This window comes from Euleptes europaea, chromosome 1, assembly GCF_029931775.1.
Source record: "Euleptes europaea isolate rEulEur1 chromosome 1, rEulEur1.hap1, whole genome shotgun sequence".
Classification (NCBI taxonomy): Eukaryota; Metazoa; Chordata; class Lepidosauria; order Squamata; family Sphaerodactylidae; genus Euleptes; species Euleptes europaea.
Genome location: NC_079312.1, coordinates 177,418,835 through 177,477,883, shown reverse-complemented (window position 1 = coordinate 177,477,883; position 59,049 = coordinate 177,418,835). Strand labels below are relative to the sequence as shown.

Here is a 59,049-nt window from a genome sequence, read left to right as displayed (position 1 = left end):
TCCTGTAGAAACTTTTATCTTTCATTGAGAAAAGCAAATTATTCTTTTGATTATAGGCATGGGGAAAAAATAACCCTGCAATTACTGTGAAGATAAATGCTAAAATTATCCATCAAATTTTATTTTGATGCAATATCAGCTCGGAATAAAAATCAACGTTTGGTTAAAATAATAAAAAGTTGATGGTTCTGGGAGAGATGATTTGAAGACGAGGAGGAAAATCTATGGGGAAAAGGTTTTCAATCAGCCGTTTACGAATCCCACAAGACCGGAGTGTAAAATTGAGCTACATGAGTGGTTATCTCCCGAGAGGAGTCTGCTAAGAGAAGGGAAACTTTAGCTTTGCTAAAATTATCAAGGTTCCTAGCATTGCTTAATCATATTATTGCAAGTAATAGTTGTTAAAAGCAACTCAGGTTTCAACTTTTGACTCACTCTTTTTGGGGGTTATCAAAAAACTACAACAACAACCCCAAATTATCTCACCCAGTATTCTTCTGAGACTTCCATCCAGAGAAATCTGACTTGCGTGTTTATAGAAAAATATTACCATCTTCAATCTTCTCCATCTTCCGTTTCCAGGCAAAGTGAACATGACCCAGGAGTTTATGCGCTTCAAATGGGGTAGGTACCTTTTATGGACGAAAAGAGCTTTCGAAACGACCTGTCCTCTCCAATTCCTTTCCCTCTTTTTCTTCTTCCAGGTATCGGGCGCATCTTGGCCGAATGCCGTGTCCACCCCATTATCCTGCCGCTTTGGCATGTAGGTGAGACTCGAATCGGGGGAGAGGAACGAAATTGGGGAAGGGGCACCCAGGGCAGAGAAAGAAGCAGTAGAAGTAAATTGAGATTGTTGGATACACAAAAGGGATGGGTAGGGTGCCCAACCTCTAGGTACTAGCTGGAGATCTCCTGCTATTACAACTGATCTCCAGCCGATAGAGATCAGTTCCCCCAGAGAAAATGGCCGCTTTGGCTGTTGGACTCTATGACATTGAAGTCCCTCCCCTCCTCAAACCCTGCCCTCCTCAGGCTCTGCCCCCAAATCTCCAGATATTTCCCAACCCAAATCTCCAGATATTTCCCAACCCAGCTGGCAACCCTAATTATTAGGGTTGCCAACCTCCAGGTGGTGGCTGGAGATCTCCCGCTATTGCTACAACTGATCTCCAGGTGACAGAGATCAGTTTCCCTAGAGAAAATGGCCTCTTTGGCCATTGGAAACCTCCAGGTATTTCCCATCCTAGAACTGGCAACCCTAGAGATGGGGCCTAATTCTCTAATCCGGAGAACTGGGTTTGATTCCCCACTCCTCCACATGAACAGTGGAGGCTAATCTGGTGAACCAAGTTGGTTTCCCCACTCCTACCCCCGAAGCCAGCTGGGTGACCTGGGGCTAGTCACAGCTCTCTTAGATCTCTCTCAGCCCCACCTACCTCACAGGGTGTCTGTTGTGGGGAGGGGGAGGGAAGCTGGTTTGATTCTTCCTTACGTGATAGAGGAAGTTGGCATATATAAACCAACTCTTCTTCTATTACCTGGAGGTTGGCAAACCTAAGTAAGTCTGAGAGGAAGGGTTGTAGGTCCTGTCTGATGACCCCAGGCCTAAAAGGAGATTGGAGCATCAGTGGAGAGTTTCTAAGAAGCTTCCACACAATTGAGCTGCCGAGAGAAGGGCTCCCTTGGACAACTTGCGCTCATGTCCCTCGGACACGAGTTCCTCTGTAAGGCACTGCAAGAACTCCTGAGAGCATGGATTGCAAGGCTACATTGTTCTTGAGTATAGTTGCCCCGTGAAGATTCCTTTCTTCTGGCTCTTCTCGAGGCCCTTGCCCAAATCCCCCCTTTCGGCTAGCTCCTCAGGAGACGCACAAGAATCCTGTCCCGCAACAAATCCAGTCTTCAGGATTGGCGTCTTCACTAGATGGTCTGTATGGCCCCTTCCAACTCTGTGGTTCTATGATTCTATAGATGAGGACAGAATCGAGCGGGTGCAGAGGAGAGCGACGAGGAGGATCAGGGGCCTGGAGACCAAGCCCTACTACAAGGAAAGGCTGAGGGAGTTGGAAATGTTTAATTTGGACAAGGGGGTTGAGCAGGGGGTTGGACTAGATGGCCTGTATGGCCCCTTCCAACTCTGTGATTCTATGATTCTATAGTGCCAGAATCGGAGCCGACTGAGGTTTTCTCCCTCTTTCCCTAGGAATGAACGACGTGCTTCCCAACGCACCCCCTTATGTGCCTCGCACTGGGCAGGTAAGCATCCAAGATGGAACCGGCGTTGGCTTTTCTGAAAGAAAAAAAAAAAGGAACGAGTAGATTCTGAGTGGCAGAGATGTGGAGGGTTTGGAGAGGACGAGGAAAGAACTTCCCGCACCTCCAATTCGGTGTGTTTTTTTTGGTGTATGTTTTTTTTTGTTTTGTTACAGAAAATCACTGTGCTCATCGGGAAGCCGTTCAGTGCTCGGCCCTTACTGGAGCGATTGCATGCCGAGAACAAATCCACCGTGAGTAGAATCATAGACTCCTAGAGTCGGAAGGGGCAATAGAGGCCATCTAGTCCAACCCCCTGCTCAATGCAGGATCAGCCTAGAGCATCCCTGACAAGTGCTTGTCCAGCCTCTGCTTAAGGACTGCCACCCCAGACAGGACCCGTCCTTGCTCTTCTGGCTCTATCGATTCATTAGCTCGTGCCCTCTTGGAATGCCGCTTTTATGAGGAACTCAGATCACGTTATATCTCTCCCCTTTTAACATATAAATCGAATGCCTCTGTGTCTGACATAATGCCTTTTTTATTAAGTGACAGGGATCCCAAGGCTACACTGTCAGTGGCGAGATCTATTTCAGTCCTTATATCCCTCAAACGTTAGATTTACGCTGCTCAATATCAATGGATCAAGGAGCTTCTAAGGGATAAAGGAAAGGAAAGGAAAGGAAAGGAATGACTGCCAGGGAGGGGGAGCTCACCACCTCCCGAGCCAGCTGATTCCGTTGTCAAACAACTCTTACTGGCTACAGACGAAGCCAGCGGGGTGACCTTGGGCTAGTCGCACTCTCTCAGCCCACCTGCCTCACAGGGTGTCTGTTGTGGGGAGGGGAAGGGAAGGCGATTGTAAGCCGGTTTGATTCTCCCTTAAGTGGTAGAGGAAGTCAGCATATAAAAACCAGCTCTTCTTCTTCTTGGAACTCTGTCGACCGTGGCTCCTTCTCCTTGCAGGTGGAGATGCGCAAGGCGTTGACGGACTTCATCCAGGAGGAGATCCTGGCGCTGAAAGACCAGGCCGAGCGGCTTCACCAGACCTTCAAGCTCCAGAGCTAGCGATGGGGCCGGGATGAGCGTCGGGGGGCCCTCCCGCCGGCACACGGATTGCACGCTCTCGGGACAGGGATCACAAGCGGTCCGTGCATGGGACACCTCTCCCCTTCGCCCTTGAGCGGGGCCTTCCCTCTCTGCCACCCGTTGCCCATGCCTGGCCACCAGGGGACGGCGTCGCATGCAGGGGCTGAGATGAAGACTCCCCCTGCACCTTCTGCAGCCCCTCCTCAATTGTTTCTGTGCCTCTCCACCTGGGGGAACTCAGAACCGTGACTGTGCCTGGCCTTTTCTTGCCAGAAGTTAGTGGTGCTGGAGGGGTGGGGGGCTCACGTTCTAGGGGGTTAGTGGGGTGTGGACGCAAGCAGGAGTAAGAGATTTGGGGAGGGGGTGTAAACGAGGGCCATTTATGCCTGGGAAGCTTTGCCTGGGAGGTGCATGTTTTCCCCATCCGAATTCTCAAAACTCTGCATGGGGGCTTATTTTGGAGTTTTGAGAATTTGAATGGGGAAAATGTGCATCTAGAGAGCGGCAAATCCAAGGCAAAACCTCCCAGGCATAAATGGCCTAGAGCTTCCCTTCCCTCCTTGCGGTGAGCTTTCCTTGCCCTGGCTCCCTTTGCTCGGTGGCTTCTGGGAAAACGGGTGGGCGTCTATTAGCCTCCCTTCACTGGAGGAGATCGGTCCAGAGGCGGTTTTTATATTTCGCGTCTTTTTTCCAGTAAATAATTCCAAACCATCCTGCAGCCTCGGCTGGTTTTTGTGGAGGTGGGGCAGAAGGGGGGCTGGAGGGGTCTCTCCACAGGGGCATTGGACTTGTGAGCAGAGGGGTGAGGGCGGGGTGTAGCGCTCCTCTTTTCAGCGAGATGCCAGCGAAGGGGACCCACCTACACCCGTAGCAGAGACCTGTTGGTACCAAATGGGCCACGCATAAGGTTGCCAGGTTCCTCTTTGCCACAGGCGGGATGTTTTTGGGGCGGAGCCTGAGGAGGGGCGGAGTTTGGGGAGGGGAGGGATTCAAGGCCATAGAGTCCAATTGCCAAAGCGGCCATTTTCTCCAGGGGAACTGATCTCTATCTGCTGGAGATCAGTTGTAATAGCAGGAGATCTCCAGCTAGTACCATCTCCAGCTAGTACCATCAAATTCCATCAATCCAGGAACAATTTAAAAAGGCATAATAAAAGTCATACATTTTTAAAGGGGAGACATCACGAGGTGAATCCATATAAGTCTAACTTGTCTCCAGCGTGGTGCAGTGGTTAAGAGGGGTGGTTTGGAGCAGTGGAGTCTGATCTGGAGCACCAGGTTTGATTCCCCACTCCTCCACATGAGCTGCGGAGGCTAATCTGGTGAACCGGGTTGGTTTCCCCACTCCTACACACGAAGCCAGCTGGGTGACCTTGGGCAAGTCACACTCTCAGCCCCACCTACCTCACAGGGTGTCTGTTGCGGGGAAGGGAAGGGGATTGTAAGCCAGTTTGAATCTCCCTTAAGTGGTAGAGAAAGTCGGCATATAAAAACCAACTCTTCTTCTCCTACTACTGAGCTAGGCATTCATACTGCTATAAAATCACAGGGGGGGATAACACCCCATCTAATCCAGCACCTTAGCACAAGGCAACGGGAGTTGTCCCAAGGACTCAGCCACCACTTCAACAAGCCGTCACCTACATAAAGGGGCAGGAACTCTACACAAAAGTAAAGCCTATGATTTGTTTATAGCTTGAAATGTCAAGTTCTCTTCCTATCAGTGGTGGTGGTACTTGGCTGCATATTTTATTAGTCTCAAACAAATGCCCATTATTGCAAATATTGTGCTAATAATTCATTTATAAAAAAATGTATGTGTATACATACATGCATAAATACATATTTATACCGTCTTTCTCAAAAATGCATGGCTGTTGACAAATGTCATATGTGGTAATATATATAGTAAAATCACCCGAAACAGACATCGACGTCAAGTAAATACCCCCCACCAATAATAAATTCCTTTCAGTTAAATCTCCAGGCAGCCCTCAGCCAGATGTTAAAGGACTCTCTACGAGAGCGTGGCCTGGTGCACTTTCCTAAATATGTCCACTTTCCAAATATTTTCCATTGAAAAGTGACCTCTGAACCTCCTCTGGAAGGCCATTCAAAAGAAGAGGGGTCATAACTGAAAAGGATCAAAAAGGACCAAATGGAGAAGTGGGCAACTTTATGGAAGGGCCTCGGGAGCAGGAAGGGTCCGTAGGAGCACAATTATCTCATTTTCTGTCCTTGTTGCCTCTTTTGGCTCATAGCTCGAGGAAGAAGAATGGAAGCGAAGCGAGTCTTCTCTCAACAGAAAACGGCAGTTTAACTCCATCTTCTTGGAATGCGCCTGAACATCACAGGACCAAGAGCGTCGACCGGACCAGTCAACCCTTGCCTAGCGGCTACCGCTATCCCCTGAGACCTTGCAAACAAAACGTCAACATTTAACCATTTCTGTAGTCCTGACAGAGACAAAACCCGCAGACTAATTCCCAACAGAATCGAACGGAGATGCTGTTTGGGGTGTGCCGAAAGCGTCTGGTTACGCTAAGGAAGCTGGCACCGTATCAAGAGCCGGGCTGATCTTGGACGGCAGCTTCTGGTTTTCTGGTGGATGGCTTTGGGGAGATGACCTTCCTTGTGGCTGGTCCCCACCTCCGCCTCCTTCTCCTGGTTCTCCTCCGGCACAAACACCACTGATTCCTGGCTGGCTGTGGGTGACCAGAACAACACAACAATACGACGTAAACTATAAGTGTGCGAGAGCTGAACTTGCGAGCACGGCTGCTTTTCACTGGTTTCGCTTCTGCACCTCTGAATCGAACTGAGATGCTGTTTGGGGTGTGATGAAAGCGTCCGGTTACGCTAAGGAAGTTGGCACCATATCAAGAGCCAGGCTGATCTTGGACGGCAGGTTCTGGTTTTCTGGTGGATGGCTTTGGGGGAGATTTTCTCCAGGGGAACTGATGTCTGTAGTCTGGAGATCAGTTGCTATTCCTGGAGGTTAGCACCCCTCTCTCCAACCGCCTACCTTCTGGCATGTCAGATACCTTGAGGGCGAACAACGCTCTCCAAACCCTCTTTCGTTGAGGGAGGCTCCTCTGTAGACTGATCTCTGTAGACTGGAGGTCAGTTGCCCCACCTGGAGGTTGGCACCCTTCTCCCCAACCTTCCGGCATGTCATGTATCTTGCGGGCAAACAACGCTCTCCAAACCCTCTTCCGTTGAGGCAGCCTCCTCTCTCCCCCCTGCAGGGTTTCAGAACAGAGACGCAGCATCACCTTCAGAATTGACCAAGGACAGCCATCAGACATGGGGATAGATATGGGGCAATGGGGGGTCATTCCAAAAGCTCTTTGCCAGGCCCCCACGACTGGCAATTTCCTCCACGCCTTCCCCATTTCTCTTTGCTACTGGACAAGCCGTCCCTGAACAGCACAGGAAACAGGATTTTTGTGCCAAGCCCTCCTTCACCCTTCCTCCACCCTTCCCCATGAAGATCCGTCTGCATCAAATACCTCCTGGATGCTCTGTGGTTGAAGGTCACAGGACTGGTATTGGTTCTCCACCTCTGAATCGAAATGAAATTCTGTTTGGGATGGGATGAAACTTTATGCTAAGGAATTTGGTACCATATCAAGAGCCTGGCTGATCTTGGATGGAAGGCTCTGGTTTTCAGGTGGATGGCTTTGTGGGCAGATTACCTTCCTCGTGGATGGTCCCCACCTCCACCTCCTGGTTCTCCTCTGGCACAAACGCCACTGACTCCTGGCTACCTGTGGGTGACAAGAACAACACAACGTAAACTATAAGTGCGAGAGCTGAACTTGCGAGCACAGCTGCTTTTCACTGGTTTTGCTTCTGCACCTCTGAATCGAACTGATATTCTGTTTGGGATATGACGAAAGCGTCTGGTTATGCTAAGGAAGTTGGTACCATATCAAGAGTCAGGCTGATCTTGATCGGAAGGTTCTGGTTTGCAGGTGGATGGCTTTGGGGGGAGATTTTCTCCAGGGAAACTGACGTCTGTAGTCTGGAGATCAGTTGCCATTCCAGGAGGTCTCCAGGCCCCACCTGGAGGTTGGCATCCCTCTCCCCAACTGCCTACCTTCTGGCATGTCCGATATCTTGTTGGCGAACAACGCTCTCCAAATCCTCTTCCGTCGAGGGAGGCTCCTCTCTCCCCCCTTCAGGGTTTCAGAACAGAGACGCAGCATCGCCTTCAGAATTGACCAAGGACAGCCATCAGACATGGGGGTAGATATGGGAAATGAGGGGTCATTCCAAAAGCTCTTTGCCAGGGCCCCCACGACTGGCAATTCCCACCACGCCTTCCCCATTTCTCTTTGCCACTGGACAAGCCGTCCCTGAACAACACAGGGAACAGGATTTTTGTGCCAAGTCCTCCTTCACCCTTCCCTAACCCCCCCCCCCCGCATGAAGATCCGTCTGCATCAAATACCTCCTGGATGCTCTGCGGTTGAAGGTCACTGGGCTGGTATTGGTTCTCCACCTCTGAATCGAAATGAAATTCTGTTTGGGATGGGATGAAACTTTATGCCAAGGAATTTGGTACCATATCAAGAGCCTGGCTGATCTTGGATGGAAGGCTCTGGTTTTCAGGTGGATGGCTTTGTGGGCAGATGGCTGGTCCCCACCTCCACCTCCTCGTGGCTGGTCCCCACCTCCACCTCCTGGTTCTCCTCTGGCACAAATGCCACTGACTCCTGGCTACCTGTGGGTGACAAGAACAACACAACGTAAACTATTAAGTGTGCGAGAGCTGAACTTGCGAGCACAGCTGCTTTTCACTGGTTTTGCTTCTGCACCTCTGAATCGAACTGAGATGCTGTTTGGGGTGTGACGAAAGCGTCCGGTTACGCTAAGGAAGTTGGCACCGTATCGAGCCAGGCTGATCTTGGACGGAAGGTCTTGGTTTTCCGGTGGATGGCTTCGGGGGAGATGACCTTCCTTGTGGCCGGTCCCCACCTCCGCCTCCTTCTCCTGGTTCTCCTCTGGCACAAACACCACTGATTCCTCGCTGGCTGTGGGTGACAAGAACAAGACAACAGTACAACATAAACTATAAGCGTGGGAGAACTGAACTGGCAAGCACCGCTGCTTTTGACTGTTCACTCTTGCGTTTCTTTAATGACGAAACGCAAACTTTGGGAAAGGTTTCAGTCCACCAGATGAAACGGGGAAATTAAAAGGGGAGAGTAAAGGCCATCATTAACCTTGGAATCTGAAATCAAGAGGATGTGGGCTTTGTGGCTGAAAGATACCCCACAGAAAGTTCAGTCTGAAGGGTGTCAAATACGAGCAGGAGGCAATCCCCGGAGTATTTCCCGAGGGGGGCCAATTCTGGGTCTGGGAAATTCTGGGAGATCCATGGGGTGGGGACCTAAGGAGGGCAGGGTTCGGCGAGGGACCTCAGCAGGGCATGACGACATACAAGCCCACCCTCCAAAGCATCCATTTTCTCCAGGGGAACTGATCTCTGTAGACCGGAGGTCAGTTGCCCCACCTGGAGGTTGGCACCCCTCTCCCCAACCTTCCGCCATGTCATGTATCTTGCGGGCAAACAGCGCTCTCCAAACCCTCTTCCGTCAAGGCAGCCTCCTCTCTTCCCCCTGCAGGGTTTCGGAAAAGAGACTCAGCATCGCCTTCAGAATCGCACAGCGCAGCCATCAGACATGGGGGTAGATATGGGGCAATGGGGGGGGGGTCATTCCAGAAGCTCTTTGCCAGGGCCCCCGCGACCGGCAATTCCCACCACGCCTTCCCCATTTCCCTTTGCCACCGGACAAGCCGTCCCTGAACAGCACAGGGAACAGGATTTTTGTGTCTAGACACCCTTCAACTCACCCCCACCCCCCCATGAAGATCCGCCTGCGGGTCAGTGGACTGGTTTTGGTTCTTCACCTCTTTATCGAACTGAGACGCTGTTTGGGATATGACCAAAGCGTCCGGTTACGCTAAGGAAGTTGGCACCGTATCAAGAGCCGGGCTGACCTTGGACGGAAGGTCCTGGTTTTCCGGGGGATGGCTTGGGGGGAGATGGCCTTCCTTGTGGCCGGTCCCCACCTCCTTCTCCTTCTCCTGGTTCTCCTCTGGCACAAACACCACTAATTCCTCGCTGGTTGTGGGTGACAAGAACAAGACAACACAAACTATAAGTGTGCAACTGCAAAGTTTGTGTCTCACAGGGCAAAGAGCCCGGACAGCCATGGGGACCTACCTTCCGGCATGTTAGATATCTTGTGGGCGAACAATGCTTTCCGAACACCCTTCACACACACACACACCCATGAAGATCCGCCTGCATCAGATACCTCCTGGATGCTCTGCAGCTGAAGGTCAGTGGTCTGGTTTTGGTTCTCCACCTTGGACTCAAACTGAGATGCTGTTTGGGATATGACAAAAGCGTTCGGTGATGCTAAGAAAGTTGGTACCGTTATCAAGAGCCAGGCTAATCTTCGACAGAAGGTTCTGGTTTTCTGGTGGATGGTTTTGGATGAGATGACCTTCCTTGTGGCCGGTCCCCACCTCTGCCTCCTTCTCCTGGTTCTCCTCTGGTGCAAAGGCTGCTGACTCCTGGCTGGCTGTGGGTGACAAGAACAACACAACAATACGACGTCAACTATAAGTATGCGAGAGCTGAACTTGCGAGCTCAGCTGCTTTTCACTGGTTTTGCTTCTGCACCTCTGAATCGAACTGAGATTCTGTTTGGGGTATGACGAAAGCGTCCGGTTATGCGAAGGAAGTTGGTGCCGTATCAAGAGTCAGGCTGGTCCCCACCTCCGCCTCCTTCACCTGGTTCTCCTCCGGCACAAAGGCCGCTGACTCCTGGCTGGCTACGGATGACAAGAACACTGCATTGCAAACAATTAAGTCTGCAAGAGCCGAACTTGCGAGCGCAGCTTCTTTGCACTGTCTTGCGAAATCACATGGAGGGCTGAGCCAGGATGGAGGGCCAGGGCTGCCCCATGTTTTCTCCGCAGCTGCCCCACTGACACTCCTCACTGGTATCAGCACAGCACTAGGAGGAGGGGGGGGGTCTGTGTAGAGAGGAGCCAAACGCTGCCACCCTGGCTGATGTGAAACTCCAGGCATAGGGTTGCCAACCTCCAGGTGGTGGAAGGAAAAAAAGGCACCCCTGTACTGATATCAAAAGATAAGGAACTTAGTACAGGAGCGAAACATACAACAATGTGCAAAAGTTCAAATTTATATGCTACACAAATTAGCACAACTTACAAGGTGTCTCTACGTACATTATACCAACAATAAAAACGATCAAATACAGAGTCCAAATATATGGAATTATTTTTCTCCAGAATAAGCTTGGAGGCTTATTTTCTATCAAGAAAGAAATATTCTGGAGAAAAATAATTCCATATATTTGGACTCTGTATTTGATTATTTTGTTTGTTTGTTTTTTATTGTTGGTATAATGTATGTATAGACACCTTGTAAGTCGTGATAATTTGTGTAGCATATAAATTTGTACTTTTGCACATGTATGTTTCGCTCCTGTACTAACCTCCAGGTGGTGGCTGGAGATCTCCTGCTTTTACAACAACTGATCTCCAGACGATAACAGATCGGTTCCCCTGGAGAACGTGGCCGCTTTGGCCATTGGACTCTACGGTGTTGAAGTCCCTCCCCTCCCCAAACCCCCCTTCCTCTAGCTCCACCCCCAAAATCTTCAGGTATTTCTCGAACCTGGAGCTGGCAACCTTATCCAGGAAGGAGGTGGAACGGGGCTGGGGGGGTGTCTGAGCAGTCTTGTGGGGGGCAAATGAAGTTTTTGGGGGCAGATGATGGACCCAGAAAGTGGCCTCTGGTGCTCCTGCTTTCAATTCATTCTTTCCTTCCAACCCCACCCTAGTTTTCTTTTCTTTTTTTTTTAATAATTTTTTATTTTTTCCATACAATCATTATACATTTCATTACAATATTGTAAGAAGTCTAATTCTTTGACTTCCCCTCCCCCCTCCTCTGACCCTTTAATTAACTTTTTCCCCCCTCTTTGTATTGTTTTTCTAATTCAATTATAACAAAACCGTCGATACCCAATGCATCCGTTCTGAATTAGATCAAAATACATTTGTTAATATCACCTTTAAGTTCATCTCTACAATAATTAATCCATGCCTCCCCTTCTTTTGCAAATTCATGATCCTCCTTTTGATTTACCGACGCCGTAGGTTTTGCCATTTCTACTAATGCCATCATTTTTTCAATCCATTCCGATTTGTTTGGTATATCTGTCATTTCCCATCTCCTAGCATCTACCATTCTGGCGGCAATAGTAGCATTTCTGGCGGCAATAGTAGCATCAACCCCACCCTAGTTTTCCGCCTCCGCTGATTCTCCGGAGCTCGGCTTTCGCTACCGGCTCCATTGCTGAAGACGGCTGGGAATATTATGGCTCCAACTGCCATCCCTATGGCGACCTCACAGAACTGCCCTGGCCATTTGGGACCCGTCTCAAGACGATGGTTGCAGGTTCTGGGTTGGGAAACACCTTGAGGTTTTGGGGTGGAGACTAGGGTTGCGGGAGGTTTTTGGGGCGGAGCCTGAGGAGGGCGGGGTTTGGGGAGGGGAGGGGCTTCCACGCCATAGAGTCCAATGGCCAAAGGGGCCGTTTTCCTCCAGGCGGACTGATCTTTATCGGCTGGAGATCAGTTGTAATAGCCGGAGATCTCCAGCTAGTGCCTGGAGGTGGTTATTACAAAATTATCAGGACCTACGACCAAAAACAAGTGCTTTTCAATGTAGTTCTCTTCTGTGAGCATGTAACATACAAACTTGCAATCTACAATTGCTCATGCGTTCTGTGACGCCAGTTGCTTAGGCACAATTATCAAACATACAATGTTTTGCATATGTGAAATTCAATGGTTCTTGTAGGTTATCCGGGCTGTGTAACCGTGGTCTTGGACCACGGTTACGCAGCCCGGATAACCTACAAGAGCCAATGAACTCTGACCGTGAAAGCCTTCGACAATAAAATTCAATATTCCATCAAAACAGATATGGCACCATTTGATTTTGTCTGTAGCAGTCAATCAATCAATCTTTAATTTACAGTCATTTGACCAAATGAAAATAACATACAGTCACCGTAAAACAATATTAATTGCTCAACAGATCCATAGATAAAAATTAGCGATGCGATCCCAATAAAATCCCATTTCTGAAATGGACCATATTCTAACTTTTAAAAGGTTTATCTAATAGCATTTACTATTTATGACTTGCATCTTTCCGTGCCTTATATACAGCAGCACAAAGTTCAGTGTCTCGAGATTAATGGGTTACTATCTTCCAAAAGTCGTTGAGTACGAATTTCATCAGACAGACCCATATTGTTTTTTTTTAATTTCCTGGATAGTCTTGACTCTTATCTCCATGGTGGAGAGGACAATACAGTAAGGCATGCTCACGGGTCTCAGTTTCTTCACCACCACATGGGCAAGTTCGGAGAAGGGGATTTTCCTATATCTGCCTTCTACGACAGCCAATGGCCGAGCTCTACACCTGGCTAACGTGAAAGCTCTTCTGAATTTAGATTGTAGCAGTCACAAGGACAATGGAATCCAAGGTTTAAACAGAGATGGGCTTCCGGTATTGTCCCATTTCGCCTTGCTGCTTCATCAATCCTGGAAATTCATTATGCCAGTTGAATAGGTGCTCTTCCCTGCTTCACAAGCAGTGTGCCTCTCTGTTGCTTTGCGGATGGCTGCGTAGCTTCATCTGATCTCTTCAACTGATCTCTATCAGCTGGAGATCAGTTGTAATAGCAGAAGATCTCCAGCTAGTACTTGGAGGTTGGAAATCAAAAATGTAGCACAAGACAATTCTTTCTATAATAAGAAGACCAAACCATAGCAATTAATGCTATTAATGCTATTAAGAATATGTATTGGAAACATACAAAGAACAAAATTCTGGAGCAAAGAAATATCACAATGGGTAATTAAGACCCCAATTCTCAATAAGGGCTTTACAATACAAATATAAGCCCAAATTCTCAATCCTTATTCAGTCTACATAAATAATTTCATAAAGTGCATGAGTGAACCATGGGAACAATATTCTGTCCTTATAGAGTCCGCATAAATAATTTCATAAAGTGCATCAGTAGGTCGCAAAAGCAAGATGAAGGGCAATGGAAATCTTGGAGGTTGGCAACCCTAGGCTGCCAGCTCTGGGTAGGGAAACACCTGGAGGTTTTTGGGGCAGAGCCTAAGGAGGGCGGGGTTTGGGGAGAGGAGGGACTTCAATGCTGTAGAGTCCAGTTGCCAAAGCGGCTGTTTCCACCAGGGGAACTGATCTCTATCGGCTGGAGATCAGTTGTAATTAAGGTTGCCAACTGCAAGAAAATAGTAGATTGGCATGTAAAAAACAAACAAGCCATCTGCTGCCCCCTGCTGGAAAGACTCTTTGGCAAAACCTAATGGAGTTTGTGTTCCTGGCGCTTAGGTGCACTTGGGGGAGAGAACCGCCATCAGCGGCATCTCCCTCTTTCTCCATCCCCTCTTTTTCTCGCTTCCCACGAGCCAAGGGATGTTTTCATCCCTGGCAGAGAGACGAGCACATGCCTCTTGTGCGGGAGACAGCAAGGAACAAGCGGCCCCATTCTCTTCCATCTTCACTGCTGCTGCAGAATAAGGCCAGGAGACAGGGGGATCTGCGCTGGGCATCTGGGCGAGGGGATGCCTGGTCTGAGGAAGGAAGCTGGTCTAAGGAAAGAGGATGAGGAAGCATCCCACCGCCACCACCTCGGTCCCCTGCAAAAGCTAAATCTCAGCGCCAATCTCTGAGCAGGAGGGGGGACGCAGGGAGCCCCGGCCGAAGAGCTCAAAGACTGCAGAGGAAGAGATCTGGGCAACCCTGCCAGCTCCCAGCCGAGGAGGACCAGACAACCGTGGCTGCTGGAGCGAAAGCATGCAGACATTTCCCAGTGACTTATAGCCAGGATCTGGAAAGGAGGAAGAACACAGAGCCGGGAGGGAGGGCGCAGCTGGATTTTGGAGCAAGGAAGCCCTTTCAACCCCCTTGTCCTTCCTCCAGAGAGAGGCACCTGGAGACAGTTTCTGGCAACAGAGAAGTGTCGCCGTTCCCTTCCGAGCAGGGGGTGTCCGGAGCGCGGCAGCGCCCTCGGATGAGAAGCGGGCCATGCTGGCAGCGAGAGAAGCAGCTGCCCTCTACCAGACCGACTTCGTGCGGAACGCCAGGGCGGTGGGTGCCCTCTGGGCCGGCTGCACCCTCTGCTTCGGCATCCTGGAGGTCGTGGTGCTGATCCAGCCGGCGTGGGTGCAGACCGGGCCGCTCACCTACCAGCTGCCCCCCTCGGGGGTCCTCTCCGACCCCAGCGTCAGCGCCGTGGGGTCCTTCGGCCTCTACCAGGTCTGCGTGGAGCGGGACGGCACCCTGAAGTGCGAGGGATCCCTGGTCACCCTGACACCCATCCCGTCCTTCAAGGCGGCTTCCGTCTTCGTCCTGATGGCCTTGGTTCTGGTGTTGGGCAGCGTGGCTTCCCTGGGTCTCTTCTGGGCCTGCAGCCCAGGGACCGTCTACAAGGTCTGTGCCTGGCAACAACTCTCTGCAGGTGAGAGAAAATAGCTCTGGGCGGTGGGGGGGGGGATGGCAGGTGTCATATGGGTGCAGATGAAACCATGACTTAAGCTACTTTTTAAGCCAGTGTGGTGGAGTGGTTAAGAGCGGTGGTTCGGAGCGGTGGACTCTAACCTGGAGAACCGGGTTTGTTTCCCCACTCCTCCACATGAGTGGCGGTCTCTAACTTAGAGACCTGGGTTTGATTCCTCACTCCTCCATATAGAATCATAGAATTGGAAGGGACCGCCAGGGTCATCTAGTCCAACCCCCTGCACAATGCAGGAAATTCACAACTGCCTCCCCCCCACACACCCCAGTGACCCCTACTCCACACCCAGAAGATGGCCAAGATGCCCCCCTCTCATAATCTGCCTAAGGTCATAGAATCAGCATTGCTGACAGATGGCCATCTAGCCTCTGCTTAAAAGCCCTCCAGGGAAGGAGAGCCCACCACCTCCCGAGGAAGCCTGTTCCACCGAGGAACCGCTTTAACTGTTAGAAAGTTCTTCCTACTGTCTAGATCTCTGGTTCCCAACCAGGGGTCCGTGGACCCCCAGGGGTCCGCGAGAACTAAATTAAGGTCCGCGAAACAAAGTTATAAACCCATAATAAATTAATATTTTCAATTAAAAGTTCTCTATTATAAAAATATATATTCAAATATTATTCTAAGCTTAAAGTTTAACTAACAGTTATGATTAAAGTTTATTTTCAAATTCTCTGAATTTTTATTTTGAACCTTGGGGTCCCTGCACCGAACAAAAAAGTCCTAGTGGTCCCTGGTCAAAAAAAGGTTGGGAACCACTGGTCTAGATGGAAACTCTTTTGATTTAATTTCAACATGAGCGGCGGACTCTAATCTGGAGAACAGGGTTTGATTCCCCACTCCTCCACATGAAGTCAGCTGGGCGACCTTGGGCTAGTCACAGTTCTCTCTGAACTCTCCCAGCCCCACCTACCTCACAGGGTGTTTGTTGTGGGGAGAAGAAGGGAAGGTGATTGTAAGCCGGTTTGATTCTTCCTTGAGTGGTAGAGAAAGTCGGCATATAGAAACCAACTCTTCTTCTTCTTCTTCTCTGGGCTGTCAGCTTTTTCTCTTAAGTGAGCATTTATACTTTCCCACACACTTCAACAATTAATATATTTAATGTAATTAATGTAATCCTGTGCTCGTCACAGCTCTCTCTGCCCCACCTACAGGGTGTCTGTTGTGGGGAGGGGAAGGGAAGGCGATTGTAAGCCAGTTTGATTCTTCCTTAAGTGGGAGAGAAAGTCGGCATATAAAAACCAACTCTTCTTCTTCTTCTTCTTCTTTACTGTTTCCCTAAATTCATAGTGAGTCACAGGATCAGCATCGCTGCCAGATGGCTATTCTGTTGATTCTAAAGAACTGGGAGCGCACAGGAGGAAACCGTCTCTCTGGCCCTCCTCAAAAGGGATTTACTTTATAAATGAATGGGTGTCCTTGTCTCCTGGGGGGGAAGCCAAATGCCCTACGTGTTTCAAAGACAGCAGACTGTGCCTTCCATCCCTGGGAGCAGGGAGTTTTGGCCTTCATGGACTGGGATCCTGTCCGGGTTGCACATCGGGTTGCCAACCTCCAGGTAGTGGCCGGAGATCTCCCGCTATGGCAGCCGATCTCCAGGCGACAGAGCACGCACGAATCGATGAAACCGCAAAAGCCCGGGGTTTCCCAGGATTTGTGACCCACTGTGGGGTCGGGACCCAGAAGTTGGGGAAAGCTGCTGTACGGAAAGGGCTGGGAACAGCGAGGGTGAAGGTTCTGTACAGAGGTCTCTGTGTGTGTTAAGTGCCGTCAAGTCGCTTCCGACTCATGGCGACCCTATGAATGAAAGTCCTCCAAAATGTCCTATCTTTGACAGCCTGGCTCAGATCTTGCAAACTGAGGGCCGCGGCTTCGTTTATAGAGTCAATCCATCTCTTGTTGGGTCTTTCTCTTTTCCTGCTGCCCTCAACTTTTCCTAGCATGATTGTCTTTTCTAGTTATTCTTGTCTTCTCATAATGTGACCAAAATATGATAGCCTCAGTTCTAGACAGAGGTCTAGGGAATCAATAATCGGAAAAGTCAGAGGTGGCCGAGAGCTAGAGAGCCAAAGTGGTGTGATGTTAAAAGCGGCGAACTCTAATCTGGTGAACTGGGTTGGTTTCCCCTCTCCTACACATGAAGCCTGCTGGGTTACCTTGGGCTAGTCACAGCTCTCTCAGAGCTCTCTCAGCCTCACCTACCTCACAAGGTGTCTGTTGTGGGGAAAGGAAGAGAAGGAGATTGTAAGCCGGTTTGATTCTCCTTAAATGGCAGAGAAAGTCTTCTTCTTCTTCTTCAGTTGCCAACTCCGAGTTAGGAAATTCCTGGAGTTTTTTTTTTTTTTTTACTATGTCGCCCCATTTATTCTAGTTTTATTAGCCTGAGGAGGGTGGGGAGGGGTGGCACCTTAGCAGAGTATATAATGCCTTTGAGTTAGGGTTGCCAGGTCCCTTTTAACCACCGGCAGGAGATTGTTGGGGTGGAGCCTGAGGAGGGCGGGGTTTGGGGAGGGGAGGTGCTTCAATGCCATGGCAAAGAGTCCAATGGCCAAAGGGGCCATTTTCTCCAGTTGAACCAAAGGGGCCATTTTCTCTATCACTGGAGATCAGTTGTAATAGCAGGAGATCTCCAGCTGCTACCTGGAGGTTGGCAACCCGACTTGGAGTCCACCCTCCAAAGCATTCCTCTGAACTGATCTCAGTAGTCTGGAGGCCAATCCCGAGAGGTCACCAGGCCCCACCTGGAGGTTGGCAAGCCCAGCCAGGACCCTAGGGGAAGGGTATCTATGTAGAGACCACGTGAAATCCCTCTGTCTTCTTCTTTATCCCTTTGTCTGTCTCGCAGCTACGTGCCAGGCCCTGGGCTGCCTGGTTTTCCCCGACGGCTGGGGGGCCCCCGAGGTGAGGGGTCTTTGCGGGCCGCAGGCCAGGAGCTACGCCCTTGGCACCTGCACCATCCACTGGGCCTTCACCCTCGCCCTGCTGGGCATCGCTGACGCTCTGGTGCTGGCGACGCTCGCTTTCGTGCTGGGGAACCGGCAGGACGCTTTGCTGCCGGCAGGCTATGCGCCACCCCCGGGAGGGGGGAGAGGTAAGGAATCGCGCGCTCCCCTTCCCCCTTTCCTTGGCAATGACGGGGCGTCGAGGGATGCCAGAGAAGATGCTGTAGGACATCGACAGCGGTGGTACCCGTTGCCTAGCAACGGCCAATGGGAGACGAGGATGGGATCCAGTGGAGGAGGCTGGTGACTCTCCCAAGAGACTAGGAGGCAACAAAAGCAGGGGAAAACCTCCACAAATAAAATTGGGTGTAACAATTCTGCCAAAATGTCATACACAGTCTCTCTCGTTCTCTCCAGGGGTTGGGATTCAAACACACACACACACGGTTTTTAATGGTGTGATGGTTAAGAGCGGTGGTTTGGAGCGGCGGAGTCTGATCTGGAGAACCGGGTTTGGTTCCCCCACTCCTCCACGTGAGCGGCGGAGGCCGATCTGGAGAACAGGGTCCGGTTCCCCGCTCCGACACACGAAACCAGCTGGGTGACCGTGGGCTAGTCACAGTTCTCTTAGAGCTCTCTCAGCCTCACCTACTTCACAGGGTGTCTGTTGCGGGGAGGGGAAGGGAAGGCGAATGTAAGCCCTTTTGAGTCTCCCTTAAGCGGTAGAGAAAGCCGGCATATAAAAACCAACTCTTCTTCTTCTTCTAAAAGTTGGCTCTCGCATAAGTGGTAAAGGAAGCATATCTGTCCCCCTCTTCAGGCCCCTCTGTGATCTCTGCATTAAGACATAAAATTCCCTTCAGTTCAGTTTAGGGGATGTGGAATGGTATAGTAGATCTCATCAGATCTCAGAAGCTAAGCAGGGTCAGTATTGGACGGGAGACCTCCAAGGAAGACTCTGCAGAGGAAGGCAATGGCAAACCACCTCTGCTTAATCACCTGCCTTGAAAACCCCTTGCTGGGGTCGTGGCGAGTCGGATGTGACTTGACCTCATAAGAACGTAAGAAAGGTCCTGCTGGATCAGACCAAGACACATCAAGTCCAGCAATCTGTTCACACAGGGGCCAACCAGGTGTCTCTAGGAAGCCCACAAACAAGACGACTGCAGCAGCACCATCCTGCCTGTTCCACAGCACATAATAGGCATGCTCCTCTGAGACTGGAGAGAATAGGTATGCATCATGACTAGTATTCATTTGGACTAATAGCCATGGATACCCCTCTCCTCCATGAATATGTCCACTCCCCTCTTAAAGCCTTCGAAGCTGGCAGCCATCACCACATCCTGGGGCAGGGAGTTCCACAGTTTAACTATGCATGGAACTTACATACACATTCTGTCAGTTCAGACTGCAGGATGGTGTCTTAGTGTCCACATTCTCAGTGCAGGGAAGATTTGAAACAGGCAGTCCGGAGGGTTGTCACCTTAGCTCCTGGTTGGCCCCTGTGTGAACAGACTGCTGGACTTGCTGGGTCTTGATCCAGCAGGGCTTTCCTTATGTTCTTATGTTCTCTCTGCTGCCTCTTTCTGCCCAGTCTGTAGAAAGCCTTTCTTAGTAATGCCCCTCATTTTCCTTCCTCCGCTGTGTGCATATAGGTGTCTCCTTGGCCTTGACGCCAGACTGATTCCTTTATCCCTGCCGGCCTGATCTTCTACTCGGTGTTCTTCTCAAGCGGACACTCTCTCTTAACAAACGGTAGCACCGTCTTCCATGTTCCTGGTGAATGCAATAAAGACTTTTTTTTTGTTTGTAAAAAAAAAATGTATATGTCATACTATGGTATGGTGCTTTTTTGTTTTTAGTCATTCCTACAGCATTTTTCATTTGGGTTGCCAGGTCCATCTTCGCCATCGGCGGGAGGTTTTTGGGGCAGAGCCTGAGGAGGGCGGGGTTTGGGGAGGGGACTTCAGTGCCATAGAGTCCAATTGCCAAAGCGGCCATTTTCTCCAGGGGAACTGAGTGCTATCGGCTGGAGACCAGTTGTAACAGTGGGAGATCTCCAGCTAGTACCTGGAGGTTAGTAAACATGACAGAGCATGAAATGCAGAAACTTATGATTTGTAGCAGTAGTGGTATTATTGAAACATATCCACAGGTTACATAAGTACAAAAAATACATTCGGAGTAGTATATATATTGATATACATAGGTCAATTTGAAAGCAAGTTCACTTGTACATTGACAAGATTAAATAAATCAATTATACTGATTATTCAGTGTCTTGTGGTTCTTCCATTCAGGAGGTGTAGTTCTTACAGAGGTCCAGGTTATCTCTCTGTTTCGGCTAAGAAACCTTCCTCTGGGACCACTAAATACATAATTATACCATATAATAAACAACAATAGAAATTATTGTTATTATATGGTATAATTATGTATTTAGTGGTCCCAGAGGAAGGTTTCTTAGCCGAAACAGAGAGATAACCTGGACCTCTGTAAGAACTACACCTCCTGAATGGAAGAACCACAAGACACTGAATAATCAGTATAATTGATTTATTTAATCTTGTCAATGTACAAGTGAACTTGCTTTCAAATTGACCTATGTATATCAATGTATATACTACTCTGAAAGTATTTTTGTACTTATGTAACCTGAGTGGATATGTTTCAATAATACCACTACTGCTACAAATCATAAGTTTCTGCATTTCATGCTGCTGTCTTATGTTTACTAATTAACTTACAGCAGGCTAACTCTTGTTTGCTACCTTAGTACCTGGAGGTTGGCAACACTATTTTTAATGTACTTCAAAAAAATCTTTTATCTTGTTCATCATCACAACTCCACCAAGGCAGATCGTTATGAATCCCATTTTACAGACAAGAAATCGACAGTAGGAGGGTGTGACGTTTGCAGGCTATCAACAGGGGCGGCGGGATTTGAACCCAGCTCCGCCACGTCCACAGGTCAATGTTCTGTCCCAAAAAACAGGCATGAGTGTGCAAGAATATGCATGCTCCGGCCCATGCCCTTGTCCTTAGAGGGGAGTCAGTGGGTAGGATATCAGACTCCACACCCTCTCCTTTAGAACCTCCCTTAAGAACATAAGAAAATCCCTGCTGGATCAGACCAAGGCCCATCAGGTCCAGCAGTCTGTTCACACAGTGGCCAACCAGGTGCCTTTAGGAAGCCCACAAGCAAGATGACTGCAGCAGCATTGCACTGCCTGTGTTCCACAGCAAATAATATCATAGGCATGCTCCTCTGGTCCTGGAGAGAACAGGCATGCATCATGACTAGTATCCATTTTTACTAGTAGCCATGGATAGCCCTCTCCTCCCTGAACACGTCCACTCCCCTCTTCAAGCCTTCCAAGTTGGCAGCCATCACCACATCCCGAGGCAGGGAGTTCCACCTCTGTGTGTTGTGCGAAGAAATACTTCCTGTGATCTGTTTTGAATCTCTCACCCTCCAGCTTTAGCAAATGACCCCGCGTTCTGGTATTATGAGAGAGGGAGAAAAGCTTCTCCCTGTCCACTCTCTCCACACCATGCACAATTTTACAGACCTCATGACTCCCCTTAACCACCTTCTTTCCAAGCTAAACAACCGTAAGCATTTTAACCGCTCCTCAGGGCAATTGCTCTAGTCCCCTGATCGTTTTGGCTGCTCTTTTCCGCACCTTCTCAAGCTCTGCAATATCCTTTTTTAGGTGTGGTCACCCAAAGTGGACACAGCATTCCAAGTGTGGTCTCACCATAGATTTGTACAAGGGCAGTATGATAGCAGCAGTTTTATTCTCTATTTCTTGTCTAATTATGGCCAGCGTGGACTTCGCCTCTTTCACAGCAGCCGCACACTTCCCGTAGGCGGTTAGCATGGTCCCAGCTGAAGGGCAAGAACGCCAGGACTGCAAAGACGACGCCATCGAGGCCAAAGCTACATTAAAATACCTTGACGGGCTTTTAATAATTAATTCATCAACACCAAAACTCTGGCCGCAAGCATGATCGAACATGGCGACGGAACAAGCATGGGGATTGCATGTGTATTTTGTGTGCATTGAACGAGGGGGAACACAAAGTTGGGGGGTTGCAGATCGGACAGAAACAAGCCGGGCGGGGTGGGGGGGAGGAACCTGCACGGGGTGGGGCAGGGAAGAAGGGCACGACAAAGGCTCTTAAGGCGGGAGGAGGATTTGGCAGCAAAGGGGTTGTTTGAGCGACATTCTACCCCCACCTGCCAAAAGTAAGGATGTTAAGAAACCGGAGAGACTAAGGAGGGCGATTCAGGATAGTGGGGAGGGAAATTAAGATGCGCCTGCATTAAAAATGCATCAGCTCGACTGAACTGGGCGCCAAGAAGCAGAACGTGGAGTAGGGTTGCCAGGTCCCTCTTCGCGACCCGCGGGAGGTTTTTGGGGCGGAGCCTGAGGAGGGCGGAGCTCGGGGACTTCAACGCCATAGAGTCCAATGGCCAAAGCGGCCGTTTTCTCCAGGGGAACTGATCTCTCATCGGCTGGAGATCAGTTGTAATAGCAGGAGATCTCCAGCTACTACCTGGAGGTTGGCCACCCTAGCTTGGAGGAGGCTCCCACACGCACTCGAACTCAGGACTGGGGATTCCAGCTCAAGGCCTCCTCCCTCCCTCCCTGGTATTTTGGGGTCAAGAGGCAGGGAAAAACATTAGGTGTCGCTCACAGTCTGTTAACATTCAGAGATTTGGGGGGCGGGCAGGCAGTGGTGAGGTTCCCCCCCCACCCCGGGTATTTAGGCAGAGGCGAATCCCCGCTATTCGGGAAGGTAGCGGAGCCTCTGAGCTCCCCCCGTCACCCCCTTTTTCCTCCCGGCCCCTTCCCCTTCCGTCCGCTTGACCCGCTGCAGCTGGGGCTGTTCTGGCTCCACGCCGAGCCGCTTGACCCGCAGAAGATTGGGCGGATCGGGGAGGTCCCCTCCGTCAAAGAGGGCACGCCTCAAGCGCCTGGGGGACGCCGGGAGGCGCTGGGGGGGCAGGTTGGAGCCGGACAGGATCTTGCCGACCAGGTACCTGCAAAAAAGACAGGACAAAAGACAGGACGAATGAAAGCAGAAATGCATCTTTTGGGTTTTATGGATAGCCACTTTGGGGGAAAAATATGGATGGGTGTCGTGGCTAAGAGCGGTGGTTTGGAGCGGTGGATTCTGATCTGGAGAACCGGGTTTGATTCCCCCACTCCTCCACATGAGAGGTGGAGGCGAATCTGGTGAACCGGGTTGGTTTCCCCACTCCTACACAGCAAGCCAGCTAGGTGACCTTGGGCTAGTCACAGTTCTCTCTAAACTCTCTCAGCCCCACCTAGATCACAGGGTGTCTGTTGTGGGGAGGGGGAGGTGATTGTAAGCTGGTATGATTCCCTTAAGGGGCAGAGAAAGTCAGCATATAAAAACCAACTCTTCTTCTTCAAATTCCCCATGTATCTAGGGGTAAAAATGTCCCGCAAAATATTTTCGTTTGTGGTTGTCATGTATCTCTCCAGAACACGTAAAAACGGTACCCTAGATTACTTTCTTAATAAATTCATGTGGTACCTGATGTGGTTTTTTAAAAAAATTCCTCGATGCCAAAAAGGCATAGATTTTCTGCATGTTTTTTTCCTACCCAGGTGCCTTTTTTCTTACAGAAAGTAATATTTGGGGGGGGGGTTATATCTTAAGGAGTATCAAAGCGGCTTACAATCCCAATCCCTTCCTCTCCCCACAGCAGGCACCTTGTGAGGTAGGTGGGGCTGAGAGAGTTCGGAGAGAACTGTGACTGGCCCAAGGTCGCCCAGCAGGCTTCATGGGTACGAGTGGGGATTCAAACCCGGTTCTCCAGAGGGAGTCCGCCGCTCTTAACCACTATACCACGCAGGTTGCATTCATTCACATTTTAACACCCTAGACAGCTAAATGGGTATGTTGAAACTCACCGGTTTAAGAAATGGGTAATTTACTGTCTAAAGGCCCAGTTAATACACATAGCATTCAAAATAGGTTCTGCAGCTGAACTTCAGGGAATCACGGACGGGATGTCGAATGCATGATTTCCCATAAGTTTTGTTTCATTTCTTAACTTAAGTTCCTGACTTAGTTATGGCTCATCAGACATTTTCTTTCTTGCTGTCCTAGAGGGCAGTTAATGTCCTCGGAGATTTATTCAGCTAGCACCGACCAGCTCCGATAAACTGGAAGTACCCTCTCACGAACAGTGATTTCTCTGCCATCATAAATCCCGGGAAAAGAACAGACACTACAACCCGCGACTAATGCTTCGCATTCACAGATCTGCTGCAGTGTCATTTTTAGCAAGTTGTGAATAGGCAGATGTGACTTTTCACACATCCTCTATATATCAGCTCTCAGGATCATGCGGCATATGAACGTCTTAGATCTGGACTCAGTGAGGGACCCATTCCTCCATTAAAGAGAAGAAGAGGAAGAAGAAGAAGAAGAGTTGGTTTTTATATGCCGCCTTTCTCTACCACATAAAGAAGAATCAAACCGGCTTACAATCCCCTTCCCTTCCCCACAACAGACACCCTCTGAGGTAGGTGGGGCTGAGAGAGCTGTGACTAGCCCAAGGTCATCCAGCTGGCGTCATGTGTAGGAGTGGGGAAACCAACCCAGTTCACCAGATTAGTGCCCGCGGCTCAAATGGAGGAGTGGGGAATCAAACCCCGTCCTCCAGATCAGAGACCACGGCTCATGTGGAGGAGTGGAGAAACCAACCCGGTTCACCAGATTAGCGACCGCAGCTCAGGTGGAGGGGTGGGGAATCAAACCCACTTCACCAGATTAGAGTCCGCCGCTCATGTGGAGGGGTGGGGAGTCAAACCCGATTCTCCAGATCAGAGTCCGCCGCTCCAAACCACCGCTCTTAACCACTACACCACGCTGGATTTGGATGCATTCGTAGATGCAATTTAGTCAGGACAGGCATGTCACTTATTCCCATTTACATATGCCAGTGCGATCGGACGTCTCCTCTCTACCTCAGCATCTCAGGGTCCACCTCTCCGGCCTCTTCTTCACCGCCCAGCTCTTCCGGGGGTTCAAAACCCCCTTCCGGGGCCCCGTAGCGATTCAGGGATGCTCTCGGTGGGGGGGCCCCACCGGTCAGGCTGGTCTCATCGTAGTCGGGGTACAACGCCGCTCCCTTGGCCTCATCCCAAAGCCGCAGCAGGTTGGCCAGGTAGACAGATTCCTGGTCCCGGCGATGCCCGTCCTGAAGGAGGCGCTGCAAAGCCAGGGCCAGACGCTCGTCCGGCTGGAACGGGCCGCCGGGGGGTGGCGCCGCGGCCCTTTCCAGCGCTTGGGCCAGGCGTTCGTCTTGCAGTTGGTTGGCAGAGGAAGCAAAGGCCCTCTCCAAGGCCTGGGCACGGTGGTCGTCCCGCAGCTGTGCACCAGAGGGTGACATGGCTCTCTCCAGCGCCGCCAGCCGGACCAATTCGGGATAGTACGCTTCGTTGGCCAACGCGGTCTCGATCGCCTCGTAGGGCACTCCCTGAAGCTCACGTCGGACCCTCCGGGACCCCACGGATAAATTGTGGCCCTGCCCTCCCCGGGGGCTTCCTGCAGTGGAGAAAGGCTGTTGAGAAACAAGAGAGAGGACGGGAAAAGGGTGTGAATACAAAACATCAGGAATCAGGTAGGTCACATCAGGGGGGGGGGTCGCACCACCCCAGCGTGGTGTCATGGTTAAGAGCGGTGGTTTGGAGCGGTGGACTCTGATCCGGAGAACCGGGTTTGATTCCCCGCTCCTCCACATGAGCGGCGGAGGCTAATCTGGTGAACTGGGTTGGTTTCTCCACTCTTCCGCATGAAGCCAGCTGGGTGACCTTGGGCTAGTCACAGCTCTCTCAGCCCCACCTACCTCACAGGCTGTCTGTTGTGGGGAGGGGAAGGTGATTGTAAGCCGGTTTGATTAAGCAGTAGAGAAAGTCGGCATATAAAAACCAACTCTTCTTCTATCCTTCCTGGCACCCCAAATGGTGTGATGGAGCCATGAAGCAGAAGCAGAAGAAGAGTAGGTTTTTATATAAGAACATAAGGAAAGCCCAGCTGGATCAGACCCAGGCCCATCAAGTCCAGCAGTCTGTTCACAAAGTGGCCAACCAGGTGCCTCTAGGAAGCCCACAAACAAGACAATATGTTGACTTTCTCTACCAGTTAAGGGAGAATCAAACAGGCTTACAATCACCTTCCCGTCCCCACAACAGACACCCTGTGAGGTAGCTGGGGCTGAGAGAGATGTGACTGGCCCAAGGTCACCCAGCTGGCTTCGTGTGTAGGAGCGGGGAAACAAACCCAGTTCACCAGATTGGCCTCCGCCACTCATGCGGAGGAGTGGGGAATCAAACCCGGTTCGCCAGATCAGACTCCACCGCTCTGAACCACTACATCACGCTGGCTTACCATGCATGAGTCAGCACGATACAGGGGAAAAAACCCTAGATACAAGTACCATCATGGGTTGTTTTTTGCAAAATGCGGAAGGACCCAATCCACCTACTTAACCCTCCCGCTGAAATCAATGACATCTATATGAGCTTCACTTTGGTTGGCCTGTACCCAAAAGATCCTTTGACACATCCCAAATTAGTAGGATGTATAACAAAGTGTGTGTGTTAAGTGCCGTCAAGTCGCTTCCGACTCATGGCAACCCTATGAATGAAAGTCCTCCAAAATGTCCTATCTTTGACAGCCTTGCTCAGATCTTGCAAATTGAAGGCTGTGGCTTCCTTTATTGAGTCCATCCATCTCTTGTTGATTACTTTATACTGAATAACAGGGTACAAAACCGACTGCATGGTTTTCCTCATATCTCTTTGAATATAAAGTCTAGAGATTTAATTTTGTAAAAAGAAGAAGAAGAATAGTTGGGTTTTTATATGCTGACTTTCTCTACCACTCAAGGGAGATTCAAACCGGCTTACAATCACCTTCCCTCCCCCTCCCCACAACAGACACGCTGTGAGGTAGGTGGGGCGGAGAGAGCTGTAACTTGCTTAAGGTCACCCAGCTGGCTTCGTGTGTAGGAGAGGGGAAACCAACCCGGTTCACCAGATTAGCGTCCGCCGCTCGTGTGGAGGAGTGGGGGAATCAAACCCGGTTCTCCAGATCAGACTCCACCGCTCCAAACCACCGCTCTTAACCAATACACCACGCTGGCTCTCACACCACCCTGAAAATTCAAACAAGAGACTTGCAATGTCCCTGAGCCCAATCGATCCTCAGCTATGGCCCTTCCCTATGACTACAGAGGAACGATCTGTTCCAGATTTTTCTCCTCCGCTTCAGTCTTGATTTCCCCTCGATCAGTAAAAGAGCAGCGGCTGACTGCAGCATCAAGAAAAAGCAGATGTACGTTGGGAGCAGACATCCGTAGGAGCCGTTGTTCGTAGGAACCAATTTGCCTCTGAAGTGCTAGATGTAATTATTGACTTAGAGTCGCAATATTGCACATGCGCACACAAGCCTTTTGAAGAAACTTGGTTCCACATTGTGACTTACCGTTTCAATACCTCCCCAACAGAACTGGCAGTACAGCCTCCGACAATCCATTACTGCTAATCGCTACATGTCCTTCACAGGTGCATGGAGATATATCAGGCGCATAGGATCATAGAAACACAGAGTTGGAAGGGGTCACCAGGGTCATCTAGTCCAACCCCCGGCACAATGCAGGGAATTCACAACTGCCTCCCCCACACACACCCCAGTGACCCCTACTCCATGCCCAGAAGGTGGCCAAGATTCCCACCCTCTCACAATCTGCCTAAGGACACAGAATCAGCATTGCTGACAGATGGCCATCTAGCCTCTGCTTAAAAGCCCTCCAGGGAAGGAGAGCCCACCACCTCCCGAGGAAGCCACTTCCACCGAGGAACCGCTTTAACTGTTAAAAAGTTCTTCCTAATGTTTAGACGGAAACTCTTTTGATTTAATTTCAATCCGTTGGTTCTGGTCCGACCTTCTGGGGCAAAGTAATGATTGTGTTCGACAACCTGATACACACACACACACACGCAAATCAGAAGCCCAATTGCTGAGCATCATAACGTATTATTATTCCTTTCATTATCAGGCTTTCCACGTATACTCTGGGACGACATGAAGTCGAACGATGCTCTGACATGGGGGCCAGCGATCAAGCCGGTGGTGCGGCGCTGACCGGAAGGCGGCGAGCGATCTCAGCGGCCCCGAGACTCAGCCCCTTTGGATTTGTCTTGTATGTCTTGCTTGTGGCCTTCCTAGGAGCACCTGGTCGGCCCCTGGGTGAACAGACTGCTGGACTTGATGGGCCTCGGTCTGACCCAGTTCTCATGGAAACAGGGAAGGATTTCCAGGGTAGGAAGCCAGGCTGGCAAAGCTCGAAATGGGCATCTCTGCAGTTGTATACAGAAGAGGGTGAGAATGCAAAAAAAAAAAAGAACGAACCTCTCCGCAGTCTTCCTGCATGGTTAGTCACAGCCTTTAGGAGGAGGAGGAGAATATGGAGCCATGGTACACGGGAGAGTTGCTGATGCTGTGTAGCGGGCCCCCCCTGAGTTTGGAGGAGAGGTTTATTTCCCTCCCTTCTCCCCCTGCCTCCCGCATCCGTCCCACAATATGCAAAAGCCGCTCTGGTTTGGCGCTCAAAGCGCCATGCCGTATCCACCAGCCTCCCCCCCCCCCCGGATCAGTGGTCTTCTGGAGCCCCCCAAAGGCAGAAAGTTATGGCTTACATAAAGGGGGCTGTATTTCGACCTGTAGTGGTTACAGCGTGGTGTCGTGGTTAAGAGCGGTGGTTTGGAGCGGTGGACTCTGATCTGGAGAACCGGGTTGGATTCCCCGCTCCTCCACGTGAGCGGCAGAGGCTAATCTGGTGGACCGGATTTGTTTCCCCGCTGCTACGCAGAAAGCCAGCTAGGTGACCTTTGGCTAGTCACAGTTCTCTCAGCCCCACCTACCTCAGAGGGTGTCTGTTGTGGGGAGGGGAAGGGAAGGCGATTGTAAGCCGGTTTGATTCTGACTTAAGTGGTAGAGAAAGTCAGCATGTAAAAACCAACTCTTCTTCTTTGCCACCTTGTCCACACCCAACCCTGTTGCACACTCCTTTTTATATAAAAGCAGATGTCGCTCTGCTTTGGCGGGCATGCACCCCCCCCTGCATACCCACATGAAGAAGCATTGTGCGCCTCCCTTGCGCGGCTGACCCGGGATGCACCACGCACACGCACCCCACTTGTCACACAGACCTCATCTTCACAATAGTCCCAAATGCCCCACCTGGCATGTTTCATGCACACATGCCAAACGTTCCTTACAATTCACTTGCGTGTCTATACACATGCATGCTGGCTTGCAGGGCAGTGTGTTTTTGTTTCATGCACACACATCATTCAGAACTGGCAGACACACAACACCCTTGTAAGAAAGATTTCCTACCCCGCGCAGCTACCCACAAGCACCCACACACCCAAAACCTGTGACATGCACCATTTTCCAGTATGAATACACAGAAGTCAGCTCTACAAACGTCACATGTACCTCCTCGCCTCTCCTATCAAATCACATACACATGCGCAAGACTCTTCCGGAAAAGTGGGTGAAAAACACACACACATGATTTCGCACAACATATGCGCATACACACGCTGGGATGGCCAGTTATCCCGGGATACTGAGGGCAATTTGTCATTCCAGGTCTTACACAATGCAGGGACGGTCTCTTGATTTTTCATGCCACCCTTCCACAGAAGAACATTTCAAAAATCTCCTCCCTTCACCCGCAAATGCCATCGCGCCAACAGGTCCCTTGGGATGGGCGTTGTGATAATCACATGAATCGTGGGGAGACAGAAAGATGAAAAGACCATCTTTCTCCCCCCCAAAAAAGAACCCCCACACATGCACGCACAAACAAGTGCATATTCCCCCATCAGCCTCCACACAGCTCAAATACAATACAATAAAATAAATTAATACGGTCAATGACCAGCAAGAAAGATACAAAACATATAACCTATACCTAAAATTACAAATTGCCTCCGCACAGATCAAATCTATGCAATTCAGACCAAGGCTTGCTAGAGGCAGGAATACGGATCTATCTTTGGACAGAATAATTTTTTAAAAAATCTCCTTTCCTCACAGGTAAACGCCAGAGCTCTAAAGGGTCCCTTAGATTGGATTTTGAATTGTGGGGAGGCAGAAAGGTGAAAAGACCATCTACCTCCCCCCTAAAAAACACATACAAACAAGTGCATCCCCCCATCAGCCTCCACGTAGATCAAATCTATGCAATTCAGACCAAGGCTTGCTAGGGGCAGGAACACGGGTCAATTGCAGAAAGGCAACCAAGATGGTGAGCGGTCTGGGGACCAAGTCCTATGAGGAAAGGTTGAAGGAGCTGGGTAGGTTTAGCCTGAAGAAGAGAAGACTGAGAGGGGAGATGATAACCATCTTCAAGTACTTGAAGGGCGGTCACAGAGAGGAGGGTGCGGAGTTGTTTTCTGTTGCCCAAGAAGGTCAGACCAGAACCAACGGGTTGAAATTAAACCAAAAGAGTTTCCGTCTAGACATCATGAAGAATTTTCTAACAGTTGGAGCGGTTCCTCGGTGGAACAGGCTTCCTCGGGAGGTGGCGAGCTCTCCTTCCCTGGAAGTTTTTAAGCAGAGGCTAGATGTCCATCTGTCAGCAGTGCTGATTCTGTGACGTTAGGCAGACTGCGAGAGGGAGGGCATCTTGGCCATCTTCTGGGCATGGAGGAGGGGTCACTAGGTGTGTGTGGGGGGAGGTAGTTGTGAATTTCCTGCATTGTGCAGGGGGTTGCACTAGATGACCCTGGTGGTCCCTTCCAACACTATGATTCTATGATCTTGGCCATCTTCTGGGCGTGGAGTAGGGGTCACTGGGGTGTGTGGGAGGGGAGGTAGTTGTGAATTCCCTGCATTGTGCAGGCGGTGGGACTAGATGACCCTGGTGGTCCCTTCCAACTCTATGATTCTATGATCTTGGCCATCTCTTGGGCGTGGAGTAGGGGTCACTGGGGTGTGTGGGAGGGGAGGTAGTTGTGAATTCCTTGCGCTGTTCAGGGGGTTGGACTAGATGACCTTGGCGGTAACTTCCAACTCTCTGATTCTACGATTCTAAGAATAACTGCTGTTGTTAAAAAGGTCGAGAAGGATTATTTCTAAAGGACAGAATCATCCACCCCAGGCCAGCCAAATAAATAGGGCCAGGTCTGGGGTCACTGGGTGTGTGTGGAGGGGAGGTAGTTGTGAAATTCCTGCATTGTGCAGGGGGTTGGACTAGATGGCCCTGGTGGTCCCTTCGAACTCTGTGATTCTATGATCTTGGCCATCTTCTGGGCGTGGAGTAGGGGTCTCTGGGTGTGTGTGTGTGAGGAGGTAGTTGTGAATTCCCTGCATTGTGCAGGGGGCGGGACTAGATGATGTTGGCGGTCCCTTCCAACTCTAGGATTCTACGAATAACTGCTGTTGTTAAAAGGGTGGGGAAGTATTATTTCTAAAGCATGGAATCGTCCACCCCAAATAAATAGGGCCAGGTGCCTGGGGTCACTAGGTATGTGTGTGGGGGAGGTAGTTGTGGATTTCCTGCATTGTGCAGGGGGTGGGACTAGATGACCTTGGCGGTCCCTTCCAACTCTAGGATTCTACGAATAACTGCTGTTGTTAAAAAGGCGGGGAAGTATTCTTTCTAAAGCACGGAATCGTCCACCCCCAAAAAGTAGGGCCAGGTGCCTGGGGTCACTGGGGGTGTGTGGCGAGGAGGTAGTTGTGAGTTTCCTGCATTGTGCAGGAGGTTGGGCTAGATGACCCTGGTGGTCCCTTCCAACTCTGATTCTATGATCTTGGCCATCTTCTGGGCGTGTGTGTGTCGGGGAGGTAGTTGTGAATTCCCTGCATTGTGCAGGGGGTGGGACTAGATGACCTTGGCGGTCCCTTCCAACTCGAGGATTCTAGGATTCTACGAATAACCGCTGTTGTTAGAAAGGCGGGGAAGCATTTATTTCTAAAGCACGGAATCGCCCACCCCCAATAAGTAGGGCCAGGGTGCCTGGAGGTCCAGTCACGGCCAGCCCAGCCGCTGGGGGTGGGAGGGTGGCGCCAGGCACAGCTGGCCGCATCCCCACGAGACGAGAGGAGAGGAGAGGAGACGCGGATCCGGCCCCATCCCCATCCCCGACCCCATCCCCATCCCCGACCCCATCCCCATCCCCATCCCCGACCCCATCCCCATCCCCATCCCCATCGCCATCGCCATCCCCATCGCCATCCCCATCCCCATCCCCATCCCCATCCCCATCCCCATCCCCATCCCCATCCCCGACCCCATCCCCATCCCCATCCCCATCCCCATCCCCATCCCCATCCCCATCCCCGACCCCATCCCCATCCCCATCCCCGGCCCCCCTACCTTGGCGGCTCCGAGGCCCGAGAGCAGCGCGAGCAGCAGCGCCGGGCCCATCGCTCCGTCGGACGGGAGGCGGAGGCTGCCCGGGCGGCGGCGGCGGCGGCGGCTGGCGAGCGACGGAGCCGGCAGCCGACTGAGTGCGCCAGGGGGCCGGACAGCGCCCCACCTCCGCCCAGGCGCTCGCGCTCCGCCTCTGCCGGACCGCCCCGGACCGCCCCGGACCCCGGGGGCCCCGGGCCGGAGAGGGGCGCGCACAGGGCAGCCCTCCCACCCCTGGCCAGGGGGTTGGGGAGCGGAAAGGGGGCCTCTGGGCACAGGCAAAGGGCATCTCTCTTTCACCCCTGACCAGTTGTTTGGGAAGAGGGAAGGGGTGCCTCTGGGCATAGGCAAAGGGCATCTCTCTTTCACCCCATACCAGTCATATAGGAAGAGGGAAGGGTGCCTCTGGGCATAGGCAAAGGGCATCTCTCTTTCACCCCATACCAGTTATATAGGAAGAGGGAAGGGTGCCTCTGGGCATAGGCAAAGGGCATCCCTCCCACCCCTGGCCAGGGGTTTGGGGAACGGAAAGGGGGCCTCTGGGCATAGGCAAAGGGCATCCCTCTTTCACCCCTGACCAGTTGTTTGGGAAGAGGGAAGGGGTGCCTCTGGGCATAGGCAAAGGGCATCCCTCTTTCACCCCATACCAGATGTTTGGGAAGAGGGAAGGGGTGCCTCTGGGCATAGGCAAAGGGCATCTCTCTTTCACCCCATACCAGTTGTTTGGGAAGAGGGAAGGGGTGCCTCTGGGCATAGGCAAAGGGCATCTCTCTTTCACCCCATACCAGTTGTTTGGGAAACGGAAGGGGTGCCTCTGGGCATAGGCAAAGGGCATCCCTCTTTCACCCCATACCAGTTGTTTGGGAAGAGGGAAGGGGTGCCTCTGGGCATAGGCAAAGGGCATCTCTCTTTCACCCCATACCAGTTATTTGGGAAACGGAAATGGTGCCTCTGGGCATAGGCAAAGGGCATCCCTCTTTCACCCCATACCAGTTATATAGGAAGAAGGAAGGGCTGCCTCTGGGCATAGGCAAAGGGCATCTCTCTTTCACCCCATACCAGTTATATAGGAAGAGGGAAGGGGTGCCTCTGGGCATAGGCAAAGTGCATCTCTCTTTCACCCCATACCAGTTATTTGGGAAACGGAAATGGTGCCTCTGGGCATAGGCAAAGGGCATCCCTCTTTCACCCCCTACCAGTTGTTTGGGAAACGGAAAGGGTGCCTCTGGGCAGAGGCAAAGGGCATCCCTCTTTCACCCCCTACCAGTTGTTTGGGGAACGGAAAGGGGGCCTCTGGGCATAGGCAAAGGGCATCTCTCTTTCACCCCAGACCAGTTATATAGGAAGAGGGAAGGGGTGCCTCTGGGCATAGGAAAAGGGCATCCCTCTTTCACCCCAGACCAGTTGTTTGGGAAACGGAAAGGGTGCCTCTGGGCATAGGCAAAGGGCATCTCTCTTTCACCCCCTACCAGTTGTTTGGGAAGAGGGAAGGGGTGCCTCTGGGCATAGGCAAAGGGCATCTCTCTTTCACCCCATACCAGTTGTTTGGGAAGAGGGAAGGGGTGCCTCTGGGCATAGGCAAAGGGCATCTCTCTTTCACCCCCTACCAGTTGTTTGGGAAGGGGTGCCTCTGGGCATAGGCAAAGGGCATCCCTCTTTCACCCCATACCAGTTATATAGGAAGAAGGAAGGGCTGCCTCTGGGCATAGGCAAAGGGCATCTCTCTTTCACCCCATACCAGTTGTTTGGGAAGAGGGAAGGGTGCCTCTGGGCATAGGCAAAGGGCATCTCTCTTTCACCCCATACCAGTTGTTTGGGAAGAGGGAAGGGGTGCCTCTGGGCATAGGCAAAGGGCATCTCTCTTTCACCCCATACCAGTTATATAGGAAGAGGGAAGGGTGCCTCTGGGCATAGGCAAAGGGCATCTCTCTTTCACCCCATACCAGTTATTTGGGAAACGGAAATGGTGCCTCTGGGCATAGGCAAAGGACATCCCTCCACATGAGCGGCGGAGACTAATCTGGTGAACCGGGTTGGTTTCCTCACTCCTCCACATGAAGCCAGCTGGGGGACCTTGGGCTAGTCACAGTCTCTCAGCCCCATCTACCTCACAAGGTGTCTGTTGTGGGGAGGGGAAGGGAAGGGAAGGGAAGGTGACCGCAAGCCGGTTTGATTCTTCCTTAAGTGGCAAAGTCAGCATATAAAAACCAACTCTTCTTCCTCTTCCTCCTCCTCCTCCATGTTTTGTGGTTGCATCCACCACCCTGATCATCCTCGTCGCTCTCCTCTGCACCCGCTCAATTCTGTCCACATCCTTTTTGAAAGGGAGGTCTCCAGAACTGCATACAGAACTCCAGGTGCGGCCTGTCCAATGCCCTGTGCAGTGGAACATCTTGCCATTTGGATGTTATGCCTCTGTTGATACGCCCCAGGATCGCATTAGCCGTTTTTGTCGCTGCATCACACTGGCTGCTCATATTTAACTTACGGTCCACCCGTACCCCCAAGATCTTGTTCACACACACTGCTACCCAGAAGTGTATCCCCCATCCAGTACTGCAGTGAGTAACAAGTCAAGTGTCACAAGCATGGAGGAATCCCTCCCACGGCTGAGTGATATTGTCTTCTGCTGCTCCTCTGAGTAAGCATGCAGAAGCAGGCAGCATGGCACCTTTGCTCTTTACGCATGTGAACACATGAAGCTGCCCTATACTGAATCAGACCCTGGGTCCATCAAAGTCAGTATTGTCTACTCAGACCGGCAACAGCTCTCCAAGGTCTCAGGCAGAAGCCTTTCCCATCACCTACTTGCCTGGTCCCTTTAACTGGAGGTGCCGGGGATTGAACCTGGGACCTTCTGCATGCCAAGCAGATGCTCTACCACTGAACCACGGCCCCTCTCCATGGCTCTCCAGGGTCTCAGGCTGAGGTCTTTCACATCACCCACTTGCCTAGTCCCTTTAATTGGAGGTGCCGGGGATTGAACCTGGGACCTTCTGCATGCCAAGCAGATGCGCTACCACTGAGCCACAGCCCCAGTACCAGGTTCTTCCAAAAAGCAGGGGGGGTGGGAAACCTTGGTGACCCTGGAGGGGTTTGTGACCTTGCAGGTGAGGTTCCTCAATCCACCAGAAAGTTGTGAGCCATACGTTGAAGCCTGGTGTGTGAGATGAAGTAATGGTTTGGCTTTGTATAAGCCATGTATTTTTGTTTGTTTTGGAAGGCTATTTTGCTGTTTTCTTTCTCTTTTCCATTCCAAAGTACAGCATAGCAACACACCATAACCAAAACAGCCTCAAAAAAGAAACAGCGATCAACACATGAAGCTGCCTTATACTGAATCAGACCCTTGACCCATCAAAGTCAGTATTGTCTACGCAGACCAGCAGCGGCTCTCCAGGGTCTCAGGTAGAGGTCTTTCACATCACCTACTTACTTGCCTGGTCCCTTTAACTGGAGATGCCAGGGATTGAACCTGGGACCTTCAGCCTGCCAAGCAGATGCTCTACCACAGAGCTATGGCGTTTCCCTTACTGAATTAGACCCTTTCGTCCATTAAAGTCAGTATTGTCTACTCGGAATGGCAGCGGCTCTCCAGGGTCTCAGGCAGGGGTCTTTCACATCACCTACTTGCCTGGTCCCTTTAACTGGAGATGCCAGGGATTGAACCTGGGACCTTCTGCACAGTCCTTAAACCGCAGCCCCTAAAATTTGCCCTCGCCAATTAAAATGGGTCCCGCCTGATCAATCAGGACAAGCGTCAGACCGATCCATCAACTAAATCCATTACAATCTTGCAGCCCTTCCCCTAATTAATAACAAAGTCCATCCGTTTCTCAACACTCTTGTGCGCACACAAATAGGTTTTAAATGTTTTATTTAAGCAAGGAAGGAGATGTATCGCAAATGGATGAAAGAAGGAGTATAAACTGAATCTACGTAACAGTCGTCAGTCAGAACACCTGCAGAAAAATAGACCAGGTATAATAATAATAAAACAATAGAATAGTATCTAGGGCAGGGGTGTAAAACATGCAGCCCCGGAGGCTGGATCCGGCCCCGTGAGAGTTCTTATCCGGCCCGCAAGCCAGCCGAGGCAGCCACCCCCCACGCCACTCTCGATCTGGGCTGGCGAGGCATGGCCCGGCCCGACTAAGTACCATTTATGTCATATCCGGTCCTCGTAACAAATTAGTTCGACGGCTAGGGTTGCCAGCCTCCAGGTACTCAACAGAAGCAATCTCTGTGGCTTATAATTGCTATAAATATGAAAATACACCAATGATACCAATATAAATGAAATATTGTATTAGTCTTTTGTTCCTTCACAAAGACACATAATAGCATATAAATCAAAGTATTTTTGATCTTATACTGCCTAATCTGTTCCTTATAATCTTCCAAATCTATTTCCATTTGATTGATCTTCTGTAAAAAAATATCAGCCTCAATATTTCTCTCAAGCTCTTTCTTTTCTCTTTCCATCTCCTCTTTAATTTTTTCATTCTCATCATTAGCCTTTTCAATGATGAGCAGCATAAGATCACTAGAGCACTTATTCAGAATCTCAATCCATCTCCCCCTGAAAGTAAAGGGATCTGAAAAAAAGAAGAAAGAAATTAAAGAAGAAGAACAGAGGGATACACTTTATTTATGGACTATTATTTTGTACTGATGAAAAATAGTATGAAACAGGACATTTACCGGAAGCCTGTCTATATCTGGTCCTAAATACTTTGATTTATATGCTATTATGTGTCTTTGTGAAGAAACAGAAGACTAATACAATGTTTCATTTATATTGGTATCATTGGTGTATTTTCATATTTATAGCAATTATAAGCCATAGAGGTTGCTTCTGTTGAACAGCCTCCAGGTACTAGCTGGAGATCTCCTGCTATCATAACTGGCCTCCAGCCGATAGAGATCAGGTCCCCTGGAGAAAATGGCCACTTTGGCCATTGGACTCTATGGCCTTGAAGTCCCTCCCCTCCCCAAACCCCACCCTCCTCAGGCTCCACCCCAAAACCCTCCCACCGGTGGCGAAGAGGGACCCTATCGACAGCCCCGATCTAGTGTTTTATCCCTTTCCCAGAACTTAGTAAATTGAGCAGACTTTAAAAAAAAAACAATCCACAGGTTATCTAATGTCTCGGACGTAAAGCTTAGCAAATTTCTACCATTCTTCATTCTCTGTCGGTGACCATTTGAAATAGAAAAGCCTTTTGTATCACACCACTGGCTAGCAGCTCGGATTTCTGTTGATTCCAGATTAGTTCATAGGCAGGTTCCTCCCCACCCCGACATAATCTAATACCCCAATAAAACAAATAACATAAGTTGAATGTAAGCATGTGTTATTTATATGATTTGAGTAAGACTTTTTGAAGAAGAAGAAGAGTTGGTTTTCATATGCCGACTTTCTTTACCACTTATGAAAGAACCAAACCGGCTTACAATCACCTGCCCTTCCTCTCCCCACAACAGGCACCTTGTGAGGTAGGCAGGGCTGAGCGAGTGTGACTAGCCCAAGGTCACCCAGCTGGCTTCATGCATTTGAGTGGGGAAACCAACCTGGTTCTCCAGATCAGAGTCCGCCGCTCATGCGTCGGAGTGGGGAATCAAACCCGGTTCTCCAGATTAGAGTCCGCCGCTCATGCGTTGGAGTGGGGAATCAAACCCGGTTCTCCAGATTAGAGTCCGCCGCTCATGCGTTGGAGTGGGGAATCAAACCCGGTTCTCTAGATTAGAGTCCGCCGCTCATGCGTTGGAGTGGGGAATCAAACCCGGCTCTCCAGATCAGAGTCCCCCGCTCTAAACCTCTGCACCACACAGGTTCAGAATATAATAACATATCCACCAAATATATCCACACTTCCACCAAATGTGCATTCATGCAAAAAATCCTGCTTTAGGGAAAGCACATCGCGGTTGGGTTTTTTTAAAACCTGACTTCTTTCATCAAGTGGAAGGTCCCAGCCCTACTTTAGACCAATTCTGTCTTTAACGTCTTCACGGAAAAGCTGCTGGATCCTCTGCAAAAAGCTCACCAAAGTAGCTTTTGGAATCTCAGACTTTGCCACTCTCCCACCGATGCATGTGCATCCTCTCTCTGCCCTTCCCCTTCTTCTTCTATGCCATCATTACAAGTCTGCTTCCTGCTGCATCCGTCACCATGGAGACCTAATGAGTCATTTAGGAATTAGAGAGGATGGTGGCAGGTGAGGTGCACGATGGGATTGGTTTAGAGTAGCCTGCAATAAAACAGACGTTTTCGGCTTCTAATACCGACTTCGATGGGCCAAGAGTCTGATTCAGTATAAGGCAGCTTCACGGTTTCTGCAGGGAGGGTACAGGGGGCTCTTGCCCCCAACCCCCAAATTTGTGGTATAAAGACTGTAAACAGTCAGGTAATCTGCAGTTATAATAAAAAGACCTTGCCCCCTCCCAATTATCGATGGAGGCCCTTGCCCCTGCTAACCCCAGCCCCAAGTCTCTCTAAAGCTGCCTGCAAACAGCCGCACATGGGGTTGCCAGGTCCTTCTTTCCAACTGGTGGGAGGTTTTGGGGGCGGAGTCTGAGGAGGGTGGGGTTTGGGGAGGGGAGGGACTTCAAGGCCATAGAGTCCAATTGCGAAAGGGGCCATTTTTCCCCCCAGGGGAACTGATCTCTGTCGGCTGGAGATCAGTTGTAACAGTAGCAGATCTCCAGCAAGTACCTGGAGGTTGGCAACCCTAGCCACTAGGATTGCCAGGTCCCTCTCCGCCACTGGTGGGAGGTTTTTGGGGCAGAGTCTGAGGAAATTTGGGGAAGGGAGGGACTTCAACGCCCTAGAGTCCAATTGCCAAAGTGGCCATTTGCCCCCGGGGAACTGATCTCTATCAGCTGGAGATCAGTTGTAATAGCAGGAGGTCTCCAGCTAGTACCTGGAGGTTGGCAACCCTAGGAGATCTCCAGCTAGTACCTGGAAGTTGGCAACCCTAGGAGATCTCCAGCTAGTACCTGGAGGCTGGCAAGCCTAGGTGATCTCCAGCTAGTACTGGGAGGTTGGCAACCCTAGGAGATCTCCAGCTAGTACCTGGAGGCTGGCAAGCCTAGGAGATCTCCAGCTAGTACTGGGAGGTTGGCAACCCTAGGAGATCTCCAGCTAGTACCTGGAGGCTGGCAACCATAGGAGATCTCCAGCTTGTCCCTGGAGTTTGGTAACCATAGGAGATCTCCAGCTTGTCCCTGGAGGTTGGCAACCCTAGGAGATCTCCAGCTTGTTCCTGGAGGTTGGCAACCCTAGGAGATCTCCAACTAATACCTGGAGGTTGGCAACCCACACCACCCCTGCTCTCCTTGCCAAACCTGAGCTTCCTTCCTGCTGTCTGAACCCCTCCACCCCCCTTCCAGCCTACAGCAATTAGGGGAGAGAGCAGATGCTGAGCTTTTCCGGCCTGTTTCCAATTCAACCTTCTTAATGGCCCTTTAGAAATCTGTAAGTAATCCCGGCCCAGCCTGGCACTCTGGGAGGTATCGCCCATCCCGCTCGCCCCAGGAGACTGGCTCTCACACTCTCCTAAGTGGGATGAATTACTTATGGTTGCATCCATTACCTTGGATGCGGCTGCTACGGTTCTCGCTCTCCTATACGGCTTCGCGCTCTGGCTCGCTCTCCCCCCTCCTTGCTCACCTTAATGCTCAGACGCACCCGCCTCTGGTGTGCAGTCAGCTCTTTATGCATCCCACGGGAATGCAGAAGTTATTATACCAAGAGCCGTTGGCCGGTGGTGGGATGCAGCTGCTTTGGAAATACTGGAGGTCTGATCCAGCAGTCAGCCTCTGAATACCAGCGCCAGGAGGCAACATTGGGGGAAGGCCTTGGCCTCTACGCCCTGCTGTTGGCCCTCCAGAGGAACTGGTTGGCCACCGTAAGACGGGACGCTGGACTAGGTGGACCACTGGTCTGATCCAGCAGGGCTCTCTTATGAAGGCCTCGGTCTCTGTGCCCTGTGGTTGGACCTCCAGAGGAACTGGCTGTCCACTGTGCGAGACAGGACGCTGGACTAGATGGACCCTCACTGGTCTGATCCGGCAGGGCTCTTCTGATATTCTTATGAAGTCCTCAGCCTCTGTGCCCTGTTGTGGGACCTCTAGAGGAACTGGCTGGACACTGTGCGAGACAGGACGCTGGACTAGATGGACCACTGGTCTGATCCAGCAGGGCTCTTCTGATGTTCTTATGAAGGCCTCAGCCTCTGTGCCCTGCTGTTGACCCTCCAGAGGAATTGGTTGGCCACTATATGAGATGGGATGCTGGACTAGATGGACCACTGGTCTGATCCAGCGGGGCTCTTCTGATGTTCTTATGAAGGCCTCAACCTCTGTGCCCTGCTGTTGACCCTCCAGAGGAATTGGTTGGCCACTATATGAGATGGGATGCTGGACTGGAAGGACCCTCACTGGTCTGATCCGTCAGGGCTCTTCTTATGTTCTTATCAGGGGAAGAGAAAAAGGAGGAGAGAAACCTCTGATAGGAGACAGAGAAAAGAACGTGCAAAGCAACAGAGGTTACAAGGTGTTTATCGAATCACTTGTAGCTGCTCCAAAGTTTTACAAAACAGTAGCAACAACAAAGGTTCAATTAAATTGCAAAACACCTATTACAGTATACAAATAATGAGCAAACGCAAAAAAGCAAAAGTGTTGATAATATAACGTCAAACCACAACAGTGACCGGTTTGCCGGCTAGGGTCCCGTTCAGGCAAAACGAACGTGTCCAGGGCAACAACATCGTCGGTCCTTCCCATTATTTGCCAGCCTTGAGATGCAGTCACCTCTGGAGCACGTACAATCCACAATAGCAATAGGGGAGTGGTACCCAAAGCACATCTACACAGAGCAAATACCACTATTCAACTGGATGTGCTAAATGATATCATTTCAAAAAGGTGATTTATAATTTCACATGTGGATTTATATAATATTCAAAAAACCTACGTTATACGTTGATATCTGAACACAGAAAGCTCTACACACCAATGCAAAGTATCCAAATGTTGAAAGAGGCTGGTGCCCGAAGAACGTGGTCTGTCAATTTAAACAGAATTATCTGCTTGGTCACAAGGAGTAAAATCAGAGAGACTTAAAGAAGCGGTGAAGATTTCCCTGTAATCTGCAATATAACAAGCTACAGACTTCTGATGAAGCTGATTGTGAAACAAGGATAAAGTCGCGAAACCAGCGTGGTGTCGTGGTTAAGAGCGGTGGTTTGGAGCGGTGGACTCTGATCTGGAGCACTGGGTTTGATTCCCCACTCCTCCACGTGAGCGGCGGAGGCTAATCTGGCGAACTGGATTTGTTTCCCCACTCCTCCACACAAAGCCCGCTGGGTGACCTTGGGCTAGTCACACTCTCTCAGCCCCTCCTACCTCACATGGTGTCTCTTGTGGGCAAGGGAAGGGAAGGTGATTGTAAGCTGGTTGGATTCTGCCTCCTCCTCCTCCTCCTCCTCCTCCTTCTTCTATTTTGCATGTGTGTATAGCTTTCAATGTCTGCATACTTTGCATTGGTGTAGAGCTTTCAGAGTTAGATACAAAAGTATAACGTAAGTTTTTTTAATATTATAAATCCATATGTGAAATTATAAATCACCTTTTTGAAATTATATCATTCATCCCATCCAGCTGAATCCAGTTATAAATCCATATGTGAAACTATAAATCACCTTTTTGAAATTATATCCTTCATCACATCCAGTCGAATTGTGGTATTGGTTCCGTATATCCGTGCCTCTGGAGCACGGGCAGCTGTTTTCCGACCAGGCACGGAGATGCAAGCAGCATCTCGGGTGGAACAGCTGACGTCCCTGCAGAAGTTTGATAGAGATAAATAACTCTTCCGAGCGGAACCTCTCCGGCCCATTCCCTAGGCGGGAGAGGGTAAGGAAAGCAAGCCCGGCCCAGCGCCGAGCCAGGGCGGTGGGAGCGGCCGCTGCTTGCGATATGGTATTTGTTTCCCTCCCCAGCTATCAAGCTGAGCGCCCATCAGGATGTTATGACGACAGATGAGTCGGAGCCTGGGCCCAGTCCGGAATGAACGGAGCGTGAAAGACAGACGGCGAAGAGCCCGGTGCCAGCCTGCAAGCGTGGACTGCTCGAGGCAGAAGAGCGCGGTGGAGGAGTCAGGGGAGAACCTGTGTCCGTTGCCAGGGCCGTGCACAGGTAAATTGGGGCATTTGGGGGAAAGGGGCTTCTTTAGAGGCCCCGGGGCTCTTGCTTTCTCAAACCCCTTCCCCATCTTTATTCTGCATCCTGGCGTTTGCCTGCCAGATTCTCTGTCTTTATCCTGGCAGCTGTTTCTCTGGAGGTTTGTGCATTTGCATCTCTGTATTTATGCGCTAGAAAAGACAGTCATGCTAGGAAAAGTCGAGGGCAGCAGGAAAAGAGGAAGACCCAACAAGAGATGGATGGACTCAATAAAGGAAGCCACAGCCCTCAATTTGCAAGACCTGAGCAAGGCTGTCAAAGATAGGACGTTTTGGAGGACTTTCATTCATAGGGTCGCCATGAGTCAGAAGCGACTTGACGGCCCTTAACACACACACACACACACACACACATTTATGCGCTGCAGTGTACACTGAGATGTAGCCGTGTATGCACTCCTCCCCTTTTTTATTTTGGGGGTGGGGGGCAGAGGATGTCTTGTGGGATGTTTTTAAGAGCTGTGTACGGTTTCAGCTTTATCTAGGGCTACCCCAAGTTGTGGGTGGGGCACTGAGGCAGAAAATCCCAATAGCTCCCTCTTCCCCTGATCTGTGCCCCCCCTGGAAAAAAAATTCCCTCTATCAGTCATCCATATGTGAACACATACATGAACACACGAAGCTGCCTTCTACTGAATCAGACCGTCGGTCCATCGAAGTCAGTATTGTCCGCTCAGACCGGCAGCGGCTCTCCAGGGTCTCAGGCAGAGGTCTTTCACGTCACCTCCTTGCCTAGTCCCTTTAACTGGAGATGCCGGGGGTCGAACCTGGGACCTTCTGCATGCCAAGCAGATGCTCTACCATTGAGCCCCGGCTAGGGTTGCCAGGTCCCTCTTTGCAACCAGCAGGAGATTTTTGGGGTGGCGCCTGAGGAGGGCGGTTTCAGAACTTAAGATCTTAGAAGTTTTGTTTACTAAATGTTTAGGGTTGCCAACTTCCAGGTAGTAGCTGGAGATCTCCTGCTATTACGACTGATCTCCAGCCGATAGAGATCAGTTCACCTGGAGAAAAGGGCCGCTTTGGCCATTGGACTCTGGCCTTGAAGTCACTCCCCTCCCCAAACCCCACCCTCCTCAGGCTCCGCCCCGAAACCTCCCACTGGTGGCGAAGAGGGACCTGGCAACCCTAGGTTAACAGGACCTGGGGCAAGACATGAGGTCTTTGCAATGTGAGAATTGGCTGTGTAATAGCCAACCGTTTATAGGGTTGCCAGGTCCCCCTTCGCCACCAGCGAGAGGTGTTTGGGGAGGAGCCTGAGGAGGGCAGGGTTTGAGGAGGGGAGGGACTTCAACGCCATAGGGTCCAATGGCCAACGCGGCCATTTTCTCCAGGGGAACTGATCTCTATCGGCTGGAGATCAGTTGTAATAGCAGGAGATCTCCAGCTAGTGCCTGGAGGTTGGCAACCGTAACCATTTAGTAAACAAAACTTCTAAGATCTTAAGTTCTGAAACTGCCGTCCTGCTACTCCTCTAGCTATTGAGGTCAAAGAAGAAAGGAAGGAAGGAAGGAAGGAAGGAAGGAAGGAAGGAAGGAAGGAAGGAAGGAAGGAAGGAAGGAAGGAAGGAAGAAAGAAAGAAAGAAAGAAAGAAAGAAAGAAAGAAAGAAAGAAAGAAAGAAAGAAAGAAAGAAAGAAAGAAAGAAAGCTGGCTGTCTGCTCCCCTCCCCTGCTTCAGCCCATTTAAACCATCTCGATCCCCTTACCCAGGCGCCCACGCTCCCTCCCACCTCCCACCCTTTTGTTCCTGCTGTTTTGCCTTCCCCTGTTATTCTAGCCTCAGTGGGGTGGGAGGTTAATGGGCCTGTTGCTTCCTGTTCCCCCCTCCCAGGGCTTTGAACTGGCAGGGTTGGTCGGGAGGACGGGGAAAGCTCAGGAAACCACAACCCAGCAGCCGCCTCACCTTGAAGCCCCTGGCTGCTTTCATCTCTGCACCGGCCCAGCTCTTGGCTGCGTGCCTACCACCTGATCGCTAACTAGGGTTGCCAACCTCCAGGTAACGGGGGAGACACCACTGTACTAGTATCAAGAGATTGGGAAATCAGTACAGGAGCGAAAAATACTTAAGTGCAAAAACTATTTATATGCTACCGTGTCTAATACAATACGCACTCATAAATACACAAAATGAACCGTTCATACAGTTATATCAAATAGAGCCTAGAGATGGGTCTGTATATTTGATATCTGTATGAATGGTTCATTTTGTGTATTTATGAGTGCGTATTGTATTAGACACTGTAGCATATAAATATTTTGCACTTAAGTATTTTTCGCTCCTGTACTGATTTCCCAACCTCCAGGTAACTGCAGAAGATCGCCTGCTGTTACAAGTGATCTCCAGCCGATGGAGATCAGTTCACCTGGAGAAAATGGATGCTTTGGCCATAGGACTCTATGGCATTGATGTCCCTCCCCTCCCCAAACCCCACCCTCCTCAGGCTCCGCCCCAAATACCTCCGAAGAGGGACCTGGCCAACCCTATCTCTAACCCAAATTACACTGAAATCCATGCCATACGGTTATCATTGACTTTGACAAAATTCAACAGGCTTAGTTCCAAATGTTTTGCAGCTGGCTTATAGCATTTGGCCTGCCTAGTAAACATGGGGATGTGATGTCACCCCATGGGTCAGTAATAGGGTTGCCAACCTCCAGGTATTAGCTGGAGATCTCCAGCTATTATAACTGATCTCCAGCTGATAGAGAGAAGTTCACCTGGAGAAAAATGGCCACTTTGGCAATTGGACTCTATGGCATTGAAGTCCCTCCCCTCCCCAATCCCCGCCCTCCTCAGGCTCTGCCCCCAAAATCTCCAGGTATTTCCCAACCCAGAGCTGGCAACCCTTCCCACCTACCTCAAAGTAGGGTTGCTGACCTCCAGGTCCACAACTCCAAACCACTGCTCTTAACCACTACACCATGCTGGCTCTCAGTCATCTTTTCCATAATGCTGTGAGATAGGTCACTATATGAGTATCCCTGCATTTGCTTTTTTAGCCTTTTCCTCTTTTCGGGGCAGCTTTCTCTCACTCAAGAAGCCTAGAAGTTCCATTCAGGTCATCCTCTTCCCCCTGTATTATTACATATTGTCAGTATTGGGAGCCAGCGTGGTGTAGTGGTTAAGAGCGGTGGTTTGGAGCGGTGGACTCTGATCTGGAGAGCTGGGTTGGTTTCCCCACTCCTCCACACGAAGCCAGCCGGGTGACCTTGGGCAAGTCACAGCTCTGTTAGAGCTCTCTCAGCCCCACCTGCCTCCCAGGGTGTCTGTGGTGGGGAGGGGAAAGGAAGGTTGTCTGTCAGCCGGTTTGAGCCTCCCTTAAGTGGTAGAGAAAGTCGGCATATAATAGATTGGATAAATAAGATGCTGGAACTGACGGAGATGGCGAAACTTACAGCTTTGATAAATCAGAACGATAATGTACAATTTCTGGGGGAATGGGTGGAGAATTTATTGTGAAAATCAATTTTTGATGAAACCATTTAAAGGATATTCTTTGATTTAATCTCTCATATATACTCTCTATTACGATTACATATTAAGGTACAGAATGAATAACATTAGATAAGATAAGATAAATATATATTCATTAATTAATATGGGGATTACATAGCTCAATCAGCAAAAGTATATACACTTTATTTGTAGGTGGAAGAGAGTGAGGGGGAAGTCACTATATGTTTATTACAGATTACTTATTACTTTTTTTAACTTTTAGTGTTAAATGTTGATTTTTACATGGATGTATTAAATGAAGGAAAACAATAAAAAAAATTATATATATATAAAGAAAAGAAAGTCGGCATATAAAAACCAACTCTTCTTCTTCTACATGTTGTCACACCACAGCCCCAACGCTTGAAGGAACAGGCCGTGGATTCTGCTGGGCACCCTCTAACCTAGCGGTCACTCTGAGTCCATCCTCTCCACGTTTTCAGTCCCCAGATGTCTGCTGTCAACTCAGATGTACCTGGTGGGACTGATGGAAGAAATGCAGAATCCAGTAGGGGGGCGGCGGACTCCCCCAAAGTCGCTCCGGTCTCTGGTAAGAACTTTTGACTCCCTTCCTCGGCGTAGATTTTTCGAGATTCCAGGAAACCTAAAGGATTGTTCAGGCCCTGGGAATTCCCTTTGGCGCATGCGCGGGAAAAAACATTTTCCCTTGGTGATCCATTATGGCGAGCAATAATGGATCACCAAGCACCGTGTAAAGGGCCGTCAAGTCGTAGCCAACTAATGGCGACCCCAGCAAGGGGTTTTCAAGGCAAGGGAGAAGCAGAGGTGGTTTGCCCTTGCCTTCCTCTGCAGAGCCTTCCTTGGTGGTCTCCCTTCCAAGAACTGGCCTTGCTTAACTTCCCCAATCTGAGATTTACCACAGCGCCTTCCCTCCTGGGTGTTTCTTAGCCACAGGTAAATACATCTAAGGGATTTCAAGTGAAAGGTGACATCCTCAGAAGTCTCTTAAAAATCCCCGATCCATATGACTACCTAGTTTGGCGTTTGCATCCAACCTTTTTGCTTTCTCTGTAGCTGAGAATTTATTAGAGGGAGGGGAACTGTTGTGTTGTACTTGATGGGGAAATCCTGTGTATTTCCAAAGCTTGGATCAGACCCAGGCTCATCAAGTCCCAGACCCAGGCTCATCAAGTCCAGCCGTCTGTTCACACAGGGGCCAACCAGGTGCCTCTAGGAAGCCCACAAACAAGATGACTGCAGCAGCATTATCTTGCCTGTGTTCCACAGCACCGAACAGGCATGCTCCTCTGATCCTGGAGAGATTAGGTATGCATCATGACTAGTAGCCATGGATAGCCCCATCCTCCATAAGAACATCAGGAAAGCCCTGCTGGATCCGACCAAGGCCCATCAACTCCAGCCGTCTGTTCACACAGGGGCCAACCAGGTGCCTCTAGGAAGCCCACAAGCAAGACGACTGCAGCAGCACCATCCTGCCTGCGTTCCACAGCACTTTCGTCTTCTAATAACATCACTTATAATGCACACCAATACATAATGCAACATGTATAACAGTATGATAGCAGAATTATAACAACCCAGGTGTGTGTGTAGGGAGGTATTCCAATTTGACTCTGTTCCCAATGAGCGGCGGAGGCTAATTGGGTGAACTGGATTTGTTTCCCCACTCCTGCAAATGAAGCCAGCTGGGTGACCTTGGGCTAGTCACAACTCTGTTAGAGCTCTCTCAGCCCCACCTACCTCACAGGGTGTCTGTTGTGAGGAGGGGAAGGTGATTGTAAGCCGGTTTGATTCTTCCTTAAGTGGTAGAGAAACTCAGAATATAAAAACCTGTCCACCTGCACATTGCTTGGCTTCCTGGTTTATCATGGCTTTTCTTATGTTCTTATATGAAAACCAACTCTTCTTCTTCTTCTCCTTCTCCTCCTCCTCCTCACCAGTATACAATACAACATGTATAACAGGTTGATAGAAGAAATATAACAACCCAGGTGTGTGTTGGGGTGTATTCCAATTTGACTCTGAGCCCAATATATTCTGCAAAATTTATAAGACTAAAGAACTTTCTGCTTGTGGGATACTTTCTGCTTGTTCTTTTGCGGGATGTATTAGCCTTCCATACAGGGTGTGCATATAGGGTTTCCAGGCCCCTCTTCGCCACTGGCGGGAGGTTTTTGGGGCAGAGCCTGAGGAGGGTGGGGTTTGGGGAGGGTAGGGACTTCAATGCCATAGAGCCCAATTGCCAAAGCGACCATTTTCTCCAGGGGAACTGATCTTTATCGGCTGGAGATCAGTTGTAATCTCGGGAGATCTCCAGCTAATACCTGAAGGTTGGCAACCCTATGTGCATACCGGTATCAACCTTCTGCCTCATTTCCTTCCAGAGCTCCCTCGTCCCGCCAACCCTGGCATCGCCAGCCTCCCTTTCCAGCCTGGAAAAGTTGCCCTCCATCCTGTCTACACCAACGGCTTCGGGGGTCCCCTGGGCTCCGTGAGGCAGCAGCCACAGGGGCCGGGGAAGCAGCGCGTCAGCTCCACCGCTTCCATCGGCTCCAAAGGCAGCCGGAAGAGCTGCAAATCGACCGCTTCTCAGATCCAGGAGGTGGCAGGAGATGGTGAGTGTTTGTGTGCCAAGAGGGGCACAGGGCTGAGCCGGCTTGGGGCAGGAGGCAAGCGTCTGGGGGTCACAGAAGACAAATTGGCCATTCTGAGGAATGGTGAGCGCAGCCTCCAAGCAGGGTCAAGACAGAGGAGGAGTGGGAAACCGCACCTGCAGGTAGACTTTTAAAGAAGAGGGGCACAAGAAGTCTCATGAACACATATGAAGCTGCCTTCTACTGAATCAGAGCCTTGGTCCATCAAGGTCAGTATTGTCTACTCAGACTGGCAGCGGCTCTCCAGGGTCTCAGGCAAGGGTCTTTCCCATCACCCACTTGCCTGGTCCCTTTAACTGGAGACGCCGGGGATTGAACCTGGGACCTTCTGCATGTCAGGCAGATGCTCTACCATTGAGCCACGGCCCCTCCCCAACACATGAAGGTGCCTCCTACCGAATCAGACCCATGGTCCATCAAAATCAGTATTGTCTACTCAACTAGGTTCGATTCCCCACTCCGCCACATGAGCATCGGACTCTAATCTGGTGAACCGAGTTGGTCTCCCCATTCCTACACATGAAACCAGCTGGGTGACCTTGGGCTAATCATAGTTCTCTTAGAGCTCTCTCAGCCCCACCTATCTCATAGGGTGTCTGTTGTGGGGAGGGGGAGGGAAGGGGATTGTAAGCCAGCTTGATTCTTCCTTAAGTGGGAGAGAAAGTCGGCATATAAAAACCAACTCTCCTCCTCCTCCTCTTCCTGCTGCTCCTCCTCCTCCTTCTTCTGCTTCTCTTCCTCCTTTTTCTTCTGGGCATGGAGTAGGGGTCACTGGAGGTGTGGGGGGGTAGTTGTGAATTTCCTGCATTGTGCTAGACTAGATGACCCTGGGGGTCCCTTCCAACTCTATGATTCTTCTCTCCACTTTGAACGCATTGCGTCTGTCTTCACGCTCTCTTTCCTTTCCACAGATCTCTGTGCCACCCTCCTCTTGGCCTGCCTCTTCTGCCGGTTTTCTGACCTCCTGACTCTTCTTCCCGGGTGTTTCTGCTCCTGCCCTCCCCTGCAGTGCTGCAACTCGCTGCTTCTGGGGCTCTGCTCTGACCCCCGTTGCTGCTGCTGCTGCTGCTGCTGCTGTGGGACCGACGGGACTGTCGTGGAGTGTTGCTACCAGGCTGGCGACTGCATCGAACTGGCCTTAGAAATTTCGGAGCTGTGCTATCACTGACTAACCCCCAGGCTCTTAAGGACGTGCCGTACTAATTCTCATCTTCTTCTGGGATCTTTGTGGCTGGTAAGCAAACTTTGGACTGGCCTAGGCTGGCGTTTATGCGCTGTGGTCCAAGCACACTGAGAGCCAGCGTGGTGCAGTGGTTAAGAGCGGTGGTTTGGACCGGTGGACTCTGATCCGGAGCACTGGGTTCGATTCCCCACTTCTCCACATGAGCGGCAGAGGGCCGGAGGCTAATCTGGTGAAGTGGATTGGTTTCCCCGCTCCTCCACATGAAGCCAGCTGGGTGACCTTGGGCTAGTCACAGCTCTTTCAGCCCCACCTACCACACAGGGTGTTTGTTGTGGGGAGGGGAAGGGAAGGGGATTGTAAGCCAGTTTGATTCTTCTTTATGTGGTAGAGAAAGTCAGCAAATAAAAACCAACTCTTTTTCTTCTTCCTCTTCTTCTCTTTAACTGAAGGATATGGAGGAATGGGTCCCTCACTGAGTCCAGATCTGAGAAGTTCAACTTTTCTTCTTCTTCTTCTTCTTCTTCTTCTTCTTCTTCTTCTTCTTCTTCTTCTTCTTCTTCTTCTTCTTCTTCTTCTTCTTCTTCTTCTCCTCCTTTCTTCGCCTACTTCTTTCTTCTTCTTCTTTCTTCTTCTTCTTCTTCCTTCCACTCCTTTCTTCGCCTACTTCTTTCTTCTTCTTCTTCTGTGGCAAGATTCCCAGATTCTTTCCTCCCCGTCCCTAACCTTTTCCCTCTTTTTGCAGATTGCTGTGCCCACTGTGCCCTCGCCTGCCTCTTCTGCGAGTTCGTCTCCCTCTGCTCGCTCGCCCTGGACTGCTTGGGCTGCGGGGGATGCCTGAAGGTTTGCTGCAGTGGGGACGGCGGGGAATCCCTGGCGGAGTGTTGCTGCTGCGGGGAAGCCGGCGGAGGGAATTGCCCCTGCGGCTTTGGGTGTGGGATGCTGCAGGATTGCTGCGGTTCTTCTGACTGCCTGGAGATCTGCCTGGAGTGCTGTTCCATCTGCTTCCCGGCTTGAATTCTGGGGATTCGGCTGAAATAGGGCTGCCAACCTGCAGCTGGACATCTCCTGCTATTAAAATTGATCTCCGGACGATAGAGATCAGTTCCCCTGGAGAAAAAAGGCGCTTTGGCAATCGGACTCTGTGGCATTGAAGTCCCTCCCCTCCCCAAGCCCTGCCCTCTTCAAACTCTGCCCAAACACCTCCCGCCGGTGGCAAAGAGGGACCTGGCAACCCTACTTGCTACTATGGTTACAAACTGGCATGGAGAAAAAAATGTCCTGTTCCTTTAATGCAGGGGGTCCCCAAGATGCCGCCTGTGGGTGCTGTGGTGCCCGCCAACACCTTTCCTGGTGCCCGCCAAGTAGGCTTGCCAACCTCCAGGTGGTGGCTGGAGATCTCCCGCTATTACAACTGATCTCCAGCCGACAGAGATCAGTTCCCCTGGAGAAAATGGCTGCTTTGGCCATTGGACTCTAGGGCATTGAAGCCCCCTCCCCAACCCCCGCCCTCCTCAGGCTCCACCCCAAAAACCTCCCACCGGTGGCAAAGAGGGACTTGGAAACTCTTGTCTTAAAGGCCCAGATGCCCTCCCTGGTCCTAGACTCGACTGAACGTGCATGTGGTATGTCTGCTCTTTTAAGAATCCCCTCCTCATTACAAAGCATGGTAGTGGGCCCTGTTGACATCACCAAACAAGCCCTTCCCTCTTGCTCGATATCCACATAAGCACCCAAATGTATCCCTGCCCGCACACACGACCGAGCGTGGTTATTAGGCTTGCCAACCTCCAGGTGGTGGCTGGAGATCTCCTGCTATTACAACTGATCTCCAGGAGACAGAGATCAGTTCCCCTGTAATCACAGAATCATAGAGTTGGAAGGGACCACCAGGGTCATCTAGTCCAACCCCCTGCGCAATGCAGGAATTTCAAACTATCTCCCCCACACACCCCCAGTGACCCCCTACTCCATGCCCAGAAGATGCCCAAGATGCCTTCCCTCTCATGATCTGCCTAAGGTCATAGAATCAGCATTGCTGACAGATGGCCATCTAGCCTCTGCTTCAAAACCTCCAGGGAAGGAGAGCTCACCACCTCCAGAGGGAAGACTGTTCCACTGAGAAAACGGCCACTTTGGCAATTGGACTCTATGGCATTGAAGTCCCTCCCCTCTCCAAACTCCGCCCCCCTCAGGCATCCACCCCCCAAAACTCCAGGTATTTCCCATCCTGGAGCCGGCAGGCCTAGTGGTTATGCTAAAGGAGGTAAGGCCTGTTCGAACACTGTGACGTCCCATTTAAGAAGCATGAAGTCCCCAAACAAGCTAAGCAGGGTCCATGCGGCCCAGTTCGCGTCATGCATGTTCGGCTCCGCTCGTGTCCTGAAATGTAATCGGAGCAAGACTTTTTTTGCTACTGTGATATTGCAAAAAAGATCCACGCTGTGCTGCTTTAGTGGGCAAAGAACTAGGTTTTTGATGGAATATTTAACTGCGACCAAAGAACTTTTACGCTGATGCTGTGACGGCCCCTGGACAGACCAAAGCTGAAGGCCATTCATGCAGGGTCAATTGTGATGATCGCTCAAAGCTCTTTTTAAAAATGCGACCTTTAAAATGCCTATTCACTGTCCCCGACGCAAAAGGAGAAATTCTACCACCACCACCACTCACCTGCTCCTTCGTTCCTTCCATTAGCCGACCGCCGTTTGCATCGCTAACGTGCGGCTGTCATTTTGCATGCTTCCTTGAGGGGATTCTTCGAGGCGGGGGTGGAGCAAACACAAAAGGTCGCACTAAAGGGGCTCTTAAGAAATGCGAAGCAGGTATGCGCCGGCTTCGCAGTCACTTCCTGAATGACGGTTCAGCATGAAAAACTAAAAAATAATGATGCAGGGCACTTCAGTCTGGAACGCGCTGCTAATTACCAAGCATAAATGGCTGAAGACTCTTGCCATGAAGCCCCAGAAAACATATCTTCCTTTGACGTGATGCGCATCTCACTGACACTGAGCGCACCCCCTGCTGTTAACCCCGTTGCCCCTCACTTTGGGGTTTTTGTTGTGGTTATTATGCCTTTGAGCCTGGAACTATTTTCATTATGTTGCCCAAAATGACCGACTGACTAAAATAAAGGAACGGAGAGACCAGCTGCTGCAATCCCAGTTCTATGTTTGGCCCCACTGCTGTGTTTCCTCACCATTTGCAAGTTCCTCTGGCCTTTTATGCTTGGCTGTTTCCCTCGCAGTCACCCCTCCAGCGTGGTGTAGTGGTTAAGAGCGGTGGTTTGGAGCGGTGGAGTCTGATTTGGAGAACCAGGTTTGATTCCCCACTCCTCCGCATGAGCGGTGGAGGCTAATCTGGTGAACTGGGTTGGATTCCCCACTTCTACACACGAAGCCAGCTGGGTGACCTTGGGCTAGTCACAATCTCTCAGCCTCACCTACCTCACAGGGTGTCTGTTGTGGGGAGGGGAAGGGAAGGGGATTGTAAGCTGGTTTGATTCTTCCTTAAGTGGTAGAGAAAGTCGGCATATAAAAACCAACTGTTCTTCTTCTTCTCCAATGATTTTGGGTCTTTGTTTTGATTATGCATGCCTTTCCCAACCGTCAGAGGTCGCCGTTTTCATCTCGAATTTGCCTGTTTTATCTCGAATTTCTCTTTCATGCTTCCTCTTCATAAGAGTGAGCTGTGACTCAGTGGTAGAGCCTCTGCTTGGCGTGCAGAAGGTCCCAGGTTCATTCCCCGGCATCTCCAGTTAAAGGGACCAGGCAGGTAGGTGATGTGAAAGACCCCTGCCTGGGACCCTGGAGAGCTGCTGCCAGACTGAGTGGACAATAACCGACCTTAATGGGGCTCCTCCTCTTTGGGGAGGGGCTGTGGCTCAGTGGCAGAGCCTCTGCTTGGCATGCAGAAGGTCCCAGGTTCAATCCCTGGCATCTCCAGTTAAAGGGACTAGGCAGGTAGGTGATGTGAAAGACCCCTGCCTGGGACCCTGGAGACCCACTGCCGGTCTTAGACAATACTGACCTTGATGGACCAAGGGTCTGATTTGGTATACGGCAGCTCCGTATGCGTTCCTGTGTGTTCAACCTCAGCTCCCCCTACCCTATCCAACATCACAGTTGAAGGGGCCCACCTCTAGCATCTCCCTTGCCTCTTACTGTCCCCCTAGGTAATCCCACCGCCCCCCAGCAGATGGTACTGCTCATTTTGGGAACCACCGGATTACATTCTGCATTGCATCTCTCCACCCTGATGCGAGCCGGTCCTTTGCCATACCCCTGCCACCTTCTGACATGACGAAGGGCTCATCAACCTTCATTCCATTTCTGTCTGATAAAGGGAGCTTTGACTCAAGAAAGCTTATACCATAGAATATCCTCTTGGTCCATAGGGCGCTACTGGACTTGAGTTTCTCAGGTGCCATTTTTGACATACTCCCTTGGTATGACCTACACTAAGCAATTGGTACATTTGCTTATGATGAGAATCCTGCTTCAATCCCAGATCAGAGACGCAGCTTGGCTGCCCTCTGCTGGGGAATCCGAGGAATGACGTCCTACTGGAGTTCAGGCCGACACCGAAATACAGGTTGAGCATCCCTTATCCGGGCTGCTTGGGACCAGAGGTGGTCCATACTTCAGATCTTTCTGTATGTTGGAATATTTTGGAATTTTTGCATATACATAATGAGATATCTTGGGGATGGGACCCAAATTCATTTATGTTTTATATACTCATGAACACATGAAGCTGCCTTATATTGAATCAGACCCTGGGTCCATCCAAGTCAGCCTTGTCTACTCAGACCGGCAGCGGCTCTCCAGGGTCTCAGGCAGAGATCTTTCACATCACCTACATGCCTTTAACTGGAGTTGTCGGGGATTGAACCTGGGACCTTCTGCATGCCAAGCAGAGGCTCTACCACTGAGCCAGGGCCCCTCTCCATGGCTCTCCAGGTTCTCAGGCAGAGGTCTTTCACATCACCTACTTGCCTGGTCCCTTTAACTGGAGATGCACTTTATACACTTTATACACATAGCCTGAATGGAATTTTAAGCAATATTTTTAAATAATTGTGTGTACATTGAACCATGAGAAAGCAAAGGTGTAACTTTCTCGCCAGAATACCTATATCAACTGTTAAACAAGAGCAACAACAAACAGCAACCTAACTAACAATGGTAGGCTTTCAGTCTCCACCTATGATGCCGTTAGGGCTGCCAACCTCCAGGTTCCAGCTGTAGGTTTTCTGCTATTACAACTGATCTCCAGTCGATAGAGATCAGTTCACCTGGAGAAAAGGGCCACTTTGGCCATAGGACTCTCTATGGCATTGAAGTCCCTCCCCTCCCCAAACCCCGCCCTCCTCAGGTTCCCCCCAAAAACCTCCTGCCGGTGGCGAAGAGGGACCTGGCAACCCTAAGATCAAAACCATTTAATTCGTTCTCTCTGAAGGCGTGATCTAAAGGCCTCTGAGTTTCCCGTATATAAATAATTGTTTCAAACCTGTGATCTGTCCGTTCTTAATTTGATCTGGGCTGTCGGGCACAAAGCCATTTATTCATAGCTGCCTTTCTCAAGGATTTTGGGAGGATGTAACGGAAAGAACATTGCTGAAATGGTAAAAAGTAAAGGCCTATTGTTCAAGAGTCTATATACCATTAACAGGCAGGGCCTGTGACAATACAACCAACGTAGTTAGAGAACAATGCAAAAAATAAAAACAGGCAATAAGGCAGGATTACGACATTGGAGAATGATGCAGGGAAACATATGGCACACAATAAACGACGTAATAATCCCAGACTGCTAAACAGTGCAAATGAGTGTTTTTGTTGGTTTTTTAAATGCTTTCTTGAAAACCTCGTGCCCCCTTCCCTTGCTGAATTGGTCCCAATTTGGTCTTTTTAAATAGCGACCAATCTCTTTTTTCTCAACTGCCTTTTCTCCTTTCCTTCATGTACAATGTGCACGGTCCCTAGGGATGCCAGGTCCCTCTTCGCCACCGGTGGGAGGTTTTAGGGGCAGAGCCTGAGGAGGGCGGGGTTTGGGGAGGGAAGGGGCCTTCAATGCCATAGAGTCCAATTGCCAAAGCGGTCGTTTTCTCCCGGGGAACTGAACTCTGTCGGCTGGAGATCAGTTGTGATAGCAGGAGATCTCCAGCTATTACCTGGAGGTTGGCAACCCTAATGGTCCCGGTTTAACTAATTCAAACGTGCAACCAGTAAAGGAAATGGGCAAGGGGTGGTGTGTGTGCATGGGGAGATATTTTCAGATTTCACTTTCTTTACATCCCCTTCAAAATAGTCTTTGATGCGACTAAGCAAACTGTGACCCCTGTTGATAGATGCTTCTTAATCTACAAGATCATCTCTGCTGCATAGAAAGATTATATCCTTTTAAAGGGATCTGTCAAAGAGCTGGGGATTTGAGGACTGAGTCCTTTAAGTCTGTGGTTCATTATGATCCATTTCTCAGTGGAGAGCTGGGTGTTATACTCAGAATTATCCCCGTTGCTTAAGAGGGGAAGCCAGATCTGCTTGTTTCTGGAGTACTTCGAAAGAACTGCTCCAATCCCTATGTTTCCGTTATGTGAGATGGGAACATGTTTCCCAACCTCCAAAACACATTTCCTTGAGATGATGTAAGCCCCGCTACCTATTTCAACAGACCGTATTTTTAAGCCATTCTGCTTAACCTCCGATCCCACACTTCTGTCTCACCCTTGTTGCAGGAATTCCAGGCAGCGAAAGTTGTTCTCCATGAACACATGAACACGCCTTATACCAAATCAGACCCTTGGTCCATCCAAGTCAGTATTGTCTACTCAGACCGGCAGCGGCTCTCCAGGGTCTCAGGCTGAGGTCTTTCACATTACCTACCTGCCTAGTCCCTTTAACTGGAGATGCCGGGGATTGAACCTGGGACCTTCTGCATGCCAAGCAGATGCGCTACCACCGAGCCACAGCCCCTTCCCTCCTCCATTTTATTCTCCCAACTACCCTGTGAGGTAGGTTAGACTGAGAGTGCATCCGGCTCACGGTAGGGTTGCCAACCTCCAGGTACTAAAAAGAAATAGTACCAATATTCTATTATGCAAAACAAAACTTTACTGAAAGTGAACAAAGTGCAAGGGTGAAACAAGACACAAATCAACAACACAATACAATTAACGTATATACGTAGCTCTCAAGGAGTCTTCAATGTAGTCGTCTAGAGTTAATAAGTTAGTCCAAAAGTTTTTCTTTTCATGAATGTTCTTAAAAAAGACGGTGGAAGTGATCAAATCGAAACACAGTCCGGATTAACTTAACGTTTTCACCGTCGCAGCGGCGGCTTCATCAGCGCACCGTTTAAATGGCGGGAGATAAGGCTCCTCTTAATATTAAAGTAATTAATTCTCTGAAAGGGAATTCAAAAGCGCTCGTGAGGCTGCCCCGTTCAAAGTCGGATGTTAGTATTAGTACCAAGTGCCTCTTTTTTCCAGTTCCAACCTCCAGGTACTAGCTGGAGACCTCCTGCTGTTACAACTTGAACTCCAGCCGATAGAGATCAGTTCCCCTGGAGAAAATGGCCGCTTTGGCAATTGGACTCTATGGCATTGAAAAAAAACCCTCCCCAACCCCCCCCCCCTCCTCAAGCTCGGGCCCAAAAACCTCCCGGCAGTGGTGACGAGGGACCTGGCAACCCTAGCTCACCCAGCAAGCTTCCAAGGCAGAGTGGAGTTGGATTTCCCATACACCACTTCTCATGTTACAAAACCTGGCAAAGGAAACACTTCCATTCAGAAATTAACCTACTGACCACAGGCGGAGCGTCATGAGCGTTAACAGCACAAGCAGGTTTTTTATATGCAGGTGTCTGCGGGCAATGGGCTACAACTTCCCAGTGTTTGGGTTACACATTAACTCCTGCAAAAAAAAACACAAAAAAACCCACCAATAATTTCCAGGTAGGAAATCTGTGGTGCATGAAATAGCCACGTAGACAGCACACCTCTTAGGGTTTGCAATTAGCTCCCAGGCTTAGCTTTTCACCTCCAGCTTGTATAAGCTGAATAGCATGGCGTAGTGGTTAAGAGCGGTGGTTTGGAGCGGTGGCCTCTGATATGGAGAACAGGGTTCGATTCCCCACTCCTCCACTTAGGGTTGCCAGATACCTCTTCGCCACTGGTGGGAGATTTTGGGGGCGGAGCTTGAGGAGGGCTGGGTTTGGGGAGGGGAGGGACTTCAATGCCATAGAGACCAATTGCCAAAGCAGCCATTTTCTCCAGGGGAACTGATCTCTATTGGCTGGAGATCAATAGCTGTAATAGCAGGATCAATTGGCTGTAATAGCAGGAGATCTCCTGCTAGTACCTGGAGGTTGGCAACCCTACCTCCACACGAGTGGGGGATGCTAATCTGGTGAACTGGATTTGTTTCCCCACTCCTCCACACGAAGACAGCTGGGTGCACTTGGGCTAGTCACAGCTCTCCTCGAGCTCTCTCCGCCCCACCTACCTCCCAGGGTGTCTGTTGTGGGGAGGGGAAGGGAAGGTGATTGTGAGCCGGTTCGATTCTTCCTTAAGTGGGAGAGAAAGTCGACATATAAAAACCAACCCCTCTTCTTCTTCTTCTTCTTCTTCTTCTTCTTCTTCTTCTTCTTCTTCTTCTTCTTCTTCTTCTTCTTCTTCTTCTTCTTCTTCTTCTTCTTCTTCTTCTTATTATTATTATTATTATTATTATTATTATTATTCTGTTAAAAAGCTTTGCTATTGCTGAATGTCTGTGTTGGAAAGAGGGGGTGGGGAAACAGGCTGCACAACCCAAGGTATAAAACAGAAAATTAATTCACACCAAGAACGAAATGTTGCAGTGCAAGGCCTCCCTTTCCTGACGCGGCCCAGCGGCCCCTAAAGGCAAACGTCTGCATGGCTTCGGCGCAGGGGTTGGTGGTGGTGGAAATCCACAGCCTCGCAGATTATCTGCTGCCGGGCCCTGCCATTGGCCAGCCGGTCCATCCCTCTCCTCTGCCCTGGGCTCCAGCATCACTCGCTACCCGG

The 59,049-nt window shown here is 50.3% G+C and overlaps 3 protein-coding genes and 1 non-coding gene across 4 annotated transcripts; 3 read left to right on the top strand and 1 right to left on the bottom strand.

Annotated features, from left to right (window-relative positions):
• The first annotated feature begins 224 nt into the window (after positions 1-224).
• Positions 225-3,347, top strand: TAFAZZIN (tafazzin, phospholipid-lysophospholipid transacylase). Its single transcript, XM_056850302.1, has 6 exons — positions 225-275; positions 540-624; positions 705-767; positions 2,204-2,256; positions 2,430-2,507; positions 3,220-3,347. The coding sequence occupies exons 1-6, from the start codon at positions 225-227 to the stop codon at positions 3,319-3,321; spliced, it is 432 nt and encodes a 143-aa protein (XP_056706280.1). The 3' UTR covers positions 3,322-3,347.
• An 11,169-nt stretch (positions 3,348-14,516) lies between these two features.
• LOC130478156 (LHFPL tetraspan subfamily member 5 protein-like) lies at positions 14,517-19,643 on the top strand. The gene is made up of 3 exons (XM_056850290.1): positions 14,517-14,960; positions 17,860-18,105; positions 19,615-19,643. Exons 1-3 carry the CDS (start codon positions 14,528-14,530, stop codon positions 19,641-19,643), a joined length of 708 nt encoding a protein of 235 aa, XP_056706268.1. The 5' UTR covers positions 14,517-14,527.
• Positions 19,644-46,634: 26,991 nt separating this feature from the next.
• Positions 46,635-51,017, top strand: LOC130478146 (myoD family inhibitor-like). The gene is made up of 3 exons (XM_056850279.1): positions 46,635-46,734; positions 48,551-48,781; positions 50,746-51,017. Exons 1-3 carry the CDS (start codon positions 46,635-46,637, stop codon positions 51,015-51,017), a joined length of 603 nt encoding a protein of 200 aa, XP_056706257.1.
• TRNAV-GAC (transfer RNA valine (anticodon GAC)) lies at positions 49,118-49,189 on the bottom strand. Its single transcript has one exon. It is a non-coding gene; the product is annotated as a tRNA-Val (tRNA).
• Positions 51,018-59,049: the final 8,032 nt, after the last annotated feature.

Coding starts and splice junctions, on each gene's coding strand:
- LOC130478156 (XM_056850290.1), top strand. CDS start 14,528: ATGCTGGCAGCGAGAGAAGCAGCTGCCCTCTACCAGACCGACTTCGTG. Junction 14,961..17,859: donor CTGGCAACAACTCTCTGCAG/GTGAGAGAAAAT, acceptor TCTGTCTCGCAG/CTACGTGCCAGGCCCTGGGC. Junction 18,106..19,614: donor ACCCCCGGGAGGGGGGAGAG/GTAAGGAATCGC, acceptor GTGTGCATATAG/GTGTCTCCTTGGCCTTGACG.
- LOC130478146 (XM_056850279.1), top strand. CDS start 46,635: ATGTCTGCTGTCAACTCAGATGTACCTGGTGGGACTGATGGAAGAAAT. Junction 46,735..48,550: donor CAAAGTCGCTCCGGTCTCTG/GTAAGAACTTTT, acceptor ATTTCCTTCCAG/AGCTCCCTCGTCCCGCCAAC. Junction 48,782..50,745: donor CCAGGAGGTGGCAGGAGATG/GTGAGTGTTTGT, acceptor CTCTTTTTGCAG/ATTGCTGTGCCCACTGTGCC.
- TAFAZZIN (XM_056850302.1), top strand. CDS start 225: ATGGGGAAAAGGTTTTCAATCAGCCGTTTACGAATCCCACAAGACCGG. Junction 768..2,203: donor CCTGCCGCTTTGGCATGTAG/GTGAGACTCGAA, acceptor CTCTTTCCCTAG/GAATGAACGACGTGCTTCCC. Junction 2,257..2,429: donor ATGTGCCTCGCACTGGGCAG/GTAAGCATCCAA, acceptor GTTTTGTTACAG/AAAATCACTGTGCTCATCGG.